Source organism: Pinus tabuliformis, chromosome J (assembly GCF_031772625.1).
Source record: "Pinus tabuliformis cultivar Carrire ecotype Pingquan chromosome J, CPIR1, whole genome shotgun sequence".
NCBI lineage: Eukaryota > Viridiplantae > Streptophyta > Pinopsida > Pinales > Pinaceae > Pinus > Pinus tabuliformis.
In genome coordinates, this window is record NC_142295.1 from 486,088,448 (window position 1) to 486,160,536 (window position 72,089).

General features: G+C 36.3%; 1 protein-coding gene across 3 annotated transcripts; it reads right to left on the bottom strand.

Moving 5' to 3' along the window:
• Window positions 1–36,602: 36,602 nt before the first annotated feature.
• On the bottom strand, window positions 36,603–39,851 carry LOC149227910 (Sec14p-like phosphatidylinositol transfer family protein). Of its 3 annotated transcripts, none has more exons than XM_089377975.1 (6): window positions 39,788–39,851; window positions 39,333–39,408; window positions 37,849–39,142; window positions 37,632–37,756; window positions 37,356–37,500; window positions 36,603–37,250 (listed from the first exon to the last, which is right to left on the bottom strand). In XM_089377975.1, exons 3-6 carry the CDS (start codon window positions 39,103–39,105, stop codon window positions 36,999–37,001), a joined length of 1,779 nt encoding a protein of 592 aa, XP_089234101.1. In that variant the 5' UTR covers window positions 39,106–39,142; window positions 39,333–39,408; window positions 39,788–39,851; the 3' UTR covers window positions 36,603–36,998. The 3 variants fall into 3 exon arrangements, with proteins under 3 accessions (XP_089234101.1, XP_089234102.1, XP_089234100.1); XM_089377976.1 differs by lacking the exon at window positions 39,788–39,851 and adding an exon at window positions 39,582–39,759; XM_089377974.1 differs by lacking the exon at window positions 39,788–39,851 and adding an exon at window positions 39,582–39,759 and having other exon boundaries at window positions 37,849–39,181.
• Window positions 39,852–72,089: the final 32,238 nt, after the last annotated feature.

Genomic DNA, 72,089 nt, shown 5'->3' on the forward strand with positions numbered 1-72,089 from the left:
AGTTTCATTTGGTTATCAAGTAAAATAAGGGAAACATAAACAAGTTGGTTTACATGTATTCAAGGCCACCCACATTGAAAATTATAGCTTTGGGTACTCCGATGCACATGGAACCTTTAACCCATGATGTATACAAAAAATCATATATAGAGAACGAGGAATTCAAGGAGGTGTTTCAATAGTTCCGAAGCCAAAGTCATGTTTATGATAGTGACAATACAATTGAATATCATCTCCATAATGGGTTATTCTATAGTTGGATAAGTTATGAGTTCCTAAAGGTGAGTTACTGCAACTAATTAGAGAGGCTCACACCTACAAGGTTGTAGGGAACTTTGGTGTATGGAAGAGGGTGGCAAATTTGCATAGGTATATGTAATAGATCAGGATGAAAGAAAAGGTGATGCATTATTTGTTGTAGAAACAATCCTAGTAATAGGAAACATGTTCTATACCATCCATATCATGTACCCACTCATCCTTGCGAAAGCATTTCCATAGACTTTGTGGGAGATTTACCAACAACCGAGGAAGCGACATGAATACGTTTTCCTGGTATTTGATAGATTCAGAAATATGTATGTTTTAATCCCATGTAAAAGGTTATCAATGGGTAAAAGTTGTGAACTTGTTCTTTGGATAGGTTTGGGTGCACTTTGGGATACCAAGGAGCATAAATTCAGATAGGGACACAAGATTTCTCTATGCATTTTTTTCTACATTGTGGGAGAATATGGACACAAAGTTGAATAGGTATACAACATTTTGACCAAAAATATATTAGCAAACACAAGTAGTCAACAAAAATTTGGTGCAACTTTGAGGGGTTACAATTAAGAATTCGAAGACTCGGGGTTATATATATATATATATATATATATATCTATATATATATATTTTCATCCCAAGTCTTCGAATTATTAATTGTAACCCCTCAAAAGTTGCACCAAGGTCTTGTTGACTACTTCTGTTTTCTGATCTATTTTTGGTTAGAATGTTGTATACCTGTTCAACTTCATGTCCATATTCTCCCATAATTTAGTAAAAGAATGCATATATAACACTCTTATAATAGAGCAATCCACACTTCTATTAGTAAGTCTCCATTTGAAACTTTTTGGATATTTTACACCTTCACCTTTAGATATTTCATATGGACAACAAGATAGTAGTGAGGGAAGATCTTACAAGGGATTACTTAAGGTAAAAAAAAAAATATTAATAAGATAATGGAAATACATTTTCATGTACATAAGACTGCAAAAGTCACACGAATAATACAAGACTAGGAATGATCAACACAAAACAAAGAAGTCATTCAAAGTGGGAGACAAATTATGGTTGCAATTGAACAAGGAGAGGCTCCAGGGTCCTGAAAAAAAAATAAAAACTATATATATGGTCCCTTCGAGATATTGGAAAAGGTTAAAGAGAAAACCTAAAGACTCATTCTACTCCCATACATACACATTTAATGAGTATTGAATGTAGAGAATGTGAAACTCTATGAAATTTCCATGTTAGATTAGGAAGAGAAACATGTCCTACCATTTGTATAGGATTTAGCACCAGATGCTTAGGAAAATTTGACAGAAGATAAAATTTTGAAAAACAGATCCAAGCCTACAAGACAGGGCAGCATGGTGTTTGATGAATTAGGTTGAAATGAAAACTTCTAGGTAAGGCTAAATGATACACGTAAGAGGTGGAGGACAAATTTCCTCACTTCATTTACTAAAATATTTTGGGGACCAAAAGCTTCCCAAAATCGAGGTATGATCCAAATTGAATCATTATATTATTTATCATCCATCTTGATGTTTTGAGGGGGAAAATTGGAGGAATTGGCTCATGAGACCATGTTTACTTGTAGGTCATCACTTGGCGAATTAGGGTTTGAAACATTTTGGAAATTCTTTGGGGCGTCAAATGAATATTTCGAGGGTAAAAAATTTCTACACAATTTTATCACCCCCTTATAAAAAGTATACACTCACATACACTTCCAATGACATAAGAAAGACCTCAGATGAAGTATATATACAAAATTTATGCCACGTGGAAGTTGACCTTCATATTTTGACCACCATGACTAGAGAGGATGCCACTTTAGCCTCCATTATTCATGGAAAATGGGATAGCCACATGATAATAATGAAGGGGACTCTAAAAGTGTAAATATTGTAATTCTAGTTAAGATTTGAAGGAGTCAAACTTAACCACTAGTAGGTTATCGAGCTTTGTTATAACCAAACCACTAGGAGGAAAGAAGGTTCCATTCAATGGGAGTTCATTTTGTTCCACAGATGAATTGAATAACTAAGAGCAGATAGAGAGAGTGAGAGAGAAAATATAGAGTTCTTGTGCACTATAGCAACCCATAGGCCATAGGTCCCACTCCTTTGTATTTGCATCCATCCTGTAAAGGTTTCCCAAATCATATCTTGTGTTCATTGTGGTTTATGATTTTTATTTCATTGTTTTGTATTTTCCACATTTATCTATTGCATGCATAAGGATAACACAATAATTAAGAAATACCACAATCTAAGGAGAAATTGACCCTTATAATGTAGTTTCGTATTTTCAAATATACTTTAGTAGATTTGTTGTGATGAATTGTCTAGTGGATTATGCACTGTAGTTTATAGATCATCATACCACTTTATTAGTAATATTTTTAGGTGATAAGTGATTTTTTTAATCATTCTAATGAACTACACAACTTTATTATTCTAGTTTCTCATACTTTTCCAACATTGTTGGTTATAGGGCGTTTGACCTATCCCAAAGGCTTGTTTGGATTTTGTTTAATTTAGATTCCTATCTCATATGAAAGATCAATATCTATGCCTATAATAACCGAGGAGATTGTGGAACATTTTTCCAATGTTGGATAAGGAAATATGTCGCATCCCATGGTTGAGTGTCAAGAATGTACAGAAGAAGCATTGTTGGTGCATGTACTAGTTAGACAAAAGGTAGCATGGATAGCTTTTAAAGTCTACTATAATATGTATGGATCTAACCAATATCAATGTCAATATTCAACACATCCTTGGTTAAGCTAGATAAATTTTAGGAAATGGATAGTGAAAATCAACAAGAGATGTGGTAGTGCCCTTCTCTTAGAGCAAAAATCTTTCTATATTTACTCTTTTAAAGGTTGTCTAGTGCATGTCATTGGCATAATCAAATTATTATATTGGATTTCTCCTATATTTTGTATATAAGCACACGTATATGCCTCAAAATTGTTATTCATTAACATTTCTCACCTTTAGAGCCTAGGAATTGACATGTACCTATATTAAGCAAAATTTGGTTCACAAGTCACATAGGGATAATGGATGGAAAACTTTACAGGGACATGTCATATCTAGAACTTTCACCTGTCTACATGGGTATGGAAATCAAATTACCTATATTTGACACAATAATTGTAACATAATGACTAGTAAGTTGGAGGGACTTGTAGAGGAGTTATAGAGGGGCCCTCATGATGAAAACAAGGTAAGCTAGTGCTACAAAGGTATGACATATGCTTCAAGTAGACAATGTTTATTGCATAAGAGGTGCTTAGCTATATGCATGATTGCATTGGCTATAAAATTGGAGATAACCTACAAAATATTTCATTAAGACTCTTACCACTAAGGAAGCTAGTGACAATATCTTGACCATAAAAACCTCCTCAAGTTGAACCTCCTAACAGGTGCAAAATTGACATATTTTTAGCACCCATCTAATACATTTTTTTCCCGCTTTTCATCCTTTCTTATTTCCTTTTCCATCAATATTGATACATTTTTTGTCTAGGTGTTAATATCCTTCTATGTTCCATTTTAATGCTTATTCTTATGCATATTTTGGGAAATGTCTGTCTATACTAATAGTGTCACACATGACACAAGACTGCACAACTACTACTCAACACATGTGTCTCAATAATGACTGCAACTCCTTGTAGGTGTTGTAATTCCCTGTAGGTGTTGCAACTTCCTATAGGTGTTCAACTCTCTCTGCTTGAGAAAAGTACAATTGTTACAACCCTGAGATGTAACCATAGTTGTTGCAACTCTTCATTGTTGTTGTAACTCTTCACTATTGTTATAACTTTGGGATGTGATTGCTCTGGATCATTTTCATTGTTGTTGTGAATTTGATGTTGTGACCCCTATTTCCGCAACTTGTGCTTCCCTTGCTAGTGTTTTGTTGTTTCAACTCCCTGCTTTTCCTATTTCTGCACTCTAAAGACAATGTTGTAACTCTACGCTTGTTGTGCTAACATAATAGTAAATCACTAGTTGTCAGTGTTCGACTAGTTAGGTAGTCAATGAATAGTTTCTCATGTATGAATACAACAAGAGCAATTAAATGACTAAGAAAAGAGGATGTCTCAACCACCACTTGTCACACAATTGAATTGAGTCAACCGTCATTTTTGCTATTTTCTAAGAAAAATGATGTAACGAGATGAACTACCTAACTCTCATGGTTGTCCATCCACATGTTTGATTTATTTAGATAGAAAAAAATATTTTATAAAAACCCTATGCTCGCCTTGATATGGGTAACAAGAAATTGAGATTTGAGAAAAAATAACAAGTTATTGTACTTTCCAGATTTCTTACAATTTAATTTCCTTTCCACTCCAGTTTGAGTAATGGCATGTTGAGAATTTGCATTATGTTGTTTTTCTAACAAGTGCCTCATTTAAGAAGGTATGCCTCCATCCTTAGACAAGTACTAACTATATCTATACCATAGATGTAGTTGTAACTTCTATTTCTATCCATTTCTACATTTACTCTTTTTTTTAGTATTGTTGCAACTCTGAATTTCTAATTGCTACAACTATAGATTATTGTTGCAAATTAGGTGTTAATATAGTCTTAATTTACTCACTAAATGATTTTGTGAAGGATTTAAAACATCTCATGAAGGATTTAATCCCATTGTTGCGAATTTGTTGTAATATTAAAAATTACTTTGTTTCCATAATCATAACACCTTTGTTTTACTAAACAATTTATATTGGTTATTTGGTAAAAGCATTTGGTTTATGGTTATGTTTCCTTTATAAGCAAGTGTGAATTAATGGTTTTGTGATTGAATTCATTTCATAACACATGCAATGACATATTAGTTACAATAACCAAGATCATTTTAACACTCGAGCAAGCCTACCTTTATATGTAGGTGTGATTTACCTTCCTGCAAGAGTGATTTACATTCCTAGTATCTACTGTATGTTAGGATGGGGCATGTATCCGTCCTAGATGTGTTGCAACATTGATACTTTGGACATGTTGCAACATTGGTGCTCTAGATGTGTTGCAACATTGATACTCAGGTATGTTGCAACATAGTTTCTTAGACATGTTGCAACTTTGATACCCAAACATGTTGTAGCATAGGTACTCCTGAATGTGTTGTAGTATTGATACTCTTGGATGTGTTGTGACATTGGTACTCCTATACATGTTGCAACATCGATGCTCATGCATGGGTTGTAGCATCAGTAGGGTGTTGCAACAACAACACAGTAGAGGTGTTGTAGCAATACATGCTAATGGTGTTGTAGCGATGGAACTTGGGGTGTTGCAACAATGTGAGTTGGTTTTGTTATAGCATCGTAAAGGTGTTATAGCAACACAAAGGTGTTGTAGAAACTAAACTTCTCCAAATCCTTCGATGTCACCTCTAGGGGTACCTATATGAGTATGTTTGAAGTATTTCTCATAGAATTTTCATTAGTTAGCATACAAAGTCAAAATTTTCCTTAATGCATAAGAATGAACATTAAAAGTGACATAATTAGAGAAACATTGTACCTTGGTCAAAAGTGCATTTTTATGAGCAAAATGGGTTATAAGACAATGTGGAGATGGGAAAAAGATATTAAAAAAGGTGGTGAATGGGTGTAGAATGTATTTTTCCCATCTCCACATCGTCTTGTAGCTCATTTTGCTTATAATAACAAACTTTTAACCAAGGTATAACATTTCTCTAATTATGCCACTTTTAATGTTCATTCTTATGCATTAAGGAAAAAATTGAATTTATATGTGAAGTAAAGAATTTTTTATGAAAAATACTTCAAACATACTCATATAGGTACCCCTCAAGCTGACATCAAAGGATTTGGAGAATTTTAGTTGCCACAAGACCTTTGTGTTGCTACAACTCCTTTGTGTTGCTACAACACCTTTATGATGCTATAACACAACCAACTTGCATTGTTGCAACACCCCAAGTTGCATCACTACAACACCATTAGCATGTATTTCTACACCTCTAGTGTGTTATTTCAACACCATACTGATGTTGTAACCCATTCAGGAGCACTGATGTTGCAACATGTATAGGAGTACCAATGTTGCAACACGTACAGGAGTATCAATGCTACAACAAATACACGAGTACCAATGCTACAACACGTCTCGATATTGATGATGCAGCATGTCTAAGTAACGATGTTGCAACACACCTGAGTACCAATGTTGAAACATGTCTAGAGCATCAATGTTGCAACATGTTCAAAGTACCAGTGTTGCAACACATCTAGGATGGATACAAGCCCCATCCTAACATACATGAGATACCAAAAATGAACCAGTGAGTGAAAATGATGGTTGGACCCAATTCAAAATTTACTTGAATTGGATAATAACACTTGGGGTATTTTTTATAAGATTCCACATCATGTTTCTAGTTCTCGTTCAACTACACATGCTTCCTCCTCATCTTTGACAAGACCTATTCTTGATCTACCTTGAAAAGTCATTCCTTCTCCTACCGTTGCTAGTCATATTCATGAACATTCTGCTACTCTTTCAGCTATCATATTTGCTACACCTTGACCTCCATCCACTTCTCCTGCCAATGCTTGCTTTTCAAAATACATTGATCATGATGTTACCCCAAGATCAGTGCTAGATCCCACAACATTTGTTTTACAGGGCACTAAATACCAACATCAATTGGGTGCAGTGGAGCCTCGCTTCTCCATGGAACAATTTCTAACAGGGTTTAAGAATAATTCATCTCCTTTTTCATAATATAAATTATAACTCAGATGATGGGTGTTTGATAGGGATACATCATAGAAATTTGATTGCACATGTTTTAATAATCTTTGTTTTGATGTTGGATATTTGGAAAAAAAAATTGATGGTTCATGTTTTGGTGATGTACATTGTATTGGATGTTTTGGATGATATGTTTTGTTAGTATTTTATTTTGACATGTGGCCTCATGGTTTCACAATTTGGACTTATGATTGATTATATGGATGACTTGGATATGATTATGCATACATGCCTATGTGTGTGTGTGTGTGTGTGTGTGTGTGTTTCATGTTTTATTGATTTCTTGATGGAAACCTTATGTGATGCATGCATATTTTTATATGGTGGCTATAACGCATTTAATTTATATTTTGATGATATGGCCAATGTTTTATCGATGTGGGTCCTCAAATTTTCAAGTTGTTTCCTATTTTTAAGGAGCCCAGCATTTTTTTCTTACCTTCAATTAGTTAAGCCTAGTTATGTTTTAAAGACTTGTTCTTTAAATTAAATAAATAGCTATCAAACTGTTTTCAAAAGTTATAAGTTCATACTGGAAAAGGAAAACAAGGATCCTCTACATAGCAACAAAGTTAGTATGATATATTTTTATTCTTTAGTTGGGTTATCTTTTCTTCTTGTGTTCATGTATTTGTGACTTACATACATTGATATACAAGCCTTCTTTTAAATAACAACATTGATGGAGGTTGATAATATTTCTTGTTGTCAATGGTATTATTAATTTCAGTTACTGATGATTTATATTTGCTACATATTTTGGAAACACTGATGTTGGCTCTTTTTGCAGTAACATTCCAGTCTCTGAACATGCTTTTTTGAGCTTGCTGCAAAAAGTCATGTTTAATTTTGTTGTTTATGTCTACTGGAATTTGACCAATACAGTCTTGTAAACATGGTCATTTGTTAAGAGGTCTCTTGTGCAGACATTTAATCTGCCAAGTTTGTGATCATCATATCTGAAAATTATTATTTCATACTCTCAATGAATAATCTTGTAGTATTTTTTACCACCTAGTGTTTTAATTATTACACGTCTTTTTCTCTTTCTTGATGATTGTTACCTATATATTTTGTGTTACATTATTTGTTTTCATTTGATGTTACCTTAGAAGGAGGTAGTGTTATATATATATATATATATATGAAATTTGAACTTAAAATAATTTGTTTGTGAGTTTGGCTTGCCTTGCCAAGTTGTTAGTTTGCTACCCTCTTTTAAGAATACATTTCAATTTATCCTTGTAAGTTATATTGTAAAGTTTATTTGGTTTATTTCAATTTTCCTTTGTTTTACTTCAAAGTTGTATTAAAAACTACTTGGCACTAAACCGGGCACCGTTCCCACATTCTTGGCCTAGCCAGCTAAGGATTCGAAAGGTTGTGTGAGCAAATCAGAAAAAATCATCAACACCACCTTTTAAGCATGATGCTCAAAATTTTCTAACCAAGGGAGTTTAACATAGAAATGCCCTTGATGCCAAAGTTACATATTGCTTTTAAACAACTTTTTTATTTTGTAGTTTTAACATTGATGTTGGTATGGAATGCACAAGTCTTTGTGTTCTTAGTTAACAAACCTACTCTAAATCTCACCTCTATATCTAAAGTTCATGTTGGACTGTTGAAGTTGCTAATACATTTTAAAAAGTAGCATGACATGAAAAGTTAAGAAAAACTACAAATGTTTTAAAGCTAAGCCTAGATGGAGTTTTATAATGTGAAGTCATAGTTCAAAGGGTAAAGAGATCGTGTGGGTGTCATATTGTAACATAGCCAAATGTATGCACCCAATGATCACTTGTCATGCAAAGCCAAATGTATGCACCCATTGACCACTTGTCACTTCCAATGGCACCTGCAGCACGAGTTCTTTGGGAGACATAGAAAGCTTCCTAAACATAGCCTCTGGGTTGATTGTAGACTAGTGCCTAGGACATCTTAGATAGAGGAGTGCATGGAAGAATATCAATGGGGGCTTTCAGTTGCACTCCAATTTTCACGAGGTTCAAAAATATAATGGGGGGGGGGGGGGGGGGGGGCTTGGTTCAAACGGCCTTCACAAAGGTAGACTCAAGTCAATACATGGATCCAAATGCTCAGGGGATAAATCGAGCCAACCTCAAAGAGAAATGCCTGGTTTTGGTGGTCGACACACAACAACATGCAGCTTAATATTGATGCTACAGTAAAGTGAAGAGGAGGAAATAGAGGAGGAAAATCGGTGCATAGGGTTGATTGCAATGTAGAATCCTAGGCCACAATGTTCCAATATAAATATGGAAGAGGGAGGAGATGAAAGAGCGGCAAGAGTGGAGCGCTGGTCAGGATTTCATGCCATATACTCATGGGCATATTTGTATCCAAAATCTTAAGCACATATGTGCACATTACATGTACTTAATTAAATCTGTAGCTAACACAGGTATTGTTACTACTTGGTAACAAATATACAATCATGAACGAGGGAGAAACTGTTGGAATTATGATGTATGTGTTGTACTTGATGGTAACCCACTTGTAGCAGAACAACTTACTTGTATTTGGTAACTAGATGAATCTACAGGAGATATATCAGATGTGACAGAATGCATGACAATAGTATTTACAGATGTGATGAAATGCAGGGCAACTTCAAGGAATTAGTTTAGAAGGAAACTCACTCAGATGAAAGATCACAGAATAGTAGGTAAACAACAAAGAATTACATATGAGTCTTCATAGAATGAAGAAAGAGAGGTATACGCAGGTTCACCATTGACCAAGCTGCGTATACACGCAGGTTCACTGTTTACAAAGTCACGTATACGTACACACGCACTTTCACTAAAGGAAAAGCGCGTATACTTTGGAAAACTAAATTTTTGGTCCATGGTATTTTGATCCATGGTATTGGTCCAAGGTATCTGGTTTGAGGTATTGACCCTAGGTATTTGGTCCAAGGTATTGGTCCTAAGTGGTTTTGGTCCATGGTATTGAGAAAGGCCTAAAACTATAAAAGGAGGAGAAGATCATTAGGCCAAGGTGTGCAAGTATCAAATATCTGATGAAGTGTGAGATCTAATATGTAGGCTATTGGCTTATGGTGCTTGATCTGAACCAAGTATGAACCTTAACGTTTGATGAAGGATAAGATCTAATGATGTATCAGGATCTTAAGGCTTGAAGTGGATTATCTTTATGTGGTTTGATCATGTATCTAAATAACTGGTGCATGTTGTAGTCTGTAAATATGATGATCTGGGTATGAATGAAGTCTGGAATAGTTGTAATGTTTAAATCATTATTTACAGATTTGTATGGAGGTTCACTTTAGAAAAGGAGTGTATACACGCTGGTTCTACATATCAAAGTAGCGTATACATCATAAATTTGATTTGCATATCTGTAGGCCAATTCGCTTTGAGGAAAGTGCATATGCACGTAGGTTAGACACATGGAAGTAGTGTATACATTATAAAATATGTTTTAGTTGCTTTTGTTTGCTATTGCAGTGTTCTGGGTTTTTGTTACTGTATTATGGTGACATCATTCTGAATGATCAGATTGATGGGTTGTCACAGTGATTGATTGATTCGGTTGTGGTTGGTTCAAAAGGATATCAGTTGTTGCAGATATATTTGATGATTGAACGATGGATCTAGTCTGAAAATTTATGAAACGTGGTCCTTGGAAGAAAAGATAAGGTTGTACCCTTCCGTAGGCCAGCACCTACGTACTAGTAAACATATCAGCTAGTACAAAAGCTAGGGGGTTGTAGCTCCCTTCCAGTAGAAGCTGGAGAATGAGAGAAGTTTGTAGCCTTCTGCAGGTAGAAGCTTGCGTACTGGTATAAGACTGCACCAATACAAAAATTGTAAACAGAATTTTCTTATTATTAAAAGAAGACAAAGACGACAGCATCAGGTGGTTTTCACCCACATTGGGTTTCCACCTTTTATCTTGGTGTTCATGTGTGTTGCTTATGTGTGATGCTTTATTCTACTTTTACTACATTGTCTAATGAATTCCTAATATATTGGTTAAAGTTCAATACATGGTAATTTGGGTAAATCAAAAGATCTCTACATATACACTGGTTGCATTAAGTAAAGTTGTGTATACACACTAGTTCAATAAGTTGAAGTAGTGTATACAAATCATTTTTGAAAATTAAATTATTCATCTGACAATACTGATTCACCCCCCTCTCAGTATTATTTCCAACAATTGGTATCAGAGCAGGTCCTTCAGAAGAAGTTTGATCGCTTGAAGGAAGATTCAACATCATGCGTAATCAAGAAAGCGAGGGATCCATCAGACCGCCAATCTTTGATGGGAGAAACTTTTTTTATTGGAAGGTAAGAATCACAGCCTATCTTCAATCGCTTGGAATAGATGTCTGGGAAATCGTGGAAGGAGGATATACATTTCCATCAGCAATTCCTATAGATACGACAAGTAAAAAGCAATATGAAACCAATGCCAAGGTTGTCAATACATTATTGGGAAGTCTGTCACAATCAGAGTTTGTCAAAGTTATGCAGCTCAAATTAGCCAAAGAAATATGAGACAAAATCATTCTAAGCTATGAAGGAGACTCTCAGGTAAAACATGTTAAACTGCAAACTCTTAGAATTCAATATGAAACTCTCAAGATGCACAATGATGAAAGTATATCTAGTTACTTCTTATGTATAGATGAGGTTGTTAATTGCATGAAGAATCTGGGTGAAGAGATAACAGAAGTTACCTTAGTTGAAATTTTTTTAAGAGCCTTGTCTGCTAAATTTGAATCAATAGCATTTGCCATAGAAGAAAAGAATGATCTACAGACTATTACTATGACACAGCTTCATGGAATCTTAACTGCCTTTGAGATGAGAAAAGGAGGTCCATCAGATATGAGAGAAGCCAAATTTAAAGCTTCAACAAAAGGAAAAGAAGAACTCAATGAATAAGGACATATTTCAGAAGAATAAGAGGAAGTAAACTTTGTCAAGAAGCTTCAACAGGGTTCCGGAAGATTCAGAGGTAAAATACCTTTCAAATGTTTTGCCTGTGATAGAGTCGGTCATTATGCTGCCAAATGTCCTCATAAAGATAAAAATGATAAAGGGAAGGAATCTGCAAAATGGAATAGAAAACAAAGTGTAAGTAAAAAGAGCTATTATACTCATGAAGATAACGATGGTTTATCAAATAGTGATGAAGATGAAAATAGTAATGACTATAGACTTCTAATGGCTTATGAAGATGATGATTTCTTGGATGCTTTAGATGAAGATGAATTTTATGAAGAAATCTCTAAACTTGAAATCTGTTTAGAAGAAAAGAATATGATTATAGATACGTTGACATACCAACTTGCTGAAAGAGAAAAACACAATGAAAAACTAGAATGTGAAATTGTGGGTCTAAGAAAGGATCTTGAGAAAACAAAAGCTCTCAATATTAGATTTGCTAAAGAATCAGAAACATTAAATGAAATTATCAAAGTGCAGCGTTCTCCTCTGATAAAGACAGGTCTTGGATATACTAAAGAAGCATCTTAATCATAGAAACCGTCAACCTCCACTAAAAGCTATCTTGATGCAGCAAAGAGCAGTGGACAGTTTGACAATCATCAGCAAAGGCATAAAACATATCACCAGGTAAATCATACTCAATTTTCTTCAAAGATGAATATCAATAGAAACTACAACCACCAGGTCAGTAGATTCGATAATCGCAAGAACTTCTTTAATGGTCAATGTTTCTCATGTCATAATTTTGGACACAAAGCTGCTCAATGTGTTGCTTACAAAACCATCATGACTAGAGAAGCGCGAAATCAAAGGAATGTGACAAGGATCAAGAAAAGTTCCTATAATAACTTTTCTCTTCTTGAAAATGAAATAGAATGCTTAATCTATAACAACTTGGCCATGAAGAATCTGAATGCAGGAGTAAAATTTGGCAAATATCTCAAAAGGAGAAAACTCCATTAAATCCCAAAATATGGAGAAAGAAAGAACCGCAAACAGAAAGATGTGGTATAGCCTTGTATGCAAGAGGACAAGAAAACCAGTGGTACATCGACAATGGATGCTCAAAACACATGACAAGTGATAAAGAAAAACTACACTCATGTAATGCCTTAGAAAAGGAAAAGAGTGTCTCATTTGGAAACAACACTCCTGCTGTCATAAAAGGTAAAGGCTCTGTTTTCTTGAAAGAAAAAGTTAAAGCTGGGAATGTTATGTATGTTGATGACTTAAAGCATAACCTGTTGAGTGTGAGTCAAATGTGTGATCAAGGAAATGAAGTAGTGTTTCGATCAAATGGATGTGTTGTTCATGAGCTTGATACAAGACAAACCGTGATCAAAGGTACATGAACTCCAAACAACATATACATACTCAAGGGAGGACAACAACAATGCTATCTAAGAAAAAATTATGAAAATTGGCTATGGCACAGAAGATTGGGACATCTAAGCTTTTCTCAAATAAGAAAAGCATGCAAATTCCAGGCTGTTCGTAATCTTCCAGATATCAACATTCCTGAAAATACTATATGCAAATCATGTCAATTCGGTAAGCAAACCAGATCTCACTTCATCGAAAAGGAAGGGTCAGCTAGTAAGCCTCTTGAACTTGTTCATACTGATTTATGTGGACCATCAAGGAAAAAGTCACCTTGTGGAGAAGAATACTTTATATTGTTCATTGATGATTTTTCTAGAATGTGTTGGATATGTCTTCTAAAGCATAAAGATGAAGCATTTGAAAAGTTCAAAGCCTTCAAAGCTTTGGTTGAAAATTAATCAGATCGCATAATCAAATGCCTCAGATCTGATCGAAGAGGGGAATTTACCTCAGATGAATTCTTTGACTTTTGTGAACAACATGGAATAAAAAGGCAGTTCTCCAGCGCAAGGACTCCTCAGCAAAATGTAGTGGTAGAAAGGATGAATAGAACTGTTCAACAAATGGCTCGTGCTATGCTAGATGAATTTGGAACTCTTGCAACCTTCTGGGTGAAGCTGCATTCGTCGTCGTCACTATTCTCAACCAAGCAAATGTTCGAGTAAATAGCACTCAAACTCTACATGAACTTTGGTATGGTAAGGCTCCTACTGTAAAATACTTCAAAGTTTTTGGAAGAAAATGTTACATCAAAAGGACTGATGAAAAACATGGTAAGTTTGAACCCAGAACAGATGAAGGTATTCTTCTTGGCTACTCTTCCCGAAGTAAAGGATATAAATGTTATAATAAAAGACTTGGGGAAATTATTGAAAGTATTGATGTTGTGGTTGATGAAGCATGCAAAAATCCAAAACAGATAAAGACCAAAGAATATAACAATGAAGAAGATGAGGATCATTTTTCCACATCAAATCACATTGATTCTGAAGAAGAGACCAATGAAGCACCAGAAGAAGAGATAATGATAGAAGAAAAGACTCTGTCCAGGTATGTTCAGAAAAATCATCCAGAAACTCAAATTTTGGGGGAAAAAGGGGCAGGTGTGTAGACAAGAAGAACTATTGTCGAAGCCTCAAGCTATCTAGCATTACTATCTTCCACTGAACCTCAAAATGTAAATGAAGCATGCAGAGATGAATGTTGGGTCAAGGCCATGAACGAAGAACTTGAGCAAATTGAAAAGAATAATACTTGGGAATTAGTTCCTAGACCTCATGATAAGAATATCATAGAAACCAAATGGATATTCAAAAACAAGTTGAACGAAAAATGGAGAAGTTATCATAAACAAATCCAGACTCGTTTGCAAAGGATATGCTCAACAAGAAGGTATAGATTTTGAAGAAACTTTTGCACTTGTTGCTAGACTTGAAGCCATAAGAATGTTTCTTGCTCTTTCCAATTTTCAGAAATTCAAAGTATACCAAATGGACGTAAAATCTGCCTTTGTTAATGGAGACTTAGAAGAAGAAGTCTATAATGAACAACCAGAAGGATTCATTCTTGGAAATGATGCAAAACTTGTATGAAAACTTAAAAAGGCTCTTTATGGTCTAAAACGGGCTCCAAGGGGCATGGTATTACCGTCTTGACAAATATTTCCACCAACAAGGTTTTTCAAAGGGGTCAGCAGATAGTAATCTATATACAAAGATGGACACTGATAAATTGCTAATAATTGTCGTGTATGTTGATGATATTATTTTTGGTAGCAATGAAGAATTCATGAGTTAGAACTTTGCTTCAGTAATGCAGCAAGAATTTGAAATGTCCTTGCTTGGTGAGCTTACCTATTTTCTTGGTCTACAAGTTCAACAAAATAAAGATGGTATTTTTCTCTCACAAACCAAATATCCCAAACAGATCCTGAAAAAGTACGGCATGGGAGATTCTAAACCAGTATGTAACCCAATGGTAATAGGATGTATTCTTAGCTCAAATGATGAATCAGCAGCAGTACATCAACCAACTTACAGAGCCATGATTGGTAGTCTGCTTTATCTAACAGGTACCCGACCAGACATCATGCATGCAGTGGGAATAGTTGGACAATTCCAAGAAAATCCAAAGGAATCACACCTTTAGGCAGTCAAAAGGATTTTCAAATATCTTCAAGGAACACAGAACTTTGGTTTATGGTATCCTAGAGAATCTACAGATCTTACACTTCATGCATATACAGATGCAGATTGGGCAGGAAGTGTTGATGACAGAAAAAGCACGAGTGGTGGTGTATTCTATATGGGTTCCAGGTTAGTGTCTTTGTTTAGTAAGAAGCAAATTTCAATTGCATTATCTACAACTGAAGCAGAATACGTGGCTGCTGCATCTTGCTGCACACAACTACTTTGGATGATGCAAACCTTGCAAGACATTCAGATCACATGTACTCCGCCCATCTCCATTCTATGTGATAATACAAGTGCCATCAGTATTTCAAATCATCCAGTCATGCACTCCAAGACCAAGCACATACACATCAAATATCATTTTCTACGTGAACAAGTGCTTGAACAAAAGGTCAAATTGGAGTATGTTCCCTCCAAAGAACAGGTTGCTGATATATTCACTAAACCATTGCCCAGAGAGACATTTGAATATCTCAGGCAAAAGCTAGGAGTAGTTGTTGCATCATCCTGCTATTAAAACCTATTTTCTTCAGAGAAAGGTGGTTATACGCGAGTTTCATAAAGCGTAGTCGCGTACATACGTGGGTTTCTGTGGGCACAATCGCGTATATGTTGGTTTAAAGAAAAGCAGTGGGCCAAACTCAGGAAAAAGGGGTCTGCTATGGTTCTATCAATTATCTGCTCTGTTTGATGATGATTTCAATCTACTGATAACATGTGGAAATATATTGGTCCTCATAAATTTTTTGATAACTTGATGTATATCTAATTGATGATGATGCTTTGATATCTCTTACTGACATATGCAATGATCAGATCTGACAGTGAACAGGTGGAACAGGTTCAGGGGGAGAACATGGTTGATGATATTTTGGGAACTAATGATGGACATATACAGGTTGCTAATCTGGATGCTATTGACAAATGCTGATGATGGTGCATATCATATGATAGTTGTTGATGACTATCATGGTCTTGTTTTATTTGGTATCTATTATATATGTCATGTATATATTTTAATGTAACGGTCATGAAAAAACCTAATTTGTAACCCCATTATGCATGGGATGGATGATGTAATGTTTCTTGTTTTTGACATGTATAAACAATTGAAATATCCCCACTTGGTTGGGTGGATGAGTCAAATTTGTTATATCCCCACTTGGTTGGGAGATGGATGTATGTATGAGTCATTGGTGATAGGAAGGTCATTTGTGATGTATGTATAGAGTCATGTTCTTCTTTTAGAACACCTTTTTGTAGACTTTGCTTATGCTCAGAGGGAGCATGGACTCAATCATAGAAGCTCAATTAGCACACTTCAGCATATCAGAGAATTCAGCATACGCTTAGGGGGAGCATGACCCTTTGCCCTTGATTTCAAAGGGGGAGAGTGACTTGGTGTGGTTTTTGCCATCAAGTCCAAAGGGGGAGATTGTTGGCATTATGATGTATGTGTTGTACTTGATGGCAACCCACTTGTAGCAGAACAACTCACTTGTATATGGTAACTAGATGAATCTATAGAAGAGATATCAGATGTGACAGAATGCATGACAGTAGTATTTACAGATGTGATGAAATGCAGGGCAACTTCAAGGAATCAGTTCAGAAGGCAACTCACTCAGATGAAAGATCACAGTATAGCAGGTAAACAACAAAGAATTACAGATCAGTCTTCACAGAATGAAGAAAGAGAGGTATACGCAGGTTCACCATTGACCAAGCTGTGTATACACGTAGGTTCACTGTTTACAAAGTCGTGTATACGTACACACACACTTTCACTAAAGGAAAAGTGCGTATACTTTGGAAAACTAAATTTTTGGTCCAAAGTATTTGGCCCACCGTATTTTGATCCATGGTATTGGTCCAAGGTATCTGGTTTGAGGTATTGACCTTAGATATTTGGTCCAAGGTATTGGTCCTAAGTGGTTTTGGTCCATGGTATTGAGAAAGGCCTAAAACTATAAAAGGAGTAGAAGATCATTAGGCCAACGTGTGAAAGTATCAAATATTTGATGAAGTGTGAGATCTAATATGTAGGCTATTGGCTTATGGTGCTTGATCTAAACCAAGGATGAACCTTAGCGTTTGATGAAGGATAAGATCTAATGATGTATCAGTATCTTAAGGCTTGAAGTGAATTATATTTATGTGGTTTGATCATGTATCTGAATAATTGAAACATGTTGTAGTCTGTAAATATGATGATCTGGGTATGACTGAAGTCTGGAATAGTTGTAATGTTTAAATCATCATTTACAGATCTGTACGCAGGTTCACTTTAGAAAAGGAGCGTATACACGTTGGTTCTGCATATCAAAGCAGCGTATACATCATAAATTTGATTTGCAGATCTGTACACTGGTTCGCTTTGAGGAAAGTGCGTATGCACGCAGGTTCGACACATGGAAGTAGCGTATACCTTATAAAATATGTTTTAGTTGCTTTTGTTTGTTGTTGCAGTGTTTTGGGTTCTAGCTTGGGTTCTGGTTACTGTATTCTGGTGACAGCATTTTGAATGATCAGATTGATGGGTTGTCAAAGTGATTGATTGATTTAGTTGTGGTTGGTTCAAAAGGAGATTGGTTGATGCAGATATATTTGATGATTGAATGATGGATCCAGTTTGAAAATTTATGAAACGTGGTCCCTGGAAGAAAAGAGAAGGTTGTAGCCTTCTGTAGGTCGGCACCTACGTACTGGTAAACATATCAGCTAGTACAAAAGCTAGGGGTTGTAGCTCCCTTCCAGTAGAAGTTGGAGAACGAGAGAAGGTTGTAGCCTTTTGTAGGTAGAAGCCTGGGTACTGGTATAAGACTGCACCAGTACAAAATTTGTAAACAGAATTTTCTTATTACTAAAAGAAGACAGAGACGACAACAGCAGGTGGTTTTCACCCACATTGGGTTTCCACTTTATATCTTGGTGTTCATGTGTGTTGCTTATGTGTGATGCTTTATTCTTCTTTTACTGCATTGTCTAATGAATTCCTGATATACTGGTTAAAGTTCAATACATGATAATTTGGGTAAATCAAAAGATCTCTGCATATATGTTGGTTGCATTAAGTAAAGTTGCGTATACACGCTAGTTCACTAAGTTAAGGTAGCGTATACAAATCAATTTTGAAAATTAAATTATTGATCTGATAATACTGATTCACCCCCCCCCCCAGTATATATTTCCAACAGAAACCGCCAGCTTCATCGCACTATTTTAGAGAAAGAAAAACATATATGGAATGAGATTATAGAGGGGAAAACATACTACGCATTGCCATGATTGAAATCACCACAAGGAGTTTCATTAATACTTGAAGGGTCCAAATAACTAGTTGGTTACATTCAGCATGCGTCGCTCTGATCCCTCATGAACAGGAAATTAGAACCAAAATGGAACCCAAGAATTAGGACCACTCCGGATGAAGAATTTAGGAACCTCTATTAAGTGTTTCTCCCCCTTATTTATACAGTGAATGAGGGCTTTGAATCAGCATTTACAAAATATCTCAGCCCAGGGCCAACTGTCAGATTGACTGGTTGTCCAAGCCCCAGGCCCGTGATAACTCTGCTGCCCAAACTGATTTCCTCGGATTTGATTCCATTCTTGGAAATATAGAAATTACAGAATGAAGGAGGAAAATATCGTCCTACGGTTCCTGTGAAGGACCTTGATCAAGACACATCTCTGCCACAATGTGTCCCCCCGCTGCTCGGCCGGTTTCTGTCGCTTTTTCCTTAACTACCTAAATCACCCATTCTCCAGAGCTGGGAGTGGATTGAATGTGAGTTTCCCCTCATTTAGTATAAGTGGAGAATGTCCTGGAAGTCCTTCACTGTGTACTTGAGTGGAGCCCCATGCTGAGCCATTAAGTCCTCTTGAGCTCCCATTCCTCCATTTACTCTCTGAAGACGTGCAAAGGAGTATTCGAATTCATTTATGAGGCGATTGTTGTACTGGGTTTCTTGTTGCAAGGGCTTCTACAGGATTAGCCCATATTGATTTTCCAATGCTCCATACCTCTATTCAAACTCTCAGTTGTCAACCCATCCTCCTTTAAAGCTTTGTACCACACTATCGAGTAATCACTGTATCGGGACCTTTACGTTAAGAGACGTTACAGAACATCGAGTCCCGATCTCCTTTGGCCCCCTTTGGTTTAGCCCCTTTCAATATTTCTTCATCATAGGACTGAGGGTTGTTACTTGGGGCTCAACGTTTATATAGGAGGTTTCTTATTGGTGGCTTGATTTCAGGGACTTAACTTGGAGTGATGTGATATTAGGTTTTGTCGATTGTTGATTTTTGACCACTCTCTGTGCTTAGCCCTTGGTTGCTCGTCCTTTTATGTGATCGTGGGCCAACCCCTTTATCACACTTTCCCATGTGTGCACTGCGTTACAAAGCGCCGATAAGCCTCAACCTCTGATTTGTGATTGCCGGTGTGACATCATCACTACCACATGGCACTTCCTGAGTGGTGACACATGTCACCCAGATATTCCCCCATAGGACCCCAAAAAATTCCAGATATGCATGCCACGTGTCCTCCGTACTACCACGTCATGATGACGTCAGATGCCACGTGGATTTATCGCGACCAATAGTATTCTGCCACATGGCCCCATGGAGGAGAGAGAAAGGGTTTGCCTGCCCTTGGTTTTTCATTGCAAACTTTTGTTAAATTCTCTTTGGCTTCCCGACGTTTTAACACTATCATCGTATTCCTCCCGCAACTTCTTAAGAGTGGTTCATTGGACCCGTTGATTGCTAGTTTTGCCCCAAACCTTTATTTGCCTCGTCGCTGCCCAGACCCACCGATCGTTGATTGCCGATTTCACTTTGCTCCGGTGTTGCTGCTTCAGAAAACTCCGATTGCAATTTGCGATATGCTCTTTTTCCTCCTTTCAAAGGTGATGAAACCCCCATCTTTAACAAGTCATATCTTCCGATTTCGGGGTCCATTTGAGGAGTTCCATATACCGTTGGAAATATTATTTTGAGACCTATCCAATGGAGAGGGTTCGATTTAGCTTAGAGAGCTTCTGTGGCATGGAATATGTCTACAAAATTCACTGCTCTTTTTCACTTCGGGCAACTGAAAACACATTTAGCAGTGAGTGACAACATTGGTTCCATCAGAGTCATATACATCATAGGAAGGAGAAATATCAAATTTGTTCGAATAAGACCCCTGAGGGTTTATTTGCAGCTCGATGGTGTTTCCTTCTTTGCATTCTTGGTCATTTTGTGATTCTTCTTGATGCGAGTAGATGTTTTCTTGGAGCGGAGCTCCACAAACATCTTCAGCAAGGTCAGTAACGTCATGAATATCTTCATCATTGAAATATGAGCAACAATCTTCAAACGGAGCATTTGGTGGCATAATATTTTGCAATAATGATGGAATGCTATATGAAAACATTTTAATGAAGATATGTTGCCACGAGGTATTGTTTTGTACTAAATTCTAAAATTGTCTTCTAAAGAGTACATGAACAATTTCATTCGCGCATCTTTAAAAATAATACCTTCTTGTTCCACGCATTCATGAAAATCCTTAAGGTGTTGGTCCGACCTATTTGTGTTTCCACTGAATCTAGGCAAATATGTATTCCATTCATGAAATGAAGGGACATGATTGGGAAAAACAACAATAAAATAAAAAATCAGTGGGGAAAATTGGTTGGCCAGGAATGCAGGAATGGCCATTTTGAAAACCCCATAGGTGAGTGATATTTATTTTAAAGATAGGGAAATATTTTGGCTGCTTTAGCATTAGAGTGAGTATGAGGTTGCTTGAAAACTAGGGCGATCAAATAGAGATATGGATAGTGGAGTCACCAGGATGTTTACCATAAAATTGAAATAGTGGAATCGCCAAGGTGAGAGATCTTCAACTCACACTTCCCTTGCTCACCTAACAAAGGGAATGTAAAAATTTGTCATACCCAGGGAAAAAAATTCTAATCTGTTCCTGTTGAGTCTTGAAAATGTCATTCATTTCCATTACACTTTCACTATTATGTCCATTATATCACCTCCATTTCACTACTATGTCACCACATTCATCCCACTTTCATTATCATTGGGCCACCTTTATGTTTTTCCAATATTTATTATTTCTAAGCCTTTTAAGTGAATTTGTGGTTAAACATTAGAAAATAATGTGCATATGCTTATACCTAACAAATGGGTTGAGATTGTTGACATGTGTAGGTTGAAAGGAGGCTTCTAGAAGACCCTTATGTGGCACTCTAAGTCCAAATTCGAATTTGGTTGGAAAGAATCATGGGATCATGAGGATATGTGTCACATCTCCTAATTGTATTGTAACTCTAAAAAGACATGTGTCTTATCAGTTCCTATTTTGATTAGGACTCTAGAGGTAGAGGGAGAGATTCATGGACTATCATTAATGAGATGGCTCTCATCTTTTTGTATAAATAGGAGATCTCTCTCCTTCATTTGCTAGTCTTTCCTTTAGTCTTTTCTTAGTCCTTTTAGTTTGTTAGTCCCATGGCTTTTGAAAGCTTTGGAGAGCTTTGTTGTACTTTGCACTTTTGAAGAAATTGAATAAAGCTTTGATGTTCTCAACATGGAAGGAGATGTGAAGTAGATGTCATGGAGCATATTATGATGTAAGTAGATTAGATTTCATTTTGTAAATATTGCTTTGTAGAATGTAAGGTAGATTAGATTTTCATTCATGCAATTTTAATTTATGCAAGTGTGTTTAATTTTGCTTTGATTTCATAGGTAGTAGGGGGCCCCTGCCTTGTACAGTTTGAATTACTGCATTTTATCTTCTCCCGGGATTGTGTGTCTTTGTTGTATTTGCTTTATATCTGATGGTATTTTCAGTTGACAGATTCAAAGTTGCTGCCTTTACTTTGATTTTCTAGCTTACTTCTAGTTTAGTTTCTCAAAGTTGTATGTTAACATATTGATGGTCTCTTTATCATAAATTGTTTATCTTTTAGAGATCAGAATACTAATAAATTACAGCTGGCTTTGAGTACTTTTTAGACTAATCTTTAACTACTTTCTAATCGTGCTTTACATAGTACCATATGTTAGAAGCAGAGAGTTAGAAAGAGCTTAATATTATAACTAGTCTTTAAAGTGGATTTTTCTCATTTTTGATCACTTTTTAAAGTCATCTCTAGCTACTTCCTAATCGTGTTTTACATAGTACCATATGTTGGAAGCAGAGAGTTAGGAAGAGATAAACATTATCATTGGTTTTTAAAGTGATTTTCTTACCTTTTTATTTGCAGCAGCATGAATGGTGTCTAGTGCCATTAGAAAGTGGTTTTTATGCTTTGCTTTCAGTTTCATTTCAAGTTATTTCTTTCAAGCTCTTTCTTTGCAAGTTTAAAGTTTGATTACTTTTTAGACTTATTTCTAACTACTTCTTAATCGTGTTTCACATAGTACTATATGTTGGAAGCAGAGAGTTAGGAAGAGTTGAACATTATAACTGGTCTTTAAAGTGGTTTTTCTTACTTGTCACCTTAGAGCTTGATTACTTTTTGGACTTATTTCTGACTACTTCTTAATCGTGCTTAACATAGTACTATATGTTGGAAGCAGAGGGTTAGGAAGAGTTGAACATTATAACTTTATAAAACAACGAAGTAAGAAAGAGGTTAACTAAGCACATATAGTGCACCACACTTCATCAGTTTACGATACCCGGATTGATAATTTATGTAGAGCAATTTAAGACGTTAAATTGACTAGACATTTTGGCGCCGTCGCCGGGGAAGTGTAATTAGGAGACCTTATTTCTTATATCTGAAAAAAATTAACAATTCTTGAGTATGCTCTCCTCCTGCACTTTGTGTGATCTAGAGGATCAGAAAAAGGATTGTTAAGTAAAAAAAAAAAAAAAATTCTTGAGTATGCTCTCCTCTTGCACTTTGTGTGATCTGGAGGATCAGAAAAAGAATTGTTAAAAAAAAAAAAAAAAAAAAAAAAAGGGAGACAAAATAAACTTAAACATTTCAATTGATTCAATAAAAATAAAAATAAAAAAAAATGAAACTCAACTGCTTTGATAGGTTCAAATTGTCCAAAATTGTCTGGTTATGCTTTGTAGTGGTCTTCAAAACACTGTATCCTGTTCAAATAAGGTTTTGCAACTTAGCTGCAGAAACTGCCCTGATTCCGCAGCTATCTGACAATTCCGCAGCTGTTTCAAGGTTTAGCAGGTTACAGGCATCCAATGAAAAAACCGACCACATGGGCATCTCCAGAATTGTCCCGACATGGATCCTATCCTAGTCACCCAGCTCAGATCGATGAAAAACCAGCCTAAAACCTCAGTCAAAGTCTTGTTTTTAACATGTTTTTCTTGAAGTATTTGCTGCCTGAAATTGAAAATCATTAATCCTTTTTATAAAATTTTACAATTTCAGAGAAGAAAAAAAGAGAAAAGCAATCTATGGCTATCTCCATTTCTAGTTTTCACTGTGGCTTCAATAAAAATCTGCTTCCTGACCAAGCATTGGCCCTGAAACAAACCTGCAAGAACATTTGTTGAAAGAAAAAATAAAATATAGAAGCTGCAATCAGGAGACACTCAAAAGAAAACTGCAGATAGAATAGGAAAGCCTAAAACCTTTCAGTGCATTCAACGGAAAACGTGATATACTACAGATGCTTAACAAATTTCCTGATAAGAAGGAAAATATCAAAGTTTCTGTTGAGCCAGAAAAGCGTAGTGCACTTGCGCTGTGCTCACAGGTTATGGAAGCCTTTGATGGTGGGTCAGTTCTTCAAAAGAAGATATTCAAATTTGAAAAAAAAAACTCCTGGTTCTTATAACAAATCCAAGAGGCAAGGTCCATGTAAGGTTGGCTACAGATATGGAAGGACCACTTACGCTACACTGGGGCTTGTCAAAACATTCAGCTAGGGAGTGGACGCCACCTCCATTGGACATTTTACCTGAAGGGTCGAATCTTTTGCAATTAGCTTGTGAAACACCTTTTAAAGAGGGGTTTGCTGGAGATGCATCATTAAAGTCTGTTGAGATTGAGATTGACAAAAGAAGCTTTCTGGGAATGCCTTTTGTTCTGATCTCCTCTGGTAACTAGATCAAGGCAATGGGTCAGACTTGTATTTTAGTCTGAGAGAAAATCCCAGGTGAGTTCAAGATACAAAACCTGTAAAGCAGGCCGAATTCATAACAGAGAAAACAGTTAACTCAGAAAAACGCAAAACCTGAAAAACGTCAAACTTCACACCTTCGATTCTCCCAAACAGAGATGAATTGAGAAAAACTAAAACATGGGTTTTTTTGCCAGGTGGGTTAATTAGATAACCCAGAAACCGTTTGAGAAAATTCGTGGCGGTCTGGGAGAAATCCTCGGTTCTTTGGAGCCCATTTTTGACTGCCGCGCGTGAAAAACAATTGAGTTATTAACTGATAGTTTGATTAATTGATTAACTCCGCGTGATTGAGGGAAGGAATTCTAATGGGGATCAATTACATGCTGGCATATACAACCAATTACACGCCTTTACACCTGTTTAGAGACGTGTTTCAATTGAACACGACTCTCTGTCATTAAATCCCATGAAGTCGCTGCCGGTTAAATGTTGGGAAGAAAAGGAACTGAAGTGGAGCAATTTATAAATTGAATCTTTCTGATCAAGCGATTGAAACTCCTAGATATGAAATTGGTTTTCATGTGGACGTGTCTTGACTCACAACACCTTCAAACATTCAGTATCATAAGGCATTGCGTAAAGGCAGAGATTTCCGTATTCTTTCATACGGTACGAAGGTTGAAGTTTTGTGGGATGAAGTGAATGAAGAAATCGTTTGGGAAATAGCTAGAATGCAGTGTTGGCAGAAGTTCTGTAATTGGACAATGACAATCTTGAAGAATTTAAGAACAGAATCCTATTGAAACGATCCAAGGTGATAAGGTACACAGCTGGGTTTGAATAGACACCCGTATTTCCAGACACATCAGTGGGATAAGACACCTTGGATTAGATAAAACACTTTGTTATTGGTAACTCAGTGGAATAGCTATGATTGGTTATAATTATGATAGATATGTGAGGAATATATTTAACTGGATAGCTGGCAAATTTGTGATTGGCAACCATTCTATTGTCTTATGCATCAAAGATATATAAAAGTAGGAATGGATTGTAACAATTTTGGAACTGATTAAATTGTATGGTGGTTGGCAGTGTCTTCCCAGGAGTCCCGTGGGATGAGGGGCACATTTTTTTTCTCTTCCACGCACACAGCCACTCCATTTCACAGTACTTTCTACACTCTGCACTTTCCGCATCCAATACATCGTTTCCGCAGCCAATCCCAGATTCCGCAGCTGTTTTGTTAAACTCTAGGTTGCAGGTGTCATCAAGCAAAACAAGTCACATGGGTAGCTAGGGAAATGTCAGTACATGGATGGTGTCCTATTCATTCGGTCAAATTTGATGAAAAAGACCCCGGTCAAAGGGAAGTCAAATTGTGTGTTATCACAAAGTCGCCACATTGAGTCGCCACACTGAGTCGCTGCATGTCAAGAAAAAAATAATAATTTTGAATCAATGAAATGAACAAGTTATTTTCTCACTTTTCTGAAGGTATTGATTAATTTTGGACTGATAATGAAAGATGAATGGCTAACTTTGTATCCAAGATTTTTAGCTACAGAACTATGCACATTCCGCAGCTAAAGTCCAATTCCGCAGCTATTCTCTGATTCCGCAGCTATTCTCTGAGAAAAAAACCTCATTGATCAAATCAGCTTATCTTTTTCATACAAAATCAGATTTTGATGATTTAAGTACCATTGGAAAGATCTCAACAAGATCTATACAATGAGAAATATATCATTAGAGTTTGAAATGGCAAATAATGAAATAAATTGCTGAAAAGAAGCAACATCAACTTGAGGCACTAATTCCAAAGCAGGTATAAATTCTTTTGATTTTTCCTTTGAGAACTTGTTTCATTAATACAAATTCTTAGTTTTGTGTGTAAATATCATAACTAGAGAGATTGACCACCTCTCTCCTTTGATAATTTTACATTCCATTGCAAAAGAAGTATTAGTTTTTTTTTGCAGGTTCCAGGAGGAAGGACAAATGACTACAAGAGAATGGTGTCTCTCTAAGAGACCAATTTGTTTCATGAGAGGATGATCAGCAACAAAGAGGAAATATGTTGATGCAAAATCAGATCCAAACACTTGAAAAACTTTCAGATACTATTGTCTCCATCACATCCATCCATCACATCCATACTTCATAATAAACCATTCACCTCATTCCACTCCATACTTTTCACTTACATTCACATACACTTTCCATCTCTTTTATCCATTCATAACCCACAAATAAAAGCAAGAGGCTCATTCACATGCTTATTGCCATTTCCATTTTTGTTCTCCATTGCCATTTTCCATTTCCATTTTCCATTCCTTGTCATTTTCATTCTGCAAATAAGCCATGCTTCAATGCAAATTATTGAGTCCATAGTCCTTTGAGTCTAAGTTCTTTGTAAAAACACCTTTAGGCTTGCATGCCTTAATGGCAAGTCCTCATGCTGACAAACAATGGGAATACATTAATGTCCCTTGTTCGTTAGATCTTCTAGGTGACTCGACATCAGCAAATTCATTCGTACCTAGCAAGATGTGTTTGGGCATCTTGACTCTCATTGTCATCAATGGTGAGAGTTCTCGTGTTGACTAGTGGCATCCATTAATGGTCACTAAGCCAACAATTTCCTACTATGTTCGACATCAGAACATCTTTTCACATAGTAGGAATTGTGCCAATGAGTTTTGAAGACATGAAGACTATTATTTTCAGCATTTTGGAGCAGATTCAGCAAGTTTTAATAGAAGCAATAAAAAGCCATCTTATCTCTCTATCCATGACTCCTCTTGTTCAGCCACTTGAAGAAGAATATGATCAGAAGATTTCAGCCACCACACATACAACTCATCCATTCCAAAGGGTAAGTGAAGGTACGGAATTTTCTAACTTTTAACCATAGAATTCCATAAAAAGCTAGAATGATAATTGTTGGAAAAACAGTTCTCTTTCTCATTTCATAAAATTGCCAATACCATCAGTTGGGGGGGAATACATTCATATTCATATCTTGCCATGTCCATATGATATTTACGAGCTCACATACTTCCAACATATATTAATTATTACATTGCTATTATGAGCATACAATGGCTTTTGAAAAAGTGCTTAAAGGATAAATTGGATATAAACAAAATCATGGTTGTCACACAAGAACCAACCATCATGCAATCCAATAAAGATCAAAATATCATTATGCAAAGTTCAAAGATCAAAATAGAAGGCAACAAAAGAAAAAAATGGTTGTAACACAAGAACCAACCATGTTGCAATTCAAGTAAAACACTTTGCAAAAATATGAAGTTATCAAATGATATCATGCAAAGTTAAGCCAAAGCTCAAGGATCAAAAGATTTAATGTAATATATATTGCATGAGGACATGCAATAGCTTCAGTTGGGGGGTATGTTGAGTCTTGAAAATGTCATTCATTTCCATTACACTTTCACTATTATGTCCATTATATCACCTCCATTTCACTACTATGTCACCACATTCATCCCACTTTCATTATCATTGGGCCACCTTTATGTTTTTCCAATATTTATTATTTCTAAGCCTTTTAAGTGAATTTGTGGTTAAACATTAGAAAATAATGTGCATATGCTTATACCTAACAAATGGGTTGAGATTGTTGACATGTGTAGGTTGAAAGGAGGCTTCTAGAAGACCCTTATGTGGCACTCTAAGGCCAAATTCGAATTTGGTTGGAAAGAATCATGGGATCATGAAGATATGTGTCACATCTCTTAATTGTATTGTAACTCTAAAAAGACATGTGTCTTATCAGTTCCTATTTTGATTAGGACTCTAGAGGTAGAGGGAGAGATTCATGGACTATCATTAATGAGATGGCTCTCATCTTTTTGTATAAATAGGAGATCTCTCTCCTTCATTTGCTAGTCTTTCCTTTAGTCTTTTCTTAGTCCTTTTAGTTTGTTAGTCCCATGGCTTTTGAAAGCTTTGGAGAGCTTTGTTGTACTTTGCACTTTTGAAGAAATTGAATAAAGCTTTGATGTTCTCAACATGGAAGGAGATGTGAAGTAGATGTCATGGAGCATATTAGGATGTAAGTAGATTAGATTTCATTTTGTAAATATTGCTTTGTAGAATGTAAGGTAGATTAGATTTTCATTCATGCAATTTTAATTTATGCAAGTGTGTTTAATTTTGCTTTGATTTCATAGGTAGTAGGGGGGCCCTGCCTTGTACAGTTTGAATTACTGCATTTTATCTTCTCCCGGGATTGTGTGTCTTTGTTGTATTTGCTTTATATCTGATGGTATTTTCAGTTGACAGATTCAAAGTTGCTGCCTTTACTTTGATTTTCTAGCTTACTTCTAGTTTAGTTTCTCAAAGTTGTATGTTAACATATTGATGGTCTCTTTATCATAAATTGTTTATCTTTTAGAGATCAGAATACTAATAAATTACAGCTGGCTTTGAGTACTTTTTAGACTAATCTTTAACTACTTTCTAATTGTGCTTTACATAGTACCATATGTTAGAAGCAGAGAGTTAGAAAGAGCTGAATATTATAACTAGTCTTTAAAGTGGATTTTTCTCATTTTTGATCACTTTTTAAAGTCATCTCTAGCTACTTCCTAATCGTGTTTTACATAGTACCATATGTTGGAAGCAGAGAGTTAGGAAGAGATAAACATTATCATTGGTTTTTAAAGTGATTTTCTTACCTTTTTATTTGCAGCAGCATGAATGGTGTCTAGTGCCATTAGAAAGTGGTTTTTATGCTTTGCTTTCAGTTTCATTTCAAGTTATTTTTTTCAAGCTCTTTCTTTGCAAGTTTAAAGTTTGATTACTTTTTAGACTTATTTCTAACTACTTCTTAATCGTATTTCACATAGTACTATATGTTGGAAGCAGAGAGTTAGGAAGAGTTGAACATTATAACTGGTCTTTAAAGTGGTTTTTCTTACTTGTCACCTTAGAGCTTGATTACTTTTTGGACTTATTTCTGACTACTTCTTAATCGTGCTTAACATAGTACTATATGTTGGAAGCAGAGGGTTAGGAAGAGTTTAACATTATAACTTTATAAAACAACAAAGTAAGAAAGAGGTTAACTAAGCACATATAGTGCACCACACTTCATCAGTTTACGATATCCGGATTGATAATTTATGTAGAGCAATTTAAGACGTTAAATTGACCAGACAGTTCCCCAGCAACAATTCTAAAAAGATGTTGTCACTTCCAATGGCACCTATAGCAAACAGCCTCTGGGTTGATTGTAGACCAATTCCTAGGAGGAAAATGTCGTCATGTGGTTCCTGTGAAGGCCCCTGATTAGGCCACGTCTCTGCCATAATGTGTCCCCCCTGTTGCTTGGAGGGTTTCTGTCGCTTTTGCCTTAACTGCTTGAATCGCCCATTCTCCAGAGTCGAGAGTGGGTCGACTGTGAGTTTCCCCTTACTAAGTAGAAGTGGAGAATGTCCTTGCAATCCTTTGTTGTGTATCTAAGTGAAGCCCCATGTTGAGCCATTAAGTGCTCCGGAGCTCCCATTCCTCCATTTACTCTCTAAAGACGTGCAACAAAGCAATCGAATTCATTTCTGAGGCGATTGTTGTACTAGGTTTCTTGTTGTAGGGGCTTCTAAAGGATCAACCCATATCGATTTTCCACTGCTCCATACATCTATTCAAACTCGCAGTTGCCAACCCATCCGTCTTTAAAGATATGTACCACACTATTAGGTCATCGTTGTATCGGGACCTTTACGCTAAGAAACATTATAGAACAGCAAGTCCCGATATCCTTTGGTCCCCTTTGGTTTAGCCCCTTTCATTATTTCTTCATCATAGGACCGAGGGTTGTGACTTGGGGCTCGACCTTTATATTGGAGGTTTCTTATTAGCGGCTTGCAATCAGGGACTTAACTTGGAGTGATGTGATATCAGGTTTTGTCGATTGTTGATCGCCGACCACCCTCTTTGCTTACCCCTTGGTTTCTCGGCCCTTAATGTGATCGTGGGCCAATCCCTATATCAGAGCCCCTTTATTACACTTTCCCATGTGTGCACTGCATTACAAAGCGTTGATAAACCTCAACCTTCGATTTGCGATTGCTGATGTGACGTTATCATTGGCACGTGGTACTTCCTGAGTGGTGAAACGTGTCGCCCGAATATGCCCCCATAGGACCCCTGAAAATAGCAAATCTGCATGCCACGTGTCCTCTGTACTGCCACGTCATGATGACATTAGACACCACGTGGCTTTATCAAGACCAATAGTATTCTGCCACATGGTCCTCTAGAGGAGAGAGAAAGGGTCTGCTTGCCCTTGGTTTTTCACTCCAAACTTTTGCTAAATTATTTTCAGCCCTTTCGATGTTTTAACACCATTGGTGTATTCCTCTCGCAACTTCTTAAAAGTGGTCCATTGGACCCGCCGATTGGCGATATGCCCGAACCCGCCAATCGTCGGTTTTTCCTCAAACCTCTGATTACCTCGTTGTTGTCTAGACTCATCGATCGCCGATTTGCGATATTGGTGATCACTGATCGTTGATTTCACTTTGCTTCACTGTTGCTGCTTCAAAAAACTCCGATTGCGATTTGAGATGTGCTCTTTTTCCTCCTTTCAAAGGTGATGAAGCCCCCATCTTTAACAGGCCATATCTTCCAATTCCAGGGTCCATTTGAGGAGTTCCATATATCGTTGGAAAGCTTATTTTGAGCCCTATCCAATGGAGAGGGTCTGATTTATCGTGAAAGTTTATGTGGCATGGAAGATGACTGAAAAATTCACTTCTCTTTTTCACTTCGGGCAATTGAGAACACATTTAGCAATGAGTGACAACAAAGACCATGGGAAAGAAAGGTTAATTATATTCAAGCATCGAGATTGATGGAATGCTAATTGATTTTATCCCAATGAATAAAGCAACCATTTGACTCATTAACCATGTCTATAAATTACTATCTTGACATTAATGAAGGGATTTGTGGGCTCTTAGTTTGGTTTGTAGAAGTTGAGAAAGGATGTGGATTTCTATAGCATGGGAATGTGAAATTTTATTAAGACCTAGAAGTCACCATTAATAATAAATAAAGATATTGCAACACTATGTGGTTGTTTCTGCTACCCGTTTTTTTGGTGCATATAATTTTGTTGTAGAAGCTTATTTGTGTAATGTTATTTAATTTTCAACTTGTTCGAGTTGGATATTTCTGTTGTGCATCTCTATGTGTAGATTTATCTGCATTAAATGTAGTAAACCACAAATAAAGAGAGAATCTCCACTACTTGAAGGAGAACATCTTCACACGTATAAGTAAGGGGGTAAGGGGAGACACGTGTGGAAACATATTCCTTATGTGATAGGCCCTTAAATAGGGAGAAAAATGAAAAAGGCAATCCATAGCTACAATAGAGATTAAATGTATAATATAGTATTTGTGTCAATCAACATAGAAAGGTGGGCTTGAAATATCATTATTGGACACAATATTTTCCAATAATGATATGTGTAAAGTGATCATTAACAATTCATAGTTATGTGGGGCAAAGTAAAAACACATTGTAGTAGTTCAATACTTATTTGTGGCATTATTGTTAAATAATTTAGGCACTACATAGTTGACACCTTTGCCATGGGTGCCTTCAAGATAATTTTGTATGGTCTCCCATAATTTCACACTTGGGATAATTGCATTTAAAAGTTGTATAAGATTATGTTCATGGATTATACCAAGTGTAGTAAGAATATTGCAAAATAAATTTCATTTGATAATAAATGATCTTTTGTTGATATTTATTGGGTATCTTGACTTCATAATGATCTATAAACTGCCATGGATATTCCACTAGATAGTTCTCCACTACAAATTTGATAAAAATAAGCTGAAATCTATAATATGAGATTTAATTTCCTTAGATTTCAGATCTATTAATTTCTATTTTCTTCTTCTGCATGTAATAGATAAAAATGTGGAAACTAGTAAACAAATAAAATACAATTACATGCCAACTACAATGAACACAATATATGCTCCAAGAAACCCTTATGGGAGAAAACCTAACTAGATGGTGAGGTTGCTTTGCTCTCTTTTGCCTGGAATGAAAATAATGCAAATACAAAGGAGAAGTCACTCTCTATGGATTCACCTTCGACTTATGGCTTGAACACTAACTTCCTCTTTTGTGCTCTCTCACTCACACTCCCAATTGTTTTTCTCTATTGTAAAACAAGATATAGTCAAAATGAATGGGATCAAGTGTCACTTTTTCAACTCTCAATTAGAGTTACAAATTTGACCCTTCTAGAGTCTTTGTCCAGATTTTGACATGGCTAGCACCCTCTTCATGAGTAATGGGGGTTGACATGTCATCCTCTCGAACCATATGGTCAAACATGATAGGTTAATTTCCAACCAAGAGGCATAACTTTTGCATACTGACGCTGATTGACACAATTCTTGCACTGTTGGAAATGTATATGAGCATCAGCGGGTCTTGCACAACAAGAAAGTTTCACCCCCAAAAAACATTGTTTAAGGCCTCAAAATGATTGTAGAAAGTTTTAAACCCTGATTCTCTAAACTAAATCGTGTCAATAACACTACTTTTGTAAACTGATTTATTCAAATTTAAAAATATTAAAATAAATAACAAATTATATAATAATCTAATCCAATCATAATCCTTATTAAATTGATTAATTTATAAATGAAAAATATTAATTTCTATTTAATTAAATTGAATATGAATATAAATTTGAGAGTATCTTATTATAACCTTATTCAATGCAATCATAATCCTTTAAAACTTGCCTTAAAGAACATAGGGCTAACAACTACCATAATCGAGTCACAATATTTGTCATCGCTAAACATTCCTACAATACCAAACCTTTAATTTGATTTGAAAAAACAAAAACATTATTCTCTGCCTCCTTCCACTCAAATCATGTCATCGAAGAAGCGACAAAAAACAAAAAATCTAACCTTTCTTAGCACCCCTTCCCCTTTCCCTAAATCTCCCTTGTCTGTGTCTTTTGTTAACCTTGGTCCCCTCTTCCTTACTTTCCCTTATTCTCTCTCCCCCACCTTTCCTCTTTCTTTATTCTTAGATTCCCATCTCCCTTTTCCCCTTTTCTTTTCTCTGTTTTATCTTTAATTTTATCTAATTTCTCATCTGTCTTTTCTCCTTTTCTTTTATTTATTTTATCTTTAATTTTATCTAATTTTATCTAATTTCTCATTTGCCTTTTCCCCTTTTCTTTTATATGTTTTATCTTTTCTTTTATCTAATTTCTTCCTTTACTCTAATTTAATTTATATTTTTTTCAAATGAGTATAAATCCCTAAAATATTATTAATCTTATTCTTAACTAATCTTATCAATAAAAATATATATCTTATTCCTCTCCTAATCCCCTTTTGTTTACCAATATTAATCATATATTTTCTATTCTATTTTATTAATTTACAGTAATATTTAATTTTTTATTTTTAAATTTAAATTATAATAAACATCATATCTAATTTCTAAAAAAAAAAAATTCTAAACACTTTATTGTTAATTTAATTTGAGCAATATTATTATTAATTTGAATTAATATTATTATAGATACACTGTTTTAAAAATTTTATTATAAAAATTGATTTATGAGCAAAATTTTCAAATAAAACTGTGTAGAAGATTTTTAATTCCATCATCATCACAAATTTCTAATCACTTTATTCTTAATTTAATTTGACTTATATTTATTATTAATTTAGTTTAACAATTTTTATAATTATACTTCATTAAAATCTATCATGTTCCTTAACTTAATTAATAAATAATAACAATGACAATCCTTTTTCCCTCTAATAAACAAATTTCATTACTTAAATCTTTCCTCCAATTATATTAACATTCTTCAAATTTCATTACTTAAATCTTTCCTCTAATTATATTGACACTTTTCTCTTCATAGCTCAGAACTTTATATTGACACTCTTCTCTTCATGACTCAAACTTTCTACATTGGAAAATAGATGATGGATGAAGTGTTCACCCTAAAATCCCAACAAAATTACTTAATATTTAATATTAAATAACTATTGATCACCGTATTTCCCAATTATAAAAATATACACTCCCACATATTAACTCTAAACTCTAAACCGTAAACAAAATTATATATTAACTTAAATCATCACATCATCTTTGATCAATGAATGGAGGTATCTTTACACCAACTTTTACTATTTTTTATTATGTTGTTTTTGGTTTATTTTTTAACTCTATACAACTCTATACCATTTTTTATTGTGTTGTTTTTGGTTTATTTTTATTAATCCAAAGTTATTCCAATAAAACTCTATACAACTCTATAGGTAAACAAAATCTTATATATATTTATAGGTAAACAAAATCTTATATATATTTTAATCTCTTTAATTTAAATCGTCACATTAAGGTGTGTTTTTAAAGTGTTTTTTTTCATTGTTTATGATTCTCTAAGTTTGATTTGTGATTTTATTATATATATTTTTAATGTCTTTAACCTAAACCATCACATTAAGACGAATTTTTTTAAGTCTTTTTTGTTAGTCAAGTTGTCAATGATCTTTTAGACTATCCTCTAGGCTTAACTTGTGGCACATGGGTTTAGCCAAAAGCATCTAAGTCTTCAAAGTCACCCTAATGCCTCCTCCTCCCCCTATCATAGAGCACAACCACCCCTTGAGGTTTGATCCTAAGTCTTAAAAATCACCCTAATGCCTCCTCCTTCCCCTATCATAGAGCACAACCACCCCTTGAGGTTTGATCCTGTATCACTTTATTGACAAAGCCCATCCTCTACTAGTTATGCTAGTGAAACTTGACACCTTTGAGTCATCTTTAATCAATGATAGTAGAGTGGAATTATCTTCAAACCCACTTTTATTATATTTAATACATTGTTTTTAGTTTAATTTTTAAAAACCAAAGTTACCCAGCAAAACTCTATACATTAAACAAAATTATGTGTTCTTTCAAATTCTCTATAGTTATTATAGTTTAGATTTATCTTTATACATTGTTTTTAATTCAGAATTACTATATATATAAGATTATCTATATACTAATATACATATTCTCACTTTTGATGAAGAATGTGCCATGAATAATAATTGTGCTTACCCATCACTGTCCAACTCCATTCTAATGTTGACATACAAATACACTATTCTCATGCAAATGGTTTGATTTTTAAAAGAAAGGTGCCCCACCACAAGACATATCCAATGATTGGGCATGACACGTTATATTTATATGCATCTTCGCCGCTAAATCTTTGCAGTTGTTTTTTTAAAAGTCGTGCTTGGTATCCAAGCAAGGTAACATTGTACAGCAATAAATTTGAATTTTATAATCCCAAATGTCTATCTGCTGCGAGGAGATCTGATATAAAGTTCTTAAGATTTCGAACAGTTCAAATGATGTGAAGTTTTTCGAATCTTTGAAAAAAAGTGTAATTGAAAAAGTTTGTACAGCTTTGAAAATACAAACCCTGTCAAAAGGAATATGCTCCTGAAAAGCATAAACTGGGCCCACGTGAAGTTCAATATCCTGTAATTCAAATAAAAAAGCCACATGGAGCTCGTAGAGCATGCAGATGCAGCTTTTGGAACTTTTGCAGATGGAAAACAAAAGTAAATGCATTAGATACATAAACATCCATTTCAAGAAATGGGAGATGGGAAGACGTTAAAATCACGTATGGGAATAATAATGAGGCTCGGAGCAACCCCGCCGCAGTACGAAAAGACAACAAACTAGATCCCTGTGCCAAAAATCTTAAAATTAATAAATATGGAAGAAGATACAACGATATGAATAATAATAATAATAAATAACAAGCCCCCGGTAGACATATTTTTGGTAGCCTAGATACAAAAATCCTTATCACAAAACAGCGTATTATTCGCACAAATCGGTCAGAATATGCCTGTATCGGCTGCACCGCAGCCGACGGTTACCACACACGCTTTACAACTTCCGCGACGAGGCGGATATTTGACAGCAGAAAATAGTCCAGGGCTACTGTGCCTGCCCGTCCTGCCCTGGACATACACTCAACCTGTGGACTTCGAAATCTAAAATAATTTAACAGCAGCCCTCCATAGCCTGAAAAACGCCATCTCAAAATAAGAGAGTAATCACATATTGCAACGCGCGCCCATTACAGATGCCTCTTCACCTTGCTTCTGTAGATGAGTTTCTTCTTTCTGGAAGAAAGATTGTCGATGGTCAATACAACCTTTCCCGCCTCTCCAATTTTGAAGGAATTACGAACAGCTTCTTCATGGGCTGCCATTTTCTTCTCCTTTTGAATGATGACGGTATAACAACCCTCCGCGCTGGGGATGAACTCTTCCTTGTAGCTTACTTCCCAGCCAACAACAGTTAAGTCCCAGACCAGACTGGTACCAACCTGGTTATAGAAATATATATATTGAGAAAACAACTTTAAGATGTAAATTCAATTACCTCTGTAGCTGAAAGAATTGGGATTACAAGATTTTGAAGATTCAGTTACCTCTGTAGCTGGAATGTCTATGATTTGCTTGGTTCCTGCTTTGATGATCAACTCCGTAACTCCGCCATCTGCACCAGAGAATTCTTGATCGTTTTCTCTATTCAAACCACCATACTGCACTGGCACATATTCTGGTGATATGTACCTATAAATGAATTCCACAGCCTGAAGTTAGAATGGAACCAGTATTTTGACAAAATATACAGAGATGCTAATTCAGAGCCAGCTCAAAGGCATGTAAGCATTAAAATGCTTTTAAAAGGAAATAGGAAATACTTGAATAGAGTCTCAGTGACTCTAGAAGCCCGAGCAATCACAAACTTGCTCTTCGTTCTCTGCGTGATGAACGGCGATATCATGGTGCTCAATGCAAAGTACCACCAAGGCACGTTGATAAAAATCTGTATGTTCACAATACATTTTATCATTGTCATCCACAACTAGATTGCAGAATTGAACAGACAACAAACACATAATCAAAACATTTACAAACCTTTCGGGCAACGAACTCGGGATAATTGTCCTGCAGAAGATCCAAAGCCTGCTTGGTAGCTTGTCTCAACTCTTTCTTTCCAGGGCCGGGGGAATTCTTCAGATCAGTGATCTGAACCATGGAGTTCACGCCCCCAGGGCTGAAACTGAGCTGCTGAATCCCCTTCTCCAGTAACTGAACTCTCCATCGCAAGAACCTCTGGCGTTTCTCTTCTGTGCCAAAAGTCTTCTGATAAAGTTCCTTATCCTGGAAGACACCATAAACATTGTAACAAACGGGATGACCTTCTTTGTCATATCCGTTCATGTAAGCTACTCCATCAAGGTCATTACCGAAGTCTTCTTCCAATATGGAGTCCGTTTTGAAGCTCTTCCTCCACAGAACGGTGTTCTTCAGCATTTCAAAGGCTTCCTGTACTTTGAAGTCCCTCGCTCGGAGAAATTTCAACAGAATCACATCAGTTCTCTCGTCTCCTTTGGTGTGAAGCAGAGGAACTCCCCAGAGATAAACATCTGGGGCCTTAAATTTCTCTGTTTCAGCTTCGAAAGTCTCTACAGTGACTTCCACAGTTTCCGCTTCACCAGTTACAGCTCCAGATTGAACAGCTTTAGCCTCTGAAGCATTCTCAGCACCAGAAGCCGATGCGTCCAGAGTCTCGCTGGTGACTGTAACGGTTTCTACAACAACGCTTTCTTCGACTTTAGGCCCCTGTTCTTCAACAGCTTTCTTATCAGAAAGCTCTTCTGTCGCAATTACCTCGTTTTCTTCATTTTTCACCTCCACGTCTCCAACTTTAACGTCAGTTTCCGTTACAGTCTCTAGAACTTTCAGTTCTTCCTTCTCCGCTTCTTTCTCATCTGCAGGCTTCTCTGCTTCGGTTTCTTTGGCGTCACCATCCTTACCATCGGATTTCTCGTTTTCATGCTCGCTGAATTCATTTTTCATGATTGCTTCCTCGATCCGGCATTTCAACTCCTGCAATGCTTTCCTCTCTGATTCCTTCAAATCAGAAACGAAGTTGCTCTCCTCCTTGAATGAAGTCAGCTGTGGCTCTATTACAGGACTGCTCTCTGCAGCACCATTTCCATTAGCCTCCGCCACCTCGACTACTTCGGCTTTGACAGTTTCATCAGTTCCATTGGCCTCTACCGTTTTCACCGCTCCTGCCTCGGCTTTGACGGTTTCGACCTCACCGGCTGAGGCAGAAGTCTCGTCTTTGCCGGCGGCCATGGATGAAAACAACGCGAGAAAATTCATTGGAACTCCAAGATTTTGAAGATCTTACCCCTCTAGGCTTCAAAGTGCAACAAATTGAAATTTAGGATAAAAGTCTCTGCCAGAGTGAAAAAGAAAAAGGTTTGAGACCGCACACTACAGAAAACTCGAAGGAAACAGCTACCCTGCTTGCAAAACTTTTCAAAAACAAAAGCCTAAAACTACTCTAAATAGAGAAAAGAGAATCTTTAGATCAGTCGGATTCAAACCTGCCAACGCAACAACGGATGGAACCTGAAGAAGCTAAACGTTCGGGAGTCCAACGGCACTCACTTTCAGTATCGCCTGAAATATCCAGAAGACGTAAAGAAAAACACACAAGAGACAACTAATCGTTGGATCTTCTTCAGCGCTCTTGAAAATTCAAAACCGAGCGCCTTGAAACTTCAAAAGATGACAAAAATTACAATAGACGAGATTTAAAGTTCTGAATTTAAGATCGATCTTAAAAGTTTTACCGTCAGTCACCTGGACCACCAGTTTTGGTTCAAATTTTCGCATACAGACTGCATCACTAACCTTCAAGTGTCCAAACCTAATATTTCCTTCCCGCTCTTTTTCCCAACCCTTATTCCCTCAACAACTGCTCAAAAGTCGGCAATATCTAGCCAAAATTTCTCAAAATACACCAAAAGCGTTACAACTTTTCAGCGATAGTGCTCACCTGAGACGATCGGTACACTGCTTCCAAGCTCCAAATCTTGAAAAGCCCCTGCGGCGATCGGTGCGCTGCTTCCAAGCTTCAAATCTTCAAAGATCCCTGCAACAATGCCTAGCTCGCTCTGTTCGTCCTGAGGAGCTCTGCAAAGCACAACATATATTTGAAGGACCCAAACGGTAAAGGAGGAACAGCACTGTTCCAGCAAAGCCAAACGCACGCTCGCCTGTCACGGAGCTGTATTAAATTTTCCACCGTCGATGAGCTGTCCGTAACGGATCTCGCCCGTCCACGACCTTTGACAGCTCCGGCCGCACTGATCTTCAGCTGCCCGCTGCCCGTTAGCCGGCCCGGCTGCCGGTCGTTCAGGAATCAACGGGCGTCCGCCATTCACGCTTTGTCGCAGCCGGTGGGCGGTGTCCTCGGTGGCCTTGCCTAACTCTGGCGGAATCTTTCATGCCCGATGCTCCTCATCTGCACCATTTCCAGAGCACGTCGGGTGTGGACACGATGACCCTAATTAATCAGGGATGGCCCTACATCCCAACATGTCCTAATAACATCTTTTTATAACCCTGCCCATGTGCACCCCTACACCTATACCCACTCCCACTACTGTGCCCCCACCATAACCATCATTTTTAAGGAAGGAATGATTCCCCCTCAAAAATATTATTCAAAGTTTTGAGTTTACACCACCAAACATTCCCCATCGAAAGTTTGGTTAGAGGGACCATTATGCTTTTGATTTATAATTATGCTTTATCTTATCTCATCAAAGGTTATGAATGATCTTTATTCAATTTCGGAATGGGTGCTTTCACAACGGTAAAGCTAACATAGTTTTTTTTTTATTAATTTTATTATTATTAATAATTACATAAAATAATTATATTAAAATAAAATATGAGATTTAAATTAAGCATTTTATTAATAATTATAATAATATTTTTTTATAGTTAATTAATTATTATATTAAAACGAATAATAATAATTTTATGATTTTTTACTAATCAATTGAATATATTAAAATGGAGTCCCGAGTTTGGTTAAGAGCTTGTCTTCCTTGGATCTAAGGAAATATGTTAACGACGAGGACCGAGAGGCAACTCGCAGGAGTGAAAGTTTGTGAAAGTTTGCCCCCTTACAGATCACCAGCCAGAGGTATCTGGTAGAAGTGAAAGCCTACCCCTTTACAGATCACCAACCAGTGATTCCAGCTGGCGGGGTTTCCCTTATAATGGAGAAGTGAAAGCCTACCCCTTTACAGATCACTAATGAGTTATTCCAGGTGGCGTGGTTTTCCTTGAATAATGGTGACGAATCAGCGTGCATAACACCCAAATGATTGTCCTCATTGCTAATTTGACAACTAAATTATGATAAATTTTCCCTCCTGAAAAAAATAAAAATAAATATATTAAAACATAAAAAAATTCTCAATTAAAAAAAATTGATATATTTTTAATTAATTCTTTTTATTTTGAAATTAATAATAATAATTTAATTAATTTTAAAATATATTCTTAATAAATTTATTTTATTTTAAAAATAATAATAATGATTTAATATTAAAATTATAATTTAATTAAACATTAAATTGATATATAACATAGAAAATATCGAATACTAACTCTTAAACCAATTTTTTTATAGTATATTCATAGCCACATGGATTGCTTTTTCTACCTCTCAAAGTAATAATAAAATTCACCTTCTCAAAATAGAAAAAGAGAGAATTCTACCTAACATGCCTTGTACATTAGAGAATTGGCTTCTTTAAGCTTAAGAAGGCATTCCAAAAGCCAAAAGAAAGACCATGCTCTTGATTACCATAATCCTTACTGTAACCCATAATCCTTAGTTTACACTAATGGTCACCCATGACTACTCAACGTTTGAATTGTGGTTTAAATATTTATATGTATAATTAGAGTTTTCCATTATTGAATCAAGATTTCTAGTACATGGTGCTATGGTGTTTGCATTTTATTGGGAAGTCCATAGAGCAATATATCCCAAGAATGATAATAGGTTAACATTTTAATGCTTCATTGTGGTAGGTATACATAATAGATTTTAAATAAGTTAAAGGGTTTAAGAGGAAATAAAAATAAGAGGGGTTACTAGCTAAAGGGTTTAAGAGGAAATGTATCTTTACTTTTGATCCAAAAAGAAATAAGGGGTGTCACTCTCTTTTTATATGTATACACTAGTTAAAAAGGTTAGGGAAATTGTTTGTCATTAATATTATTGGGAATTTGGCTAGTTCCATATCTTTGAGCGAGATACAATATGTGATGTCACAAGATCACTAGAAATATCATTCATAAATATTGGAAACAACTTTTAAATCATCTTTAATAACTGGAGAATCCATAGTAAAAACCAATTTCCCCCACACAAACTTTTCAATGATTATAAATAATAACTAACCTATTAACATATATATTTCTTTCTTTCCTAAAAAAAAATCACCATATTAAATATTTTCATTTATATCATATAGTATTATAACCTCTACCCAAACTTGTAATAGTACTTGTGTGAACAATTTAATCACACAAGGATAAGACATAACACTTGTTCATTTAGTTGGTTAAGTGTTTTAAGAATTTGTATTTCTTTGTAATGTTTATGATTTAATTATGCAATTATATCATCATTTACATTAATATGGTTAAGGTGGTTCCTTGTAGTGGACCACAATAGAGGTGAGAAGGCATATCATCCTTGTTTTTCTATCTTATATTTGTTCTTACTATCAAATCTAGCACGATTAAAGATATTAGAAGTTGATACCAATGATATTGATCATGGGTATTCATATTTAAAAACCCAAAGATATTGGGAGTTAGTGCCATAAATATTGATCATTAGTATCAATGCTTAGAAGCTTAGATTTCTAATAATGATCACAAGGATCAGATCTTAGAAGCTCAAAGATATTTAGAATTGATATCATTAATGTTGATCATTGGTAATTTAGAGAGACACTATGTTCCATATGGAAGTTTAAAATGATAATAATGGTCACTAGCATCACACTTTATGTAACAAGTTAAAAATCCATGTAAAAATATATAAGACCACAATTATGGGACATGTATTCCAAGTTGAATGTTGGGCAAGACATCTTAATGTGGGTGTTCATTCAGTATATTATGGCTAAGGAAATTGGCAAAGGCAATGGCTAAGGCATTAAAAAGGCAAAAAGGTATTTTGGCACATTTATTTATGAAAATAAAGGAAATTAGGAGAAAAGGAAGGTGAAAGGTCACAGGTTGCATGTGAGGAGGAAATTGAAAAAAATAATGGAAATTGAAGAAAATAGAGACCTCATTGATAAAAAGGCTTCCGAGGATCAGTTGGCAAGTTTATTGTCAGTGTTAAGCTTTTTCTCATCTTTGGAGCAACGAAAGGAAAAGAAAGCAAAGGAAAGGAAGGAAAGTAAGGATCAAGCAAGGAATAATAGGATCAAGCAGCTTCAGCAGGAATACTTGTAGGTAACATATTGCATGTGTGATTTCCTAGCTAGTTTTGACACGCATGACTTTGCATGTTGGTGTATGGTTTTATTGTGTCAGTGGCATGGTTTTGTCAGGTTATGACAGTGGTTTTCAACCTAGCCTTGCCTTTTTTGGATAGCCATGGTGTGATGGGATTGTTTTCTCGGTTTTGAGCTTTGGAATTGTCAGATGGTTTCGGAATCCAGGGCGGAGGTGGTCTTAGGAAAATCCAAAAGGCCTAGGAATCCCTTGACCAGTTTTGGCAGGATACACAATAAATCCTAAGGGTGGAGTCTTGGTTTAGGGCCCAGTGATCTGGTGTGGATTGCGGTAAATCCTGAGAGACAAGGAGACAGAAAATTCCTCAAGGATAGTGATGGAGTCTAGAGGCATTCCTAGCTCAGTTTGGTTTTTTGATCTCGGTGCCGATTTTGATGAGATCACGGTTTGGTGAGGGTGGAGGTGGTTTAACCTCTGGATTCCCTTTGTTGTTTTTGGATTGGTTTATCCATGAGATCCCACATTCATGCTTTGAATATGGCACAAGGATGATTGGTTGAAAGAAAGGTTTGGTTCAGCCATGTCTACGGTCGGGTGATACGTGGAAGTCCCAACCCTGGTAGGATTTGCCTATGTTTATTGAAAGCTAAGTTCTCTTGCTTTTGTATTTGTTAATATGTGGCTTTAATGGTTGTTACCTCATTATTATTTTCTTGTTTTAATGATGGTTGTAAGCATGGTTATATGACTGGTTATTGTCATGGTTATTTCATGTATTTACTTGTAACTGAAAGGATAATGGATGCAAGACCTAATTTATGTCAAAACAGTTAAGGGAAGCGGGTGGTGATCCTTCTTGTCAAGTCTCATATAAGTTATCGGTCGTTTATGTTATGTCTTGTATTCATTTCCTGTAGATTGAATTGATGCCAAGTATTTAACAAAATGTTAGTTCTGGTTGGGGATGGTCAGGCCTAGCCTTGGAGTTAGTTTTTGATTTGTAAGACTTGTTATTATGTAAATCATGGATTCTGAAAGTGTCATTTAATTCTGGGCAGTGACCTGGGCTTTGGACTTGAAAAAGTGGCTCAAATCCTGGGGACGCTGGCACAACACTGAGCAGAAAAGTCCCTGGACGTTGGCATACCATGTTGTGGGAGCATCCAAAGCCTTCTAGATGCTGGCGTGCCCATATCATGGGAGAGTCTGGGAGTTAATTGGTCTAAAAAATCAGTAAGGCCCAGGTGCTGGTTACTTGAAAGGTTGGGATGGTTCTTGGGAGTCCTGTTGTTAATATGGAAGGTTTGTATGGTGTGTTTTTGTCAATTCCACTTTCTTAAGGTGACTTAGGGGGTCGAATCATATCATAGTAACTTCTCATCACATGTTTACCCTGGTTGGTCGGTTACTTAGGTAGATGTGAGAGGAGGTCATTATAGAGTGGTATCAGAGCATGGCTCACCCCTCAGACTGGATGGGTTGTGTGTCGGTCATGCATTCATGTCGGTTGCATAGGTGTTCCTTATGCTTGTAGTTCATGTGCTTGTTGCATTTGCATGGTGTTTATCATGGTCGTACTGATGTCGCCATGTGAAGGTTGATAGTGTTGTTGTGGGATGTGTCGCCGTGAGTGTATGGCTGTATATACATTTGTTATGCATGTCGGTGTCTATATGTTGTTATGCATGCATTGCCATGGTTATAGTTATGCATGTATAGTAGGTTAAACATGCATTGTGAGGTCATTCTATGCATTTTAGGTCATCATGATGCTATTGGTATGTTATGAGGCTAATGAGTTGGTTGAGATAGAGCAGGAGATGCAGGTCATCAGAATGAGGTTGTGACATTAGACCTTGGGGTAAGAGCAAATCATCATACGGATATTGCATGTTTGGCATGCAGGTATGTTAGTTAATGGATTGTAATATACATTGGGGTTATACATATGTTTATCATTTATTTTTATTATGGTTACATGTATGATGAATGCTAGTTGATTAGTGTAATCATATGCACATGTTTTGGATAGCCCTGAATGATAATAACTTGTTTTAATATGCATTGTTGTTTTTGTTTTCTTATGTTAGTTAATTGGATGATTATGTTATATGTTGTTGATGAGTATGTTATAGGTTAACTTCTTGTTGTTATATGATAGTTAGTTTGATGATTAGGTTATATGTTGTTGACGAGCATGATATATATAACTTGTTGTTGCTATATGCTATTAACTTGATGATTAGGGTTATTACATTAAGACCTTGATGTTATATGTATCATACTAATTTGGATTGGTCTACGCAAATGGTTAGGGTTATGACATTCAGGTATGAGTTAATATAATTGTGATATTGTGTTGTACTAATATAGACCAATCATACATAAGCGATGGTTATGCATGAATGACAATGTTTATGAGCTTATGATGTGAACATGTTAGTTATTGTTATGGATATCATGATCTTATTTGTATTTGATTTGATGTGTGGTGAAGTTATATCATGCTAAATAGATTGATTGTGCAGCCAAGATAGCCTCCCCAGAGATACATTAAGGTATGATCTTGCTTATTTCGTATACTTTGTGCTTGAATGTATGATTATGTCATATGTTTGGTGTTTGAGTGTTGGTGTCTATTATGTCGTCTATTTATTATTGAATGTTTGATTAATCACATGATACAAGTATGTGTCTATAAGATTGCATCAATAAATGATCTTGTTTTAAGATGGTTTTACTCACACATATGCATTGAGATACCTGACATGTACTTGAGTGTAATAGGTGATAGTTGTAGCATTATGTCTAATGACTATGAGTTGACTATGGGTTATGACATGATTGTTAGTCTTGGTAAAGGTTGGTTTCAAATTGATAGATATTATTGTAGTGATATTTGGAACATGTGGTTGACATGTGTGAGAAGTTGTAGGGTAACATGCTTGGAAGTAGTATGACAAGGTAAGTAACTAGTATGTTGTTATGTTTACTTATGCACTGACAATTATGTGTTTATAGTAGTATGATGTAGGGGATTGCATGGAAAAAATGATTGCCATGAAATATTAAAGAAGGCTCAGTTGAGATTTCACTTGGAGGCATTGGGAACCATGGGATGGAGTCATGGTGTCTGTTGCTAGTCTTGTGCTTTTGGTATTTTGTGATTTGTTGAGCTTGATTTGTGGTTTTGTTTATGTCTGGTGCAAGGCCTTACCACTTTGTTGTGGTGTTGTGTTGTTATTGGTTTTCATGGTATTCTTATTGTTTGTCTCTTTTTTTTTCCTTTTAAGTGTTGAGTCTTGGGAATTGGTTGGGAAATAAGAAAGTTAATGGAGTTCAGGGAGAGATGAATGAAACCTAGCAGGTAATGTAAGACCCGAATGAAGCTCGATGCATGAGTAAGGGAAGCTGAAGGTAAGAATATAACAATCGGTTGGATTGGTTCAGTGCATTGGTGTAAATGGATAGTGGCAGTACAATCATGAGAAAGGTAACATGAAAGGTGAAGTAAATGGATTTGAGGCCTCAAATGCCTTGGCTATGTTGGGAACGATTGTTCTCAATGTTGTGCATGGTGTGCATAGAAAAAGGGAGTTCTCTTAACCTTGACTTAATTCTATCTGGTAATTATGTTGTGATCATCATTATGATGATGCCTATATATGTATACATGTATGTATGTCATGTCTAATAGGGTCATCATAGATCATGATTGTTTTAATGCTAATGGTTATATGTATATATGTATGTATGTATGTATGTCTTTGTATGACAGGATCATGATTGTTTTATGCTGATGTTTATGTATATGTATCTATGTATCTATGTCACTTTCCAATAGGGTGTTAGGGATCATTCTTATGGAGAAATGATTGCTTATGCAGGTGAGTGGCATGACGAGGTTCTTGGTCTTATGGGAAATCAAGTGGGTAGAGTAGTCATGACAAATATATGAGGTCAATATCATGTGGTTATGAATTGATATTGTATGCTTGTATTATGCCTTTGTTTATGTTATGATAAATAACTCTGAGAGATACGTCAACTGAATGAAAGCAGTGTGGTTTGCGGCATGTTGGGACAAGCATGGATAAGACACTGGAAGCAAGGATGCTTGGTAGAGATAATGTGGTTTTGGATGTGTGGTACTACTGTTGTGCATATGTTGTACATGTTGCATCTATGATGTTGTGTGCATGTGTTGTTATGTGTATATAGTGTGTGTACATGTTGTTTATGCAATTTTATGTACAAGGTGTTATAGATAGTGTTGTGTGAATGTTGCATATGCAGCGTTGTATATAGATGGTGCTATTTACATGTTGGATATGAAGTGTTGTGTACATAGGGTGCTATGTACATGTTGTATATGCGGCGCTATGTACATATGGTGTTGGGTGCATGTTGTACATGTGGTGCTATGTACATATGGTGTTGTGTGCATCATCGTACAAGTGGTGTTGTGAGAATGTGGTGCCATGTACGTGTTGTACATGTGGTGTTGTGTTCAGGTGGTTTTGTATACATGTCGTGCATGTAGTGTTATGTACATGTGGCGTCGTGTACATGCCGTGCATGTGGCGCTGTGTACATGTGGCGTCGTGTACATGTCGTGCATGTAGTACTATGTACATGTGGTACTATGTACATGTGGTATTGTGCACATGTTGTACAGGCAGTGAGGTGTACATGTGGAGTTGTGTACACGTTGTCCGGGTGGTGTTGTGTACATGTGATGTTGTGCACATGCCGTGCAGGTGGTGCTGTGTACAGGTGGTACTGTGTACATGTTATACCTATGGTACTGGTGTACATGTAGTATTGTGTGCATGTCGTACATGCTGTGTTGTGGGCATGTGGTACTATGTATGTGCATTGTGTAATCATGGTATCGTGACATATGTATTCACTGTGTTGTGCTATGTGTACGTATTTGTGTTGTGTTGTACATCGAGTGTAGGGGTATGTATTGTGTTTTGGTATACATTGGATGTAGTGTAGAAATTCCCACTGTAGATCAATAGATTATGCAGTAGACTAAAGCAAAATACATGATCTACTTCTACAACAAACTTTTCGGAAGCTTAATCGAATATGAGCAAGATCATGGAGAACACATATAACTGAGAATGAGAAATAAATCACACATAACACAGAAGAAATAACCCGGGGAAAGCCTCAGCCTAAAACCCCAATCTTTGTATTATCATACAAGTGGAAATATGTTCAAGTTATAAAAAGAATCAGCTCACAAGCTATCCTGCTCTCTCTACAATCAAACAATGTTGCTCATAGACAGTCAAAGGTTCTCACAACCTTCTCCTCTGCCCTCCAAGCCTCCTATTTCCTTGTGCAGTTTTTTCTGGGGTCCACTGCTTCCACTTGTGTGAATTCCCACCTCACACTGCTCATTTGGCTCAGAAATAACTGCACAAACCTGAAGGAGATGAATCCTTTTGCATGGATGAGTTTCCTTTAGAGGGAAAAATTCATCCAACTGATAGTACACTGTCCCTCCTCTGATCTCAACTGGGTCTCTATCCGAACTGACATGCATGAGTTATTTATGAGAGAATATTCAGTTATCTGGAGAGCAGAAATTACATGCATGCAAGAATTAACCTAAATGAACTCACAATTAATTCAACAAACTGTTTGAATTAATCTAACTGGACTTGACTCAGTTAACTAAGTCAACTAATTACAACTCAAATTACAACTCATCCTTATCTCTTTAACTGATGGATAAATTCCTCAATCAATGGAGAAACTGTTGCATGTCCCCACATAGACTTCATGTTTGATTTTCTACAACTAATTAACTCAAGATGAATTAATTAATTATTTTACAAACAGCTATTAAGATCAAATTCGAAATTTACTTCTCAATTTTAGTTCAAGGACTAACTAAAATGGAATCTAACCCGAAATGCTATTTATAGCAATGCTATTTTTGGCACCTCCATTTTTCATTCCTTATTGCTATGTCCAACACTGGTACCCAAACTGCTATTTATAATAGTGCTATTTTTAGCATTTCTTGTTGCCATTTTCAACACTCCCTCTCAACAAGAATGGCATTCAACTCGAACCCGATCCTGAACCTTTGGAATGTTCTGCATGCAACACTTCTCCCAAGTGTGGTTGCTCCAGTAACTCTAGAAACAAAAAAACTCCCAACTGACCTCCCTGTTGGGCTAGAAACATCCTCTAATGCTGAAGCTTCCTCTGCCGCTGACAAGTGCTCCCTCTGTGACCTTTGGGCTGTTGCAACACTCCATGAATCTCGCACTGTTGCACACTTCTCTCTACCATCCTGCACTGGTGAACCACTCTTGTGCCTCTCGCATTATTGCAGCTTGCTAGCTCTGCAGTGTCATGGGATTCCTACACTGTAGCTCTCTCCGCTGCTCCATCTACATCTGCCTTTACCCACTCAGCTAGTCCTACTACTCCTCGTCAGGGCTCCCGTAGTAAGGTCTAATCAAAGAGGTTGGGTACCTCAATGATCCTGCCCCTATTCCAGCCTTCTTGGGACTGTCACTCCACATCACCCCACCTCCTACCTAGAGGTATGGATGCATGTGATCCCTCTAACCACTTGGATCAAAATTTCCCCCTACTGGAGGTCTTTGCATGAGTAGATGTCTCTACTCGGTCTCCTCTTAGCTTCTCCAGTTGTGACTGCTCCATAACCTCCTAAAGCTGCTTCACCAATTGTGGCTCCTCCACAATAGTCTGAGACTTCTTCTGGTGCTGCATGTTGAGAGGTAATGTACTCTCCCTCTCAACCACCAAGTCTCCATCAGTTGCCTTGCTCCTCAAGGCTTTGCATGCATCTTGAACCTCAACAGCATACAGGTTCTTGACTCGTGAACCGATCTACTTCACATGTCTCGTGGTGATGTGTCGAAGGAAAACCTTTCCCTTACTGAAGACTACATCATAGCCTTTGTCTTCCAGCATTGCGATCGACACCAAATTTTTCCTTAGTCCTAGTACATACTTGACATCGGTCAAGGTAATGTAAGCTCCATGCTCCCTCTGAAAAAAAACCGTGCCTACACCTGAGACACTATACTTTTCATCATTACCCATCACTATGAGTATCTGGAGATCTTTCTCCTCCAAGGTACTGAACAAACTCTTGTCGCTGGTCATGTGGAAAGAAGCTCCACTGTCAAGAAACCAACCACATCCCACCATGGATGAAACCATGCATGCGAAGAGGGTGAAATCCAACTCGAACTGTGAGGCCAATGCCTCACCTTCAGATCCTTCCTTGGATCCCATCTTGGATTTCTTCAGTGGACAATTTGTTGCAAAATGGCCCACCTCATGACAATGAAAGCATCGCACTTTCAATTTGTCAAACTTCTTCCCACCATGGGAAGAACTCAATTTTGGATGAGAATCCTTCTCCTTCCCTTTCTTTGCCTTACTCGCTAAGGCACAATTTTCTTCATCCTCCTTGGATGAAGAACCATCTCTGGTGCTTCTCCTTATCTCCTCCTGCATCAGATCCGACCAAAGTCATTCCCAATCTGGCAGTTTCTCTCTTCCATTTACCGAGTCTTGGTAGCTATGCCAGCTCTTAGGAAGATCGAGTAGAGAAAGACTCACCATGTCATCATCGAATGTCGTGATCCCTACACTTCCAAGCTCATACCTGTAGGTGGTGAGCTTGTTCAAATATGTAGAGATCGTGTTGCCCTTTTCAAACTTGATTTTCCGAAGCTTGTCTTTCAGTGCCAAATTCCTCTGATCGTTGTTGTTCTGATATAGATCTTTTAATGTTTTCCACATTGAAAACGGTGTCTCCTTCCCATGGAGGCTCGAGACAATGTGGTCTCGAACTCCCTCCAGAAGGTTTCTCCTTGCTCTAGCCACACATTTCTTCCATTCCACCAATTGAGTAGCATAAGTCGGCTTGGGGCCTTCTTGATCAATGAAGTCCTTTAGACCGTTATCCTCTAATACTGCTTCCATGCGATCCTTCCAAGCTATATAATTCGAGCTGCCATCAAGGGCATACTCGAGTCTTAAACCGCTGAACGGCATTAGGGAAATTGAGATGTGATAAGAACTCGATTTCTATATTCAGGAACCTCAAACTTCGAACTTCTCCCTTCTTGTATATGTTCTTTGCCTTGATCAAGTTTTCTCTGATACCATGTGGAAATTCCCATTGTAGATCAACAGATTATGCAATAGACTAAAGTAAAATACAAGATCTACTTCTACAACAAACTTTACGGAAGCTTAATCAAATATGATCAAGATCAATGAGAACACATATAACTGAGAATGAGAAATCAATCACACATAACACAGAAGAAATAACCCGGGGAAATACTCAACCTAAAACCCCAATCTTTGTATTATCATACAAGTGGAAATATGTTCAAGTTATAAAAAGAATCAGCTCACAAGCTATCCTGCTGTCTCTGCAATCAAACAATGCTGCTCATAGACAGTTAAAGGTTCTCACAACCTTCTCCTTTGCCCTCCAAAGCTTCCTATTTCCTTGCGCATTTTTTCCCGGGGTCCACTGCTTCCACTTGTGTGAATTCCCACCTCACACTGCTCACTTGGCTCAGAAATAACTGCACAAACCTGAAGGAGATGAATCCTTCTGCATGGATGAGTTTCCTTTATAGGAAAAATTCATCCAACTGATAGTACATTGTCCCTCCTCTGATCTCAATTGGGTCTCTGTCTGAACTGACATGCATGAGTTATTTATGAGAGAATATTCAGTTATCTGGAGAGCAGCAATTACATGCATGCAAGCATTAACTAACTGAACTCACAATTAATTCAACAAACTATTTGAATTAATCTAACTGGACTTGACTCAGTTAACTAAGTCAACTAATTACAACTCATCCTTATCTCTTTAATTGATGGATAAATTCCTCAATCAATGGAGAAACTGTTGCATGTCCCCACATAAACTTCATGTTTGATTTTCTACAACTAATTAACTCAAGATGAATTAATTAATTATTTTACAAACAACTGCTAAGATCAAATTCGAATTTTACTTCTCAATTTTAGTTCAAGGACTAACTAAAATTGGAATCTAACCCGAAATGCTATTTATAACAATGTTATTTTTAGCACTTCCATTTTTTCATTCCTTGTTGCTATGTCCAACACTGGTACCCAAACTGCTATTTATAGCAGTGCTATTTTTAGCATTTCTTGTTGCCATTTTAAACACTCCCTCTCAACAAGAAAGGAATTCAAGTCGAACCCAATCCTGAACCTTTGGAATGTTCTACATGCAACACTTCTCCCAAGTGTGGTTGCTCCAGTAACTCTAGAAACAAAAAAACTCCCAACTGACCTCCCTGTTGGGCTAGAAACATCCTTTAATGCTGAAGCTTCCTTTGCCGCTGACAAGTGCTCCCTCTGTGACCTCTGGGCTATTGCAACACTCCATGCATCTCACACAGTTGCACAGCTCTCTGTGCCATCCTGCGCCGGTGAACCACTCTTGTGCCTCTCACATTGTTGCAGCTTGCTAGCTCTGCACTGTCATGGGATTCCTGCGCTGTAGCTCTCTCTGCTGCTCCATCTACATCTGTCGTTACCCACTCAGCTAGTCCTGCCACTCCTCATCGAGGCTCCCGTAGTAAGGTCTAATCAAAGAGGTTGGGTACCTCAATGATCCTGTCCCTATTCCAGCCTTCTTGGGATTGTCACTCCACATCACCCCACCTCCTACCTAGAGGTATGGACGCATGTGATCCCTCTGCCCACTTGGCTCGAAATTTCCCCCTACTGGAGGTCTCTACATGAGTAGATTTCTCTACTCGGTCTCCTCTCGGCTTCTCCAGTTGTGACTGCCCCACAACCTCCTGAAGCTGCTTCACCAATCGTGGCTCCTCCACAATAGTCTGAGACTTCTTTTGGTGTTGCATGTTGAGAGGTAATGTACTCTCCCTCTCAACCACCAAGTCTCCATCAGTTGCCTTGCTCCTCAAGGCTTTAAATGCATCTTGAACCTCAAGAGCATACAGGTTCTTGACTTCTGAACCAATTTGCTTCACATGTCTCATGGTGAGGTGTCGAAGGAAAACCTTTCCCTTATTGAAGACTACATCATAGCCTTTGTCTTCCAGCATTGCAATCGACACCAAATTTTTCCTTAGTCCTGGTACATACTTGACATCGGTCAAGATAATGCGAGCTCCATGCTCCCTTTGAAAAAAGAACCGTGCCTACACCTAAGACACTATACTTTTCATCATTACCCATCACTATGAGTATCTGGAGATCTTTCTCCTCCAAGTTACTGAACAAACTCTTGTTGCCGGTCATGTGGAAAGAAGCTCCACTATCAAGAAACCAACCACATCCCACCATGGATGAAACCATGCATGCGAAGAGGGTGAAATCCAACTCGAACTGTGAGGCCAATGCCTCACCTTCATATCATTCCTTGGATCCCATCTTGGATTTCTTAAGTGGACAATTTGTTGCAAAATGGCCCACCTCATGACAATGAAAGCATCGCACTTTCGATTTGTCAAACTTCTTCCCACCATGGGAAGAACTCAATTTTGGATGAGAATCCTTCCCCTTCCCTCTCTTTGCCTCACTTGCTAAGGCACAATTTTATTCATCCTCCTTGGATGAAGAACCATCTCTGGTGCTTCTCCTTATCTCCTCCTGCATCATATCCGACCAAAGTCGTTCCCAATCTTGTAGTTTCTCTCTTCCATTTACCGAGTCTTGGTAGCTATGCCAGCTCTTAGGAAGATCGAGGAGAGAAAGACTCACCATATCATCATCGAATGTCGTGATCCCTACACTTCCAAGATCATCCCTGTAGGTGGTGAGCTTGTTCAAATATGTAGAGATCGTGTCGCCCTTTTCACACTTGATTTTCCGAAGCTTGTCTTTTAGCGTCAACTTCCTTTAATCGCTGCTATTCTGATATAGATCTTTCAATGTTTTCCACATTGAAAACGGTGTATCCTTCCCATGGAGGCTCGAGACAATGTGGTCTTGAAATCCCTCTAGAAGGATTCTCCTTGCTCTAGCCACACATTTCTTCCATTCCGCCAATTGAGTAGCATCAGTCAGCTTGGGGACTTCTTGATCAATGAAGTCCTTTAGACCGTTATCCTCTAATACTGCTTCCATGCGATCCTTCCAAGCTATATAATTCGAGCTGCCATCAAGGGCATACTCGAGTCTTAAACCACTGAACGCCATTGGGGAAATTGAGATGTGATAAGAACTTGATTTCTATATTCAGGAACCTCAAACTTCGAACTTCTCCCTTCTTGTATATTGTCTTTGCCTTGATCAACTTTGCTCTGATACCATGTGGAAATTCCCACTGTAGATCAACAGATTATGCAACAGACTAAAGCAAAATACAAGATCTACTTCTACAACAAACTTTGCGGAAGCTTAATCGAATATGAGCAAGATCAATGAGAACACATATAACCGAGAATGAGAAATCAATCACACATAACAAAGAAGAAATAACCCGGGGAAAGCCTCAGCCTAAAACCCCAATCTTTGTATTATCATACAAGTGGAAATATGTTCAAGTTAGAAAAAGAATCAACTCACAAGCTATCCTGCTCTCTCTGCAATCAAACAATGCTGCTCATAGATAGTCAAAGGCTCTCACAACCTTCTCCTCTACCCTCCAAGCCTCCTATTTGCTTGCGCAAATTTTCCTGGGGTCCAGTGCTTCCACTTGTGTGAATTCCCACCTCACATTGCTCACTTGGCTTAGAAATAACTGCACAAACCAGAAGGAGATGAATCCTTCTACATGGATGAGTTTCCTTTATAGGAAAAATTCATCCAGCTGATAGTACATTGTCCCTCCTCTGATCTCAACTGGGTCTCTGTCTGAATTGACATGCATGAGTTATTTATGAGACAATATTCAGTTATCTGGAGAGCAACAGTTACATGCATGCAAGCATTAACTAACTGAACTCACAATTAATTCAACAAACTGTTTGAATTAATCTAACTAGACTTGACTCAGTTAACTAAGTCAACTAATTACAACTCAAATTACAACTCATCCTTATCTCTTTAACTGATGGATAAATTCCTCAATCAATGGAGAAACTGTTGCATGTCCCCACATAGACTTCATGTTTGATTTTCTACAACTAATTAACTCAAGATGAATTAATTAATTATTTTACAAACAACTGCTAAGATCAAATTCGAATTTTACTTCTCAATTTTAGTTTAGGGACTAAATAAAATTGGAATCTAACCCGAAATGCTATTTATAACAATGTTATTTTTAGCACTTCCATTTTTCATTCCTTGTTGCTATGTCCAACACTGGTACCCGAACTGCTATTTATAGCAGTGCTATTTTTAGCACTTCTATTTTTAGCATTTCTTGTTGCCATTTTCAACATGTGGGACTATGTATTGTGTTGTGTTGTACACTGGATGTAGATGTATGTGTGGTATGTTAGGTGTAGGTACATGTATTGCACAATGTTGTATGTCGTGTGTGATTCACACTATGTGTATGTGCACATGGTTGAGGAAAGGCATTGAGTGTTTATCGGTGTGGCAACCGATCCATGTGCGTACAAAATAAGGACAAAGGTAGAAGATAAGGATTGGTTAAAGGATAAATATCAGTGTTTTATTTCAATTTTATTATGCATGTGATTTATGCTTCTGGTCTATGATGATTACATGTGATTTATGATTCTGGTTTATGATGGTTACATGTGATTTATGATGGTTGAGTTTGAGCTAACCAGATGTGATATAGTTTATTCATGATGATTTGATTAAATAGATGGTTTGACTTGTTGTGACAGGAAGTAAACAAGATTGCAAGTGTACCTTATTGACGAGATACCAATGAGGTATGATGTGAATTTATTTCAATTTATTTTGAATCAAATGGAAATTATGTGCTTGGTACAGGAAAGCATGAAATGACCGGTTGGGTGGTTGAAACTGACAACAAGCATTAACAAAAACAACAAAAGGAATTGGAAAGTGCAACAATATGTTGGTAAAGCACTTCAGGAGCAGAGCCATTGTGGGACACTGGTACCCAATAATGCCCATTGATTTCCATGGGCATGCTATGAATGGTATGATGGTTTTGAGGCAGGGATAAGCCTTGGTTGTTGACCTTTCGATGCGAGGAAGCCTTGCCAAGGAATGGATCGTCGGGATAAGGGATGTCAGGGAACTTGGAAGGTGAGTGACTACACGAAAGGGGGTGACCGGATTGCCCGAGGGACTATGTAGTAGAGAAGGGAATTCCAGGGATGGATTCGTTTCAGTCATCAACATTACCAGATGGGATTAGATGAACATTGGGAGTGTGCCCTAGAACAACGAGTCGGTAATTGTTCCTTGAGAGGATAAGTGGCGCAGGATTATAGCGTTGGACATTGGATGCAAATTTGACCTTGCAGTGGATTTTGGACTTCCTGGGAAGGAGGTGAATCTTGGTATTACTTTGAGGGTGGAGGTGTGAGCCTCTGGATTCCCTTGTTGCGGATGTATGCATCATATCCTTTTATTTTTTGTTTGAGAAAATGTGCATATGTGTATATGTGTGTATTATTGTAAATATTGTATCAAGTTGGATTTATAAAGCTCCATAGATAGTATCATTATTTGTTGGGTGAAGCAAATGTGTATGTGTGTATATGTGGTTATTATTGTAAATATCGTAATGAGTTGTGTTATAAAGCTCCAGTAAACGATATGTTTGTCATGTTTTAGCAGATGGTCATTGTAAATACTGCAACGAGATATGTTATAAAGCTCCATGGGTAGTATGTTTTGTTTTTAGCGGTCTTGCTGGTTATAGGTGTCATTGAACACTGAGGACGGTGTTCCCCTAAGGGGGAGGGTTCTGTAACAACCCTGGTTAAAAATCCATGTAAAAATATATAAGACCACGGTCATGGGACACATATTCCAAGCTGAATGTTGGGCAAGACATCCTAATGTGGGTGTTCATTCGGTTTATTATGGCTAAGGAAATTGGAAAAGGCAAACATATATTTTGGCACATTTATTTATGAAAATAAAGGAAATTAGGAGAAAATGAAGGTGAAAGGTCATAGGTTGCATGTGAGGAGGAAATTGAAGGAAAATAATGGAAATTGAAGAAAATAGAGGCCTCATTGGTAAAAAGGCTTTTGAGGATCAGTTGGCAAGTTTTTTGTCAGTGTTAAGCTTTTGCTCAGCTTTGGAGCAAGGAAAGGAAAAGCAAGCGAAGGAAAGGAAGGAAAGAAAGGATCAAGCAAGGAATAAAAAATCAAGCAACTTCAACATGAATACTTACAGGTAACATATTACATGTGTGATTTCCTAGCTGGTTTTGACATGCATGGCTTTGCATGTTGGTGTATGGTTCTCTTACTGTCAGTGGCATGGATTTGTCGAGTTATGATAATGGTTTCATACTATCCTTGCCTTTTCTAGATAGCCATGGTGTGATGGGATTGTTTTCTTAGTTTTGAGCTTTGGAATTTTCGGATGGTTTCGGAATCCGAGGCGGAGGTGGTCTCAGGAAAATCCCAAAGGCCTAGGAATCCCATGACTAGTTTTGGTGGGATACACGGTAATGCCAGAGGGTGGAGTCTCGGTTTAGGGCCTAGTGATCTGGTGTGGATTGTGGTAAATCCTAAGAGACAAGGAAATAGAAAATTCCTCAAGGATAGTGATGGAGTCTCGAGGCATTCCTATCTCGGTTCGGTTTTGTGATCTCAGTGCCAGTTTTGGTGAGGGTGGAGGTGGTTTAACCTCTGGATTCCCTTGGTTTTTTTTGGATTGGTTTATCCATGAGATCCCGCATTCATGCTTAGAATATGTCACAAGGGTGATTAGATGAAAGAAACATTTGGTTCAGCAATGTCTACGGTCGGGTGGTATGTGGAAGTCCCGACCCTAGTTGGATTTGCCTATGTTTAATGAAAGTTAAGTTCTCTTGCTTTTGTACTTCTTAATATGTGGCTTTAATCACTGTTATCTCATTGCTATTTTCATGATTTAATGTTGGTTATAAGCATGGTTATATGACTAGTTATTGTCATGGTCATTCATGCATTTACTTGTAACTGAAAGGATAATGGATGCAAGACCTAATTGATGTCAAAACAGTTAAGGGAAGAGGGTGGTGATCCTTCTTGTCAAGTCTCATATGCATTATCAGTGCTTTATGCCTTGTCTTTTATTCATTTCCTTTAGATTAAATTGATGCCAAGTATTTGAAAAGATGTCAGTTCCGATTGGGGATGGTCAGGGCTAGCCTTGGAGTTAGTTTTTGATTTGTAAGACTTTTTATTATGTAAATCATGGATTTTGAAAGTGCCATTGAATTCTAGGCATCGACTTGAGCTCTGGGCCTGAAAAAGTGGCTCAAATCCCGAGGACGTTGGCACAACATTGAGCAGAAAAGTCCTTGGACATTGGCATGCCCATATAATAGGAGCGTCTGGGGGTTAATTGGTCTAAAAACTCAGTAAGACCAAGGGGTGGGTTACCTGAAAGGTTGGGATGGTTCCTGGGAGTCCTGTTGCAGATATGGAAGGTTTGTATAGTGTGTTTCCATCGATTCCACTTCCTTAAGGTGACTTAGAAGGTCGAATAATATCATAGTAACTTTTCGTCACATGTTTATCCCAGTTGGCAGGTTACTTGGGTAGATGCGGGAGTAGGTCGTTACACCTTAGAAGCTTGAAGATATTCAAAACTTATACCACTGAGACACTAATAGTTTTGATAAAATGGAATAAAGTTGAATGTGAATGTAGACTAAATCTAAGTCTTAGAAACACAAGGTCAATCCCACTTCCCCTACCAACATTTGACACACTTGAAAATGTCTGAAATCAAGGGGTAACACCAACTCCGTTAGCTAAATATACTATCCCTAATTCAAGTATTCCATAATGAATGATTGATGTATCCCTTAATAAATAATATAAGGAAATTATGATAATCAATCTATGGACCTCTTCCATAAAATTGCACCTCAAATTTTGCTTCAAATATTTTCTCATCATAGTTTGAGATTTGGTGATAGAAATCCCTTCAAGGTGAAAATTCACCACAACATCCCTATATTTAAAGGGAAGCTCATTGATAAAGCACTTGTTATGTGGTTTGGTACACTACCAACCTATTTTGAAGTTGATAATTTTGAAGTGGCCTATAACCATGAAAATGTCCCTTCCTTAAAGGCTTGGTGGGAAGCCCACACTCAATTGTGTGAAGAGTATGGTGAACCCATAACCACACAAAGCAATCTTGTGTAGGAAATACATGACAAGTTTTATCTAATGATGCATCATAAGAACCAAAAAATAAAATGGAAACAAGTGTGCCAATATTGTGATTAATTAGTGGATGATACATGAATGAGTTCATCTCATTCATAACTTATTTGGATATCTTGGAGGAAGGGTTTAAACTTGTTCTCAAGTACTAGATTGGATTACATTAGCATATTAACACAAAGATCAAATTTCTTCTAGTGAAGACACTTGGGCACGCACATTGGTTTGTACAAAAGATGGTACAAAAACATAAGATTGAGAATTGAACCAACCTTATCGATAACTGATGTGATCATAATGTAATGCCAAATGCAATGAAAAATGATTGAAAAATAAGTATTTAAACACAATGAAAACAATACTAGGAAACATAAACAATAATATACATTGATAAATACAGGCCACTTGAATCATAGGTAGAATATTAAATGGTGTAACACACATAAGGAAACCTCACACTTAAATGATAAGTGTTGTTTGTAGAAAGTTATTTCGACTTAGATTTATGATTCCCAAGCACATGATTAAAGGAAACAAATAATGACATCTAATTTGAATTCATTTTGTGTGATTTTTCCTATATCACAAAAAGACTCAACTTTCTCAAGAACAATTAATTTGGAGGAAAAAAAGAGCATTGATTATGTACTAAAATGTGTTTACATGCAACACCTTCATTTTGTTTTTGACAATTAGAGTCAAAATAATATGATCACAAAAAGACTCAACTTTCTCAAGAACAATTAATTTGGAGGAATAAAAAGAGCATTGATTATGTAGTAAAATGTGTTTACATGCAAAACCTTATTTTATTTTTGACAATTAGAGTCAAACTAATATGATCTCATGGATTGTTCAATGGTTCAATCTAGGTACCCAACCTAACTCACAACCCTCCAAAATTGGATGGTTGTCTAGGGAAGGAATCATGTGTCACACAACAATGCAAATTTGAGTACACCATTAGACATAGTTAATTATGAAGTTACATCTTTAGATATTTGTACGTATTTTTAAGACAATCTTATTATGGGAGTTCCATGGGATTTTTGAACATGCACTCATAAGAGTGTAATTGAAAATAAATCAAGGTTGTTTCATGTCTTCGAAGTAAAATAAAAGCCCAACTTTATTTTTTTTGCAAAACAATGCCAAAAATGGTGCAACTATTAACATTGAGCCAACAATTGCACCAATTCATATCTCGTTCATTATGCAATTCGGATAATAAGAGAAATCAAATGCACTACTAGAGAAATATAATAATATATTTAAGAATGACACGCAAATTCCATTACACTATCATGTTCAATGGTGTATTGATCTACTCCTTTTACATGATATACCAAATGGAACTTTTCCTCATAAATCCTTGTTAGAGAATGGAGTTAGATGCCAAATATATGATCTCTTATAGAAGGGACACATTTGACCAAGCATTTCACTTTTTGGGAATCACATTATGTTCACGCCTAAAAAATATGGCATTTGGACAATTGTATTAACTTTTATGCCTTCAAGAAGGCAATCATCACTAACATGTTCCTAAATTAATAATATTTTAGACAAACTAAAGGGATCAAAATTTCTCCCAATATTTGACTTGGAGTTTGGTTATCATCAGGTTCTTATTGATCCTTAGAATGTTTCAAAGACAAACCTTTGAGACTAATGAAGGGCTGTATGAATGGTTGGTGATGCCTTTTTGGCTTGAACCAATGCATATCTTATGCACCTTATGAGTGATGTAATGTGACAGTGCACAAGTAAATTTGTTATGGTTTATCTTAATGAGGTCCTTATATTTAATAGGCCATAATATGAACACCTCTAACACATTAACTTTGTCCTCAAGACCTTGTGTGACCATAATATTTATGTCACCTTGGGAAATGCATTCACCAATACATATCAAGAATCTTTAGGAAATTTATCATATTCTTCTCTCATGTCATAGATTGCAACAAAATGCTAAGAAACACCTATTGCAATGGAACAGTTTTCAATGACGAGAATATAAATAAATTGAATGCATATTATGCATGACTCTAGGCTTATGCCTACCTAACTTACACCAACACTTTGAAATCCAAACTAACAATTTTACAATATGCACTAAGAGTTGTTCTTCTACATGATGCACACCTAGTTACACACCACTCTCAATCCTTCAATGATGCCATCTATAAAGGTTAGAGGGACCATTATGTTTTTGATTTATAATCATACTTTATCTCATCTCATTAAATGCTATGAATGATATTTACCCAATTTGGGAATTGGTGCTTTCATAATGGTAGGAAAGTTTTCATTTGCCATAATTTCTTTTTAATAATTACATAAGAATATTGATATTGCAACTAATCAATAATTATTTTAAAAGAAGCACCACTCTTTTATAACTGTCCCATTAATATACAAATAATGATAGAAGCACCACTCTCTTATCACCATCCCATTAATATAAAAAAGTTAATTAAATCATTATATATTGAGACATAAAAAATATAATCACAGCTTTAAGATGGATTGTATCATTTAATCTTAGCAAATTCACCCAAAAAATATAAAAATAATAAAAGAAAATAAAAAGGTGAACTTTGATTGAAATCCACATGAAAATAGTATGAACAAATTTGGGCATTACATTGTTTAGCTAAAGATACATAAATTGCATTGAGTAACCCTATAAGACTTAATAAGTTCACCTTCTACCAAGAAGATAAAATGAGGGACAACCCAAGCATACCTTATAGAGGAAATAAATAACCTATTTATAACAAGCATTCCAAAAGCCAAAAACAACGCTCTTAATTAATGTAATCCTTATATTACAATAATGGGAACCAATGACTCTCCATTAGCTAAGATGTGGTCCAACAATTAATTGGTGGGATTTTCCCACTACCATCCCAAGTTTAATTCCCAATGGATGGTGCTCTTGCATCTTACTTGGGAGTCCTTAAAGGACATATCCCATTAATGATAATCCATTGAATTCAAATATTGAGGCATACATATAGATTCTAGTAGTGGGTCAAGGGGTTTGGGAGGAAATGTGTCCTTGACCCCAACCAAAAAATAAGGGGTGTTTCTATAAATAAATAAATGTATGTGCTTGTGTAAGGGATACTCTAAGGGATTAGCACAAGTATTTTTACAAATGTTGCTTGGACTTTGGCTAGGCTTGTGCTAGCATGTGCTTGATTCAATCCGCCTTGGGTGGGTCATAATGGTCTACACTAATGGGTTTACTATTAATGTCATCCATAAATGTGAGGAAGGATCCCTTTAGTTTGTCCATGAGGTTTCCAAGATTACCTCAATCAACCGTCACTAACGTTTCTAGGTTTGAGGCTAATTTCATGCCTACATGTGCAAGTTTCAAATCCTCCAAGTGATCCACACTAGTTTACACAAACATTTTTACTAAAAATTCCATCCACGAATGTGGGGAAGAATCCATTAGGTGCTCTTCTATGACTATAGATATTGACCTCACATTAACTATTCAGGCCAACAATAATAGTTCAGTACATTGTGAAGGCCTAAAACAACAAATTTATTTGTTGTATGGAGTAGTTAGCTATGGTGATATGCATTGTTTAGAAAAATCTCTTTAATTTTTTTTCTTGATGTTGGATCATGTATCACAAATATGAAATGTTGACCCTTGTTTCTTTAACGTGGTGAATCCAAAATCCAACAATAACAATTTGACACTATGAAAGACTAAAACAAAAGATTTATTTGTTGTATAAAACATCCATCTCTAGTGATATTCGTTGTTTATAAATATATCTTAAATCTCTTGCCCTAATGATCGATTACACATTGTGGATCTAAAATGTTGACTCTTTTTTCTTGAACAAAGAGAACCCAAAAGCTAAGAACAAAAATTCAATGCATTATGAAAACCTAAAACAATAGTTTTCTTTGTTGCCCTGAGAAACTATTTATGGTGATATTTATCATTTAGAAAAATATCCTTAAATTCATGTCTCAATGATAAGTCGTGTATCATGGATTTCAAACATTATCTATTCTTTCTCAAACAAAATTAGTCAAGTAGCCAACAACAACAATTCAATACATCATGAAAGCTTAAAGAAACATATTTCTTTGATCTACGGAGAAATCATCTATGGTGACATTCATTGTTTAGAAAAATATATTTTAGTTCTTGTCTTGATTATGGATCATGTATCATAAGTCTGAAACTTTGAAATTTATTTCTTAGAAATAGTGAATCCAAAATCCAATGAAAATAATCAAATACACAATGGAAGCCTAAAACAATAGAATTGTTGGCTATATGGGGCAACTATCTATGGTGATGTTCACTATTTAGAGAAATATCCTTAAGTTCTTGTCTTGATGGATCACATAACACGAGTCCAAAATGGTGACTTTTGTTTATCAAGCACATTGAATCTAAAAAAACGACAATGACAATTTAATACACTACAAAATCCTACAACAATAGATTTCTTTGATGTATGGAGTGGCTATCTATAATGATATTCATCGTTTATAAAAATATCTTTTATATTATTATCCTAATGATGGATTTAAAACATTGACTCTTATTTTCTTGACAAAGTGAATCTAGAGGCCAACAACAACAATTCAATAAAATTTGAAAGCCTAAAACAACATATTTCTTTGTTGTATGAAGCACATATCTATTGCGATATTCACCACATAGAGGGATCATTATACTTTTGATTTACAGTCATACTTTATTACAAACTTAATCAATCATTAAAAAGAATAACTATTTTTTATTACTAATTTTTAATAAATATTTATAAAAATATTCGCCTTATAATTAATTAGTCGTGATATTATCCCCACGATGGGATATCACGAAGCAAGTATGGTGGGAATTAACATGATGGTTTGGTAGCAGGTGGTGGAGGTTTGTGCCACCTCCCACTTGGAATTGACATTTATTTGACTTCCATGCAGGCAAGGGAATGAAGAGTGCAATCACAATGATGGTCTGGTCGACTAGGTCGATGACCTCACCATCATTGTATCATAATTGTTAAGAGGGTGAGTTTGTTTGAAGTACTTTCATGGGGGTGTGAATCAAGGGTTATTGAAATATATAGAATTCCATGGTAAGGAATCCTCATGGGTTCTGGTTGCTAGGTTCTCTGTGTATTTATTTTGGGAAACCTTTTGACATCATAAACTCTTCAATTTTTTGGATTTGTTTCATATTTGTGCTATGGTTGATTTCTCTAGCGGGTGAAGTCTTTAGCATTTGGATAGGTGTCATTTCCTATTGGGGGATATCCCAACTCTATCAAAAGTTAAGGTTAGTGTCTCATTTCTATAAATAGGAATCTCAGGAAGAATTGTTTTTGGGAGAATTAGATCGATTCTTGGTAGTATTAAATGAATTTCGAGGATTCATGTGATAATAGATTTCCCTGCTTATAGACATTTCTTTGGGTCTCAAGTTTGTTCTTGTTGTGCTTTATTTATTCAAGAGGGCCTACATTGTCTTATTGTTTCTTTTCATTGTTGTTGTTTAGTCTCTATTTTATGAGAAGTGTAAGAAATACTAGTGTCTTTTTCTTGCTATGATTTTACCTTATTTCTCTTGATTCTTATAATCCCCGTGGAAATTGTTATACGATGTTTTCTTTATGCTTGATCAGTTGGGGTCATGTTTGGATTTGGATTTGGTTAGTGGTCTTCGACCATGGGTTTAATGCCTTTAGTTTTCATTGGTCTCAACTCACCTATCATCTCTCCTCTTTTCACTTTCATTCGTCTCTTCCTTGTTTTGTTTCTAGTTGCCTATAAGACTTCCCAACCGCTTACTCATACCAACTATCATGTTCTATGATTTTAGTCTTTATATATATTAATATGGCCACTTCTTTATGTCTTTAGTCTTTATCCTTATAAATCTAAAAAAAGTAAAGACATAAAGAAGATAAAGATGGTAACTTCTTTATGTCTTTACTTTTTTTTTTTTTAATAGATTTATTGATTTAATCATTGATTATACTTCATGCATGTATATTTGAGTATTTAAATACATCTAACCTCCTGATGAGATGTGATAAGTGGATCCTTTTTAGGATCATCCGAGGTGTTGGAAAATACAACGAATGCAGGAAGGGAGGAGCTACAATTTTCCATGACAAGTGATTCAAAGTGCAAAGGAATCTGAATGTTATAAGGTATGCATAGTATATTGCTTCAGTTGTAATATTGGATGGCAAGGTAAGCCTTAAGGTATGATGGGAATATTAGCTTCATGAATGACTCATATATGATTATGAAAGTAAGTTTTATTTATATGTGATATATATTGGTGCTCATGATATTTGGCAAGCATCTTACATTTTAGACATGATGGATTTCATGAATCTCATATAGAAGGATAGCACATTGTTTTTTATATATGGTAGCTTGATATTGTTTTTAATGCTTGAGATAAGCATGATGGAAATGTGACAATAAGATTGATTCTATTTTTTATTTTGGTAAATCTGACATGGGGTAGAAATGAATTCCTTGACTTGATGTTGTGATTATGATCCTTGAAGTATGAAGATACACTTATATGACTCTAACCCTTGATGAAAGTTTGATGTCTTGTTCATATGTGATGATGAAGTAGTTGATGTTGACATGTTATATCCATGATGAATATATGTTCTAGAACCTCATATAGTTTGATTTCATGACCTTACAATTTTGCTGATGTATGAAAATATTAATATAGTCAGGTTGATGACTTGAATGATGATGAATGAAGTGGTTGCTCATTAAGAGGGAGAAACTCTCCATAAGACCCCTACACCTATTATCATTTGCATTAAATGTATAGAATATTATTTATTGTTGAAGTAAGATTTCTAACATAAATAGACAAATACCTAATATTGTTGGTCTACAACAAGTTTTGGTATGAGAAGAGAGGGTTTCCCTTAGTCTGAGTCCCAACCGCATGAAAGAAGGCTTAATAGTGCAGTTATAGCTTCCCAAACACATGGAAGAAAGCCTATGGCTGTAGTTATGTCTATAGGTCACAAAAGCTTAAGCTTTATGCATAAAATCAGGAATGCACCAAGAATATGATAATAATAAATATATGGAGCAAACATAAGAAAGTTATATGAGCATGGAAGTTTGAATATTTGACTTATTATAGAGAATGTGACTGGGTTGTATAAACTTGTGTTTGCAGGTGACTGAAATATGCATATTAGTATGTTATTTTTATTTGATCATTAAAGCTAGTATTTGATAAAAATTGCAAGGGTTTGACAAGATTTGGCCTTTTGACATGATGCTTGATAGTTCATAAATATGCTTTAGAACTTTGACCTGATGGTTCATATGTTTTATGGATTGAATGAATCCATTGAGATAACAAATTAAGGTTTTCGATAACTAATGGTTTGCCTTGATGACAATGCTATGTGGGCATAATGACTTTTAGTGATTAATGTTGGCATTGATTTTGTTGTTGTATAAAAGGTTGTGATTCAATATACAATGATCTCACAATGAATGGATGAAACTTATACTTATCCTTGGTATATGCATTCACATCTAGTGATAGAAATAATTCATAATATGATTATGTGAATGGCCTGGTGGAGTTTGATATTTCTTAATGACAATAGATGAAGTCATGACTTGGTATTTGGATATGAGCTCTACCTGTCACCTGGTCCAAAGAGTTTGTTACAGTGACATTGGCAGAAACTTTTATGATTTTGATATTAGTTTTGATCTATCATCTAAGTCTTGATAAGCTAACTTAATGATTTGATTGCACATTATTGATTTATGTAAGGCTGGGCATATCTGTTTGGTCAAATGTTACATTTGTAGAAAGCATTGCATGAAGCAAGCTCCCTGAGTTTGGTATGATTACATTGACAGTTATCGGTGACGCCAAGAAGATGTTCCAATACAAACCTGTACTTCAAAAGAGGTCTAAGGAATGGCTTTGATTTTTTGTTTTATATGTTGATAGTTTATTCTTGACATGTAATGAGCCTCTGATGATCAAAGTAAGAGGTAGTTGGATTCTAAATCTTGAAATGACGAATCATGGCATGATGAATTACTTTTTGAAGATTGGAAAAGAAAATATATATCGTGAAGCTATTGAAGAGTTTTTGAAAAGTGGAAATACAAATCCTTGGGCACTCCAATTGAATTTCAAGAAATTATGAAGAGATATTATTGAACCTAACTTAGTGAATGATAGTTGATTGAAGCATTGATGTTTTGTATAGAACCCGAGTAAATTCATGATTGAGCTGCTTCATACACATTGAGTTTCCGCCAAGCAACCTTCGAGATATTTGCATGGGATGATCAATTGTTGGTCCGAGATATTCTTCCTATGATATGTGATTGCATGGATGTAATGATGTTGTTTGGGATTGTTATTGATAAAATGAGCACATCTGAGTGTCGCCTTAGTATGATATATGCCATGATATTTTTATGAAAAGTTTGTAGCATTAAGCATGGTCGAGGTTGAGTACAATAATGATGGCATGGCTAACTATGAGATAGGTTGAAGAAGCTCTGAAATGAGTTGTTTGAACAAGTTTTGGATGTGACAGTGATACATTGCAATAATAATGCACGGAATAGGATTTGTAGAGAATCTCGTATATAACTGGGACTGAGATATCTTCAACCGGTACTACTGTACGAGACAAGATTAGGCTTGTGGTTGCTGCCTCCGTGACAGGGAGGATGAATAAGGTATCTGTTTTGTGATATATCATGTATGAACATGAGACTGTTGTTATTCGGACATAATGATTACCATATATGAGCATGATGACAAGTTTCTGATCTACAGAGTGCATTACTAATCGAGAACACTGAGCCATCTCTTCCCCCCTGTTTGAGCTCCCAGGGTGAGGAATTGAGATGGAGGGGTCTTAGGGTTGAAGGAACTCTAGACAATAGGTGTGTGTGATCCCTACTCTTGCAGTAGGTTGAGTATCTCCCATATATTCACCCATAGGGTGTGTGCGATCCTTGTATTTTTTGACAAGTTGGGTATATCCCCTTATCTTGATCTAGCAAAGTATACCCCAGTTGGCATCATACCCACAAGGCGGGTTTGTTGAGATTGTCCCTCCTTGTCTAGCTAACTAGTTGAAGAGGCTTGGGTGTGTGTGATCCTTAACTTTTGTAAGTCGGGTATCTCACCCAAGCTCGGATTATGATGTAGGTGTTCTACCACATGACTCTTGAGGGTTATTGTTGGGAAGATCTGTGGGAAATAAGATGGGTTGAGATGTGCTCCCCTCTATCACCTATTGCTTGATATGGGTTTGGAGATGTTTTTCTCCCCCATAAGATTTTGGGTTAAGATGTGCTCCCCTATTCATTTCCGGTTGAGAATAAGCTCCCCGATGTGGTTCCAAGCTTAGATGTGCTCCCTGTTGATAAGCTCTCTGAAGTTTCTTAGAAGGTAGCATTGGGCTCCCCGTTGGCAATGATTCGGGTGGTACCAGTGGCTCCCCGATGGATAGAGGGTTGTATCTTGGACTCCCCTCCAATTTCAAATTCTTCTTCTTTTAGATTCAAGAATGTTCAACATATGAGAAGAGAAAATCAAGAGATAAGTAGGAATAAGCAAAGATGAACTGAGATGAGTAGTGATGACGAGATACTTGAGACATAATATGATTTGATCACAGGACACTTGAAATGATTACATGATGCAGTTGGAATTTATGCCTAGCTGAAAGGGAGTGTTAATTTCACAACTTAGTGACAAATTCCAACCATGGGACGAGATTCCTCTTTTCGAGAGGAACAATTTTGACTATTACAGCGTTCAATTTGAACAAGGGAAAGTGTATTTTTGAATTAAATCCCACATGTTCACAAAAGATTAGGTCATCCCTAAAGAAAATTGGACTCCCTTGGAAGGCTATAAATACAAGTGACCTCAACCTCATTTGGACACTCATTACTATACATATTCTCTTTATTGGTTCATACAAATTGCAGGAATTCGCGTGTTATTACAGGAGTTCACACGCTATTACAAAAATTTGTAATTACATGACTTTACACGCTATTATAGGAGTTTGCACGCTATTACATGAATTCACAATTACAAGAATTTGTGTGCTATTACAGGAGTTCATGCGTTATTACAAGATTTCAATTATGATTGCAAGAATTTTCTATTACAGGAATTTGTGTGTGGTTACAAGAATTCACGTATGATTTTAGGAATTTGCTATTACATGAATTCGTATGTGGTTACATGAATTTGCGTATGATTGCATGAATTTTATATTACATGAATTCATGTGTGGTTACAGGAATTCACATATGATTGCAGGAATTCCCAGTGTGATTGCATTCATTGTTGAAGCTTTTGGAAGACTGATTTTCTCATTGACTTAGACTTATTGTTGAAATTGGATTATTGTACTCTCTCTTTTGTTGAATCATTCAATGACAATCTAATAAGAAGAACAATTTGAAATGGTTTTCCCCATAGTGGGTTTTTCCATGGTCTCCGACCAATCCTAGTGTCTTTATGTGTGAATGATTTTCTTCTATTGTTCCTTTTATGTTCCATTGCATTGATGATGATATCATTCTTTCTATATAATTGCATATGTTGTTGAATAATATAAAATTTAATAATGATATGATGCTATGGGGTGAATTCAATATGTAAATGATGAAATGCAATTACCTAGAGAAAAGACAAATATAGCCCTAAGAGAAATTAACATGAGGTAGAATAATATGAACTTATAATGGAATTTTCAATGATTCAATCTAACTAACCAACTTGACACATAATTTACAATAATACATGGCTAAGTCTAGGGAAGAAATCATGAATCACACAACAATGAAAATTTATGTACGCCATTAGAGTTGTTATAACAACCTTATTATTAGCATGAAAACACACTTATGAGACACACCCTCTTAAAATTGTATTTGAAATTAAATGGAGGTTGTTTTTTATTCCTAAGGTAAACTAAAAGCTCAAATTTCTTTATTTTTTTTTGGCAAATAATGTGAAAAATTAAAAACCTTATTGACAAGCCTTTCAATTACCTCCAAATTACTCAGAATACAATTGAAGATTTGTACACTTAATTGTCAATATGAGTTTCATATGAAACTTGTGAATTGTCATGCATCATATACACTAGTACAACCTCTTATGTGCTATTGAAGTTGACGTACTCTAAATGAATGTCACTAGGAAAGATATTAAGTTTCTTTCACAATTTAGTAGGAAAAGTACACCACACTTGTAGGAAAGTTAAGAGCATACTTCTTCTTAGTGGGCTTAGGAAGATTGTTGTTGGGGCCCCCAACACAAGTAGAATTACTATTCTAAGTTGTAGGAAAGTAAATGTCACTCCTCTACATAGCAAGACTAGGAAAAATGATGTTCTAACCCCCAACATATATAGACACACCGCATAGGAATAAAGTAAATCACATTGCAATTAAAGGTCGATTTGTTCAAGTATTTAGATGATCTTCAATCCTATAATAAGAACGCACATGTAATGCAATGACTAACAAGCTAAAATAAGCCACAATATTTAAGATATTCAAAGCACATTGTGATATAAATAATTACACCATGAACTGAATTAACAACTGAAATTTCTAGAAGACGAGGTAAAGTAGGTACTAAAATGAAAATAGAGTAAATAGCCTAATTTATCAAATAAAGCACTATAATGTGAAATGTAGAGTCGTAGCACTAAACAAATTATGAGTTACATCTATGGTCACACATAAATTGCAATAATAGAAAGTCCAAGTGTTATAATGATATTAATTAACGAGTTATAACAATGTATAAGATAGAGAGTTGAACACTGCATAAATAATAGAGTTGCAACAAGATAATAAACAAAGTAATCACTAGAATGAAAAATCGTAAATTAAACTATGACTACACTATAAAGTTACAAATAACACTTGGCTAAATAGGGGGCCCTACCTCCTTAGGAGAGGCACTAGTTAAGAAAATAATAAGTTGCTAATCAAACAACACACCATGTACTTGAATTTGGACAGAATGGAAACTTATACTGTAGAAACCCAAATTATAATCACAATTCTCTTGACTCAGCTGATTCTCCTACTACCAACTCCCTCATTTCAAATAGAGCATGGTATTTATAACAAGTTCAAATACCTAAAATAAACTAAGCATTTGATGGAAAACCATGAGAATATGGCTATTCCATTCAATTATAATGATTCCACTAAAAGATTAAAAAAAATTGGGCGAGTGTTGACTCATTCAACTGTGTGACAAGTGGTTGTTGGGTCAATCTTTCCTCGTTGAGTGACCAATTTCCTTTATCAAATTCTTCTTTAGGAGACTGATCGGTTGACTACTTTGGGAAATTTGTTGGTGACAACTATGTAGTTGAGATGATGCATTGTACCAACTAT

What these genes read in the sequence shown, in the direction of transcription:
- LOC149227910 (XM_089377975.1), bottom strand. Translation starts at nt 39,105, where the DNA reads ATGAATTTTCTCGCGTTGTTTTCATCCATGGCCGCCGGCAAAGACGAG. An exon ending in GTCACTGAGACTCTATTCAA is followed by an intron (nt 37,501 to 37,631) that starts GTATTTCCTATT and finishes ATTCATTTATAG; the next exon opens with GTACATATCACCAGAATATG. An exon ending in TAGACATTCCAGCTACAGAG is followed by an intron (nt 37,251 to 37,355) that starts GTAACTGAATCT and finishes TTCTATAACCAG; the next exon opens with GTTGGTACCAGTCTGGTCTG.